Source organism: Rhinopithecus roxellana, chromosome 13, assembly GCF_007565055.1.
Source record: "Rhinopithecus roxellana isolate Shanxi Qingling chromosome 13, ASM756505v1, whole genome shotgun sequence".
Classification (NCBI taxonomy): Eukaryota; Metazoa; Chordata; class Mammalia; order Primates; family Cercopithecidae; genus Rhinopithecus; species Rhinopithecus roxellana.
This window is the reverse complement of record NC_044561.1, coordinates 47,538,477-47,599,424: the sequence shown is the minus strand read 5'-3', so window position 1 is coordinate 47,599,424 and position 60,948 is coordinate 47,538,477. Positions and strand designations below refer to the sequence as shown.

Below are 60,948 nucleotides of genomic sequence, written 5' to 3'. Positions count from 1 at the left end.
CATCTCTCCTAAATCTATGCTGAAGATTCCTCCAGGAAGGAGGGCAATCTGTCTCACACACACTTTGGTATCTCATTTTTACCTCATCTTGGAGTCTTAGTGGAAACCTCAATTGTTATATACATTTTTGGTTGCTAGTAAAAACAAAACAATTGAAACTGGCTTCCACAATAACTGGAACTGGTTGGCTCACACAACTGGAAGGATCTAGAGATTGGGTGCTGTTTCTCTGTGATTCCCTTACTCAGATTGGGAAAAACTGAACTTGACAAGGTCAAGTTTTTATTCTGAGCCAATCCCTATTGCCAGGGGAGCAGCATGGGTAGCCAGGGGTAGGTGCCATCCCCGCCCCAATCACTATGGAAGAGTCATGGTCATCCCTATTGATCGGGTTAAACCTATAGGGACTCATTCCTGGAACTGGTGGTGAGAGTGGTGGAGATGGACTCAACCATATCCAAATCTCCTAGTTATATAACTAGGAGGTGTGGTGAGAATGTAGCTTAGGAAGCAACTACAACCACGAAATATGAGGTCATCTTATTCAAGCATCTCATTTTGTCCGCCCTCCATAAATATGATGATTTTGTGGTTAGCTGAGGTTTTTGTTTTTTTTATTTTTTTGAGACAGGATCTCATTCTGTCACCCAGGCTGGAGTGCAATGGCATGATCACAGCTTACTGCAGCCTCAACCTCCCAAGCCCAACCCATCCTTCTGCCTCAGCCTCACAAGCAGCTGGGACTACAGGGGCACACCACCATGCCTGGCTAATTTTTAAATCTTTGTAGAGACAGGGTCTCTCTGTGTTGCCCAGGTTGGTCTCAAACCCCCAGGGCTCAAGTGACTCTCTCGCCTCAGACTCCCAAAGTGCCGGGGTTACAGGCATGAGCCACCAAGGCTAGTCTTGTTTTTATATTCATAATATTAATACAAACACACTTGTGCCTATAGAGGAATTCCTTTTGCATCAGCCAACTTCTCCATGAGGTGCAGGAGTCATCATGCTTACAAACCATATGTTGAAGGATCATGAAAATGTTTCCATTTTTTTAATCAGGAGAAATAAATGAACTTATAGGTCTAAAAATGTTTTATGATATCATTTTAATATAATCATCTTCATAGCAATGTGACTATATTATAATGAAATTTTTGTTAACTGTTTTATGGAGGGAAAGGCTTACCGAGGCAAAAATAGGGTCCCTGAAAGTCACCATGCAGCTCAGCCTTGTATTCCTTCTTTCCTAGGGCACCCTATCATAGAATTTAAGTATTGACAATAGGAACCCAAAGCCTGAGACAGGATGATCCTTTGAATCCGAAAGTAACTAGCCACTTACTTAAAGAACTCATGTGGATTGTATCAATGTTGCACCAGATACATTATGCTTGAAAACAACAGTCCAGGAAGGTCAGGCTTGGCTCCACAACAGCAGAAGGGGCAAAGTATGGTGACGCATGCCTGTAGTTCCAGCTACTTGGGAGGCTGAGGCAGGAGGATCACTTGAGGCCAAGAGTTCGAGACCAGCCTGGGCAACATACTGAAACATCATCTCTGAAAACACAAAGGAAAAAAAGCAGAAGGAAGGAAGGGAACTCTATGGGTGAAAAAAAAAAAAAAAAGCCTAAATTTTCTAAAGCATTTTCTTCCAGTAAGAAGCTGATTAACATGAGCATGGTGTGCTAGGGTTTACAAAGTATCTTCATGAATATTAGAAAACTTGATCCTTATGAACAACTTGGTGTAGTACTGAAGAAACAGACTCCATTTACTCCATGAAGAATCAGACTCAGGGAAGGCAAACAGCCTTTTCCACAATTCCCTACACTGTTACTACCTTGTGGAGGGAGGGGTAAGGTAACCAGGACCACTGACTCCAAAGCTTTTGCTTTTTGCTAGTGGCTGTAAGTATAAAATTGGAAGTACATTTACGTAAATAGTTTATGCAACCAAGCAAAGTAGGCAGTGACTTGGGGGACACCCAGAGCGTAGTGGGAACAGAGGTAGGTCCTTGCAGGTAGCTTTCTTCCCAGGTATGCCACCAGGCTGTCTCTGGTGCAGCTGGCTGGTTCCCTGTCAGCTTTCCCTCCTGACCTATGGTGTTTTAGGCAGAGGCTGGCTTTCTGGGGCAGCTTAGGAAATCTGTCCTTATCATCAAGAAGGGATGCTCCTTCCTTGCAAGGACGAATTATTCCTTGATTCAAGCAGCAGGGACACTTCCAAGCTTTCCAGGGGCATTGCTGCTTCCTCAACTTTTTCATTGCAGTGACAGCCTGAGTGATCCGGGGCCCTTCCCAGGGTCTCATTCCAGGAATAGCAATGCGCAAAAGGACTCTGTGACGAGGGACTCCCCTATCCCCTTCCTTCTCCACTTCATAGAACGGAGGCCCCCAGGAGCAGACAAAATAGAGCAGTGTTCATCAAAAGTGGAGTTGCTTATATGCAACTATAATTAGTCCATTTACAAAAAAGAAGAAAAAGGGTGGTGGTCTGGCACAGTGGCTCACGCTTGTGATCCTGGCGTTTTGGGAGGTCGAGGCGGGAAGATCGCTTAAGGCTAGGAGTTCGAGACTGGCAACATAGAAAGACTCCTCCCCACCCCCCAAAAAAGGATGGGCTGCCAATACTGACAGCGTGGGCAAGCCTAGGAGCTTGTTAGAAATGCAGATTCTCGGGCTAACCTGCTACCTGCTGAACCAGAGTATGTGACGATGGAGCCTGGCGATCTGTTTAAGAAGCTCGCCAGGTGGTTCTTAGATACTCAGGCTTGCAGCCGTAACTTTCTCAGTGATGCTGCCTCTCCCACGGAAAGGGGTGAATAATCCTTAGGAAGACAAGCAAACTGGTCTGCAGCGTCAATTTCTTCAGGCTGCAAAACCTGACGCAGGCGCAGTGACCAACACGCCAGGACCAGGGCGCACGGCGCGCATGCGCACTAGAGGCCGCCCGCCGTCCGGCCCCTTCAAGCGTTTGCCCCTTCTCGGCCTCCGCCAACGCGCCCCGCCCCGCGCATGTGCAGCGGCGGTTTTTTCCCTTGGCGCTCTGGGGCGCGGGCGATTTGTAGGTAATGGCGGGCGTTAGGGCGCTGAGGTGTAGCGGAGGATGCGCTGGCGGCTGTGAGTGCGGCGACAAGGGCAAATGCAGCGACTCCTCGCTGTTGGGCAAGAGACTCTCCGAAGACTCCAGCCGCCACCAGCTGCTGCAGAAGTGGGCGAGCATGTGGAGCTCCATGAGCGAAGACGCGTCGGTGGCCGACACGGAGAAGGCGCGGCTCGAGGAGGCGGGGGCTGCGGAGGAGAGGCCGCTGGTGTTCCTGTGCTGCGGCTGTCGGCGGCCGCTGGGCGACTCGCTGAGCTGGGTGGCCAGCCAGGAGGACACCAACTGCATCCTGTTGCGCTGTCAGTTGGGTCGAGCCGGGCATGGGGGCGTGGGGTCGCCTTCTTCCAGGTGTGCCGCGCCGGGGCGGCCCCGGAGGAGGCAGGGGCTCCTTGGCGCTGTCCAGGGACTTAAGAGCAAAAAGTCTGAGAGTGTGAGCTGTCGCAGGAAAAGGGGAGGAGGGTCACCCCTCCACTTTGGTTCTCGGGCGACTGGTTCTGTTCTGGGGTCCTCGATCCCAGAAGAGCAGCGGTTGAGTCAGCATCATCCTGAGCATTACTCAGAAACAAGGGGCAACAGAAAATAACACTTTTAAAGACCCTAAAAATAGAGAAACAAATGGTCAACTAGACTGTAAGCTCTTGAGGTGCAGCCAGTACTATTACTCCCCACAGAAATTAGCGGGCTGTATCAGCGGATACTCAACAGTCTCCACTGACAGAGCCGCAGAGCTGACGGAACACAGTGCTGTGGGGAAGAAAGGGAAGGAAATTTGCCGTAAAAGCACCACCAACCTCATCAAAATTGGCGAGGAAGGAGGACCTAGCAAAAGAGTTCAGAAGAAGGCAGGAATTAGTTTCTCATCCTGGTCCTAGCAGTTACCCCGGTTTTCCACTGTTCCCTCATTTTGCTATTTTTACAGTATTTAGGGATAAAGTGGTTCACATATTTTTTCTGAATTGGTGTAAAAATGGCTGTTGTTTTGGATTGTGGTTTTTCAAGATGAGGTTTTTCCTCTCTTTGAATACTGTAAATGTTTCGATGGCAGAAATTCATCACCGGCTTATCGACGTTTCTGGAACGTTTTCCTTGGTGTAATACTGGGAATAAAGGAGCACACCAGTGTCCCCTAGTTAACTGAAAGTTGAGATAAACTCTTTGCACCTCTTAAAGTCAAACTAGGCCAAGCGCGGTGGCTCACACCTGTAATTCCAGCACTTTGGGAGGCTGAAATGGGTGGATCACGAGGTCAGGAGATCGAGACCATCCTGGCCAACATGTGAAACCCCATCTCTACTGAAAATACAACAATTCCAGACCACCCTCGCCAAAGCCAAAAATTAGCCGGGCATGGTGGTGTGCGCTCGTAATCCCAGCTACTGGGGAGGCTGAGGCAGGAGAATCGCTTGAATCGGGGAGGAGGAGGTTGCAGTGGGCCGAGATTGCGCCACTGCACTCCAGCCTGGCAACATAGCTAGACTCCATCTCAAAAAAAAAAAAAACCAGGCAAATTTTTGATCCAGTAGGAAAAGCTCTTTGTTTGAATGAGTTTACCTTGTTTACATCTTTTTAAGAAATAACATGTTTGATGTTACCTCTTTCATTTTATTTGTGCTTTGTTTCGATAGTATCTTTTACCATGTGGGCTCTTTGCTTTGTTTTGCTTTACTTATAGAAAGGCTATTATTTTTGTTAATTTTTATATTAATAGTTTTTAAATTTAAAACAGTTTTAAAATAGTAAACATAGTTTAAAGAACTATACATTTTTTGATTTATCAGATTTAGATAATAGGATTTAACATCTCCCCGCTCCCCCACGCGGTAAAGACAAACATGAATTCGGATTCATTTCCATTCCTTCCTTACCCAATTTGAATTAGTTTAATTATTTTCATTTTGTTAAGGTTTATACATTTACATTCTGTACATTTACATTCTGTTGTAGCCATAACACAGCCTTACTATGAGTTTTTAAAATAGGATTAATTATTTAATAGGTTATTTTTTTAATAGGGTTATAGTGGGTTAACAGCCCTCTGTTGCCCAGGCTAGAGTACAGTGGCACAACCATAGCTCACTGTAACCTTGAACGCATGCTCAAACTATCCTCCCAGCTCAGCTTCCCAAGTAGCTGGGACAACAGACACACGAACACCTGGCTAATTTTTAAATTTTTTGTAGAGACAGAGTCTTGCTGTGTTGCTCAGGCTGATCTCAAACTCCTGGCCCCAAGCAATCCCCTGCTTCGGCCTCTTAAAGTGCTGGGATTACAGATGTTAGTTACAGCACCCGATCCTGTAATGTTTATATAATTTTTTTTCCCAACTCCAGTACTCATTAACATAAGAAAGCTTCTTAATAGCTTTTTCATTCCTAAGTTGTTTGATTAATCTTTAGTGCTCCCCATGTCCACATCTCCAAGAAAATTTCAAGTTTATGTGCTTGAAAATATTTTCCTGTTTTTATACATGAATGCTAGCTTGGCTGCAGGTACAGTTCTTGGTCATGCTCTTTGCTTTTGATAGGTGCTGAGCAGCTGGTGCAAAATCCTTGAGACTAGAGTATGGTCAAAGAGAATAAAGATAAGATTTAGGGAGGAAGGAAGAGACCAGAAACTGCAAGGCGTTGTAGTCTGTTCTAAAGAGTAGTAATCTGTTCTAGTAAGTACATTATTACGCTAGCTTAGGCAGGGGAGTAATATGACCCTGCATTTTCTTTGGAGAAAGCATTGAAGGAGGAGCAAGTATGGAAGTGGGGAGGTCAATGAAGAGCCAGGGCAGTAGTCCAGGCAAGAGGTAGTGCTGGTCGTTTGGGGGCTAGAGTGAGGTTTGTGAGGTAGGATTGATGGATCAGTGGAGTAGATATGGGGGAGCAAGATGAGGAGATGAAGAATCAAGGATGACACCCTAGTTTCTGATTTCAGCAAACAGGTGGATGGAGTTTACAGAGTTAAGGTAGACTGTAGGAGGCCATGAAATCAAGAGTCTGTTTTGGCCATTTTTTTTAGGTCTGATGTTCCCTTCTTCATTTCTCTTCACTCTCTACCCTGTCCTTTAGTGTGTCCTAGACCTGGATTCTTTGGGAATGTTTGCTGCTGCCTCTGGAGTCCAGCAGTGACCTCTGTCCAAGTCATTGTTCAAGTAAAAGATGTGTGGCTGGGATCCTGAGAACCTTCTCAGTTACTTTTTAGAGAAATGGGCCCTGTGTTTGAAATCTGGAGATATATATGTTGGCTGTTTGCATCTTCCTAGTTTTGGAACCCAGTTTCACTAACTGGCAGATAGTTCTTTGCAGTCTGTGAGTTGAGATTCTAATGGTTCCAAGTTTACTGTGGAATGAATTTTTCCCTCTAATTTTAGCCATTCTATTAATGTTAGTGGTTTTCAGGGAAAGGGAGGAAATAACCTTTTAAAATTTTTCTTAAATTTTAAACATTTTTTTGAAGATGGAGTCTCGTTATGTTGTCCAGGCTGACCTCGAACTCCTGGCCCCAAGTGATCCTCTCACCTTGGCCTCCCAAAGTGTTGGGATGACAGGTGTGAGCCACTGCACCTGGTTGGAAATAACTCTTATTCTGCCATCTTTTCCCAGAAGACCCCAGTACATTTCGTTTCGAACCACTGTTGTGTGTGTTTGACTTTGGGCTTATTTTTTGTCCTTCAAGTTCTAAAAAGTTGGACTAGAAATTGTCTGCATATATGTTATTATGAACCACATTAATAAATTATTGTTACTTTCTCTGTTTCTAGGTGTTTCTTGTAATGTTTCTGTGGATAAGGAACAGAAGTTATCCAAACGTGAAAAGGAAAATGGTTGGTGAGTAAAACTGTATATGAATATGTTAGAGAATTTTTTTTAATAAAAATCTTTAAAAGGTCATTACTAGTAGTAAGATTATTTGGGATAAAACTTTCCATGATAGTAAAAAATTAGTCATTTGCATATATCAGTTCTCTTTTTGCTTTTTCTATATCCTGTTTTAGAAAGTATATCAGTTCTTGAGTGGTTGTGGTCACCTTTAAATATTGAAAAGTTGGAGTTTCCAGATTTCTAAAAGCATATTCTGACACTCCCTTTTTGGATCTTTGGGCTTGGTGCTGAAGAAAATAAAAAATAAAAATAGAAAAAGAAGGTTGGGCGCTGTGGCCTGTAATCCCAGCACTTTGGGAGGCCAAGGTGGGCAGATCTCTGGGAGTCAGGAGTTTGAGACCAGCCTGGCCAACATGGCAAAACCCCATCTCTACTAAAAATACAAAAATTAGCTGGGTATGGTGGCACATGCCTGTAATCCCAGCTACTCAGGATGCCGAGACAGGAGAATCACTTGAACCAGGGAGGCAGAGGTTGCAGTGAGCCAAGATCACCACTGCACTCTAGCCTGGGCAACAGATCAAGACTCAGTCTTGAAAAAAAAAAAAGAGAAAACAGCTGTATTATAAAATCTCAATGTTAAAGAGTGCCTTAGGCTAATGCTGCCCACCTTTCTCATGTTATGGCACACATAAAATGCTGCTGTCACATACACAGCCTATTGGGGTAAACAGATAAGGCTGTCTGTGGCAAGAACAAACAACACAGGAGCCCCGGCAATCTGAGGCCCTGTGTGGCCGCTTTAAGGGTTGAGGGGATAAATGTCTTGCCATACCTGCCACCCATGTACCATAGTGACACCTGAGCAAACTGAGTGGGAAGCGCTGTCCTATGTAATTGTTGCTCCAAATGTAAACTGTATTTTATACTTGCATATGAAATAACTTTAGGTGGTACACAGTTAAACAAAAATTAATTATATATATATTTTATGTATATTAAAAATCCTGGCTTTTCATTTTTAGTGATGTTAGAGTATCCTATCAAATAAAGTATATTTCAATTAAAAAAGAAGTTAACTGTGTGCACTTACGACCAAATACCTCCTGATGACCCCACCTCCTAATACCATCACATTAGGAGCTACCATTTCAACTGATACATTTGGTGGGGGACAGAAACATTCAATACTTAGTTGCTCCTAAAACCCTTTTAATTTCTTGAGCGAGGGGGTGATAAGGGTATCTTTTGTTACCATGTTTGGTCTTAGTCACCAGTTCTGACAGAAGAGCTTCTGAGATGCTTGGAATCTCTGGAGTGATGATAATGTCGTTTTGAATCCTAATGAGATTACTGTGGCTGGGGGGCTTCTAGGTAGCTTAAGGATTGGGGGCCAGAAGGACCAAGCATGATTAGAGGGTTGGAAGTTTCAGCCCTTCCCCAACCTCTTCTCCCACCTCTGTGGAGGGGAGAGGGGCTAGAGATTATCAACAATGATTTAATTGATCATGCCTGTGTTACAAGACCTCCAAAAACCCCACAGGTTTTAGAGAACTTCCAGGTTGGTGAATATGAGATGCCGGGTGTACCTAGAAAGGTGTTGGAAGCTCTGTGTCCTCCTTCTGTAACCTTTGCTCTATGTATCTCTTCCATAAAAAGTAAAAAAAAAAAAAAAATTCTCCATTTAAGATAAATTAGTAACAGTACAGATAGTTTGTGAATGTGACAAAAGTTGTGGTGCTGGCATGCAGGCCATAAAAATTTGGAAGACCCAGGCTTAGATCATTTCTCATTTTGTAGTTGAAGAAAGTTAGGCCCAGGGAGGCTAGAACTTTGCTAAGGTCACAGGACGAATTAGCAGTAAGACCTAGGACTATGCTTGTTACCCTTCCTTACTGCCTTCGAAGTGCTTTTTCTTCCCCACTTCCTAGCTCTAGCCATTTTGATGTCACCATCATTTTTGTTCTATTTGTGTACTACCTACCAACTGTGCTATTACATACTAAATTTTTTAAATGAAATCAACTCAAAATTTTTATTTAAATTTATCTTAAAAGGATTCTTTTTACTATCATAAATATATACTTGCCATAACTAGAAAGTAACTCTGGAGATAATTACAGTGAAAACAATTGTTATTAGTTCTAGCTGAGATATTGTTGCTGGCTGGTTCTCTGCCTGAGGTCTGTTCTCTTACTATTAAAAGATTTGCAACTATGAGACAAGTGTCAAAGATAGTCTAGCACCACACAGAGACTTTCTTTCTTTTTCTAATCAGGATTGATAGAGAATTCACACTCTTTGATCCAGAGTTATTAATACTGTTTGTTTGTATCACCTAAACCCATCGATTAGACTGCCTTCAGTTGTCTTGGACTTCACTAGGGTTGTGTGCTCCACACTCCCATATTGCTTTGGGATGCTTGTGAATTTTTTGATAGGCCCATCCTGTGAAATACCTGCCTGAGCCATTCTGCTGATGGTCAGCAAGAGCACTGAGGGCTTTAGAAATACGTTGTGAAGGTAGCAGTGCTGTTTTCTCTCTTAAGTCTGACTTTGTCCTTTGTTGAGGATCTTGCAATCGGATTATTCCTTGTCTAACATTACCTTACGATTGTTGGCACTGCCTTCTCAATGTCAGTGTTCAATGACAAGGGTGAATTCTGGCCAAATTCTTGCCAACTGTGAAAGCAGAAAGATGCTACCTTAATAGTAGCTACCATCTCTTTATTGTTCCATAAGATGATTCTAGAAGTGTGAATGGATTTTTTCCTATTTTTGGTGGTGTTTAGGTTGATTTTGATAACTCGGGATAAAACAGTCTTATTCATGGCTCAGTGTATTTAGGGAATTCAAGCCTCTGGTTTCTCTGAGTGTCCTTTCTTGGCTGATGACATTAGATATTAGCTTGCAATCTTGGTAATGGTGTGAGGCGGTCTCATAATGGTAATGAGGTTTGATATATAGCATGGAGGTTTGCCTGTTCACTGTGAGTAATTTAAGTGGGATTTAGTAACATACTTTTATATTTCTTATATAAAAACTTATACAAGCTGGCTGGGTATGGTGGCTCCTGCCAGTAATCTCAGCACTTTGGGAGGCCAAGGTGGAAGATTGCTTGAGGCTAGGAGTTCAAGACCAGCCTGGGCAACATAGTGAGACTATTTCTACTATAAAACTAAAGTATAGAAACTTATAAAAGCCTGTAGACACTTAATATGTAATCGGTGGCATATTATCCAGCTAATCACATCATCAGTGAGAATTCATGACTTAATCAGGTGGACATCCATTTTGTTCTTTGATTCATATCTTGCTGTAATAATTAACAGTGTCTCAGTATCTGTAAGTAAACAATGATGTAGTCTATAATCTGTGAGTCTTGGGTAGCTCCCTTTTGCTTGATAGCAGGAATGGGTATTTCGTGTTTACAAGTGTTTCATATACTGAGTAGGAGATAATACTTTTGCAATAATAATTGATTGTGGTGTATGTTTTACTACTGTGATCACTACTGGATTGAAATCTCCAGTCATTACTTTGCTGTGTGTTGTTGGAGTGGCAATTTTAGTGTATTTATAGAATGGTAAATTTGGATGGGTCAGTTCAACAAGGCGTTTGGGAGACACTGGATTCTAAGCCAGGTTTTAAGGAAACATGAATAGGCTTTAGGGGAGGGTATATTCAAGTGTGTGGAACCTGAGTTGAGAGGTAACTAGAATGAAGGAACAATTGCATGGGTTGTCATCTAACTTTAGAGAGTCTTTTTTTTTTTTTTTTTTTTTTAATTAAGCCAAACAGTATTACCTTCCCCTAGAGCAGAGTTTGGTAAACTATGGCCCATGGGGCGGGCACTCATTTGTGAATATGAGTTTATTGGAACACAGATTATTCAGTTAGTATTGTCTATAGGTGCTTTGTTTTACGATGACAGAGGTGAGTAGTGACAGACACCATACAGCTGGCAAACCTAAAATATTTATTCTCCACTTTGTTACATTAGTACCAGATTGAGGAATTTATATTCTAGAAAAACACTACCTCAATATCCTCTCTTGACACTTTTTTGTATGTCCCTTGTTATTTGATACTTAAGGCATTGTGACTTGGAGATGACTGTCTTTACATTTTTATTGTAAATATATTACTATCATTTTTTCCTATCCTTTATGTATGACCTAGTGTGGTCAGAATAGCATACTTTAGAAACTGAAGTGTTTATGGATTTTAACAATGAGATTTTTATTATAATGAATTGCTACTTCGTTTCCTAAAGCAAGATGTTTCTTTATTGCAGCATCCTTGAGACTTTGTACTGTGCGGGGTGCTCACTCAATCTTGGCTACGTGTACAGATGCACGCCCAAGAATCTTGATTACAAGAGAGACTTGTTTTGCCTCAGTGTTGAAGCCATTGAAAGGTAAGTTTGATACATAAATGTTTACCTCACAACTGGTGTTTCAGAAGTTAAGTTTGCAGAGAAATTGGCACGGAAGTGTCAGAACTAAATCAATACTGTTTGGTTAAATATATTTTCTTTTTTTTTTTTTTTTTTTATTATACTTTAAGTTCTAGGGTACATGTGCATAACGTGCAGGTTTGTTACATATGTATACTTATGTCATGTTGCTGTGCTGCACCCATCAACTCGTCAGCACCCATCAATTCATCATTTATATCATGTATAACTCCCCAATGCAATCCCTCCCTCCTCCCCCCTCCCCCCTCCCCATGATAGGCCCCAGTGCGTGATGTTCCCCTTCCCGAGTCCAAGTGATCTCATTGTTCAGTTCCCACCTATGAGTGAGAACAGGCGGTGTTTGGTTTTCTGTTCTTGTGATAGTTTGCTAAGAATGATGGTTTCCAGCTGCATCCATGTCCCTACAAAGGACGCAAACTCATCCCAGCCATCCCACTACTGGGTATATACCCAAAGGATTATAAATTATTCTACTACAAAGACACATGCACACGTATGTTTATTGCGGCACTATTCACAATAGCAAAGACTTGGAATCAACCCAAATGTCCATCTGTGACAGACTGGATTAAGAAAATGTGGCACATATACACCATGGAATACTATGCAGCCATAAAAAAAAAAAAGGTTAAATATATTTTCAAGTAATGATTTCTAACAAGCCAGTCATTTTTTTTTTTTTTTTTTTTTTTTTTTTTTTTTGCTTTGACCTGCTTCTTTATTTGGTATTGGAAAAGTCAGACACTCTAAACTGTAGGAGAAAACACTGTGAGAAATTTTTTTTGGAATAAAAGTATATTCAGTTGTTTTTAAAAATTGAATGTAATTTAGTAGGATTTTGCCCCCTGCCCCCAGCTTTTTATTTTTATTTCTTTTAAAACTTATTTTTTTAAGATATGGGGTCTCACTCTGTCACCCAGGCTGGAGTGCAGTGCTGTGGTCATAGCTTTCTGCATCCTTGAACTCCTGGGCTCCAACAATCCTCCTGCCTCAGCCTCCCAGGTAGCTAAGACAGCAGGCATATTGCTCGGGGTCTTGTGTTGCCCAGGCTGGTTTCAAACTCCTAGCCTCAGATGATCCTTCTGTCTCAGCCTCCTGAATAGCTGGGAACAAGTGCATGCCACCACACCATGCTTGTATTTTAACCTTGTACCGTACGTCAGTTATGTTTTAGGGTCCTCTGAAAAGCAAATTGTGTCAGAAGATAAAGAGCTTTTTAATCTTGAAAGCAGAGTTGAAATAGAAAAGTCTCTAACACAGGTAATTTTATTCTGTACATTTTATATTTCTGTATGAACAGTTTGTCAGTGAAGAAGTGCTCCTCCACAAACGATAATTCTCATAACGTCATCTGTCTTGATCGCAGGAAGAGTGTGCCTGTTTCATTTCAGATGTTAGTAAAGTTGATTTTTGGGGAACTCAAATGAAGCTAAAGCTTAATCAACAAAATAATAAGGAAGACATTTCATGACAAAATCAAAACTATATATTCTAATTTTGCTAAGCTAGAAATCTTTGATTCAAATCAGTATTTTGTTTGCTTCAATTCTTGTGGTATAAATAGCCTTGTTGTTGGATGTTAACATTTTGTCATGGCCAGATAGGTGAGATGGTGATGACTGTATAAAAGAGATGTAGATTGTAGGTTGAGAACTACTGTTGATAGAATTATGCTTTATTTAAAACAATTTATGCCTGCAAATAGTTTTGGTAAACACTGAATATCTACCATGTAATGTATGACATATCCAAAATTGCATTAAGTGTATATCTTAATTATTTTTAACCATGTATAATTTTAAATGATATGTGTGTTTAATTTTTTATTTTTTCAATTCAATAGATGGAAGATGTCTTGAAAGCATTACAAATGAAGCTGTGGGAGGCCGAATCAAAATTGTCCTTTGCCACTTGTAAAAGCTGAACTCTAGTCTGTGTCCTCCATTCTGCCCCCGCCCTTCCTCCCCTTATTTGTTAAATGAAGCAACATAGTGAGATGTTGTCTCTACAAAAAAAAAAAAAAAAAAAACTTAGCCAGGCATGCGAAACACTGAGGTGGGAGGATCACTTGAGCTTGGGAGGTCGAGGCTGCAGTGAGCCTTGATCATGCCACTACTGCATTCCAGCCTGGGCGACAGACTGAGACCTTGTCCCTCCACCCAAAAAAGACCCCAAAATTGTAGAATTACTTTTAGAGCTATATTTTATGGTAAAGAAGTGATTGTTTCTCAAAATCCCATTTTAAAGCCATTTTATGGTACTTGTTGGAATTGGGACTTAGGAGTTTTGATTTTGATGAGAAACTGGGATAATTTTCTGAACTTTTTTTCCTCTGTATCACATTTATTTACTATTTTTAAAAACTTTATTTGACTTTTAACACTTGGGACAATATTTACTATAAATGATAAGAAAAATCTTAGAGGTTTTTCTACCCACAGTGTCATGGAATTTTTTCTGAAAACTAATGCATAAAGTTCCCTAGAGAAATTGGTCAGAATGATCTGTCAGAACCATTTGAAAACTTGCTCAAGAGCAGTCACATATACAGTAGGATTTTACATTTTCCTGCTATGTACTACTATATGCTTAAAAAACCTGGAGGAATACTTACCAAAGAGGAGTAGCCATCTCTGAGGGTGGGATACTGGGGGAGTTTTTGGTTTTTCTGTTTTCTATCATGTAAAACTTCTGTAGTATGTATTTTTATAATTGAAGAGAATAAAGATTAAAACAAAGTGCTTTAAGATTGATTTTTACAAACTGAATTATATGTAATTGAGATCAGAAATCCTGTTGGTATGAAAGCCACACATTAGCGTGGCAGTGTGGAAGGCTTTCTCAGGAATATAAAGGTAACCCCACATTTCCCCAGACCCCTTTGTTTCTGGGTGCAGGTGAGGTCACAAAACCGTACCCAGTGGTATGAGTAACTCACTCAGCTTGTGCTCAGAAGTTCCCTGATTATTTGTGAGAATACTAAAGTTCTCAGAGCAAAAGGTCCTAAGTCACACTGACTGGATCCTGCAGGATTCTTGTGTTCTTTTTGAGATTGTTGACAACCTCAGTTAAAGTTGAGTAAGTCCTCTAGGTGTTCTCTCTCGCGGACTCCTCTCCCACTAACAGACTATGGTGCTGTGGAAGCAAATGTCAACACCCGCTGGCAACAGGGCAACGTCCGGCCGCAGTAAGCTTGATGTAGTCCCAGGTGTCTGGCCTCTTAGGTGCTTTGGTGGCATCTTGTGTGAAAATTCATTCCAAACAGATGAGAGAGTATTTTAGCCACAAGACTCAGCTAACTGGTTGTGCAGGTTACAGAGTACTCCAGCAAGCATTTTCAGATTCCATTCCAAAGCCATAGGCAGTTTGGCTCCCCGATTCCTTATACCCTGTTCATACTAGGGAAGGAAGGGGCTATACAATCTGTAGCCAATTCACTCATCTTGAAAGCTCATTTCACCAATGAAAAGTACTTTCTAATGTCCTGGTGCTAATTAAGATTCTGTTACGGATCAGGAGATAAATGTAGCTCATGCCTTAGTGGCTGCCTCTAGAGTGGGCCTTTGATTACCTTTCCATCCCTGCACGTGTATTCCTGTTAGGGTTCTTCACATGAAGTTAACAAAGCTCCCCTGGGCTGCAGATGGAAGCCAGAACACATTTGTATCACATGGCCTCCACTGAAGCATCTAAAAGCTAATCCAGGAAACGCTTTCATAAGACAATCTTCATCTTTGGCCTCAACCTGTGGCATCCCTGAAGGAATGGCCTTGCCATCGCAGTGAGAGAGGGACTTCCAAGGCTGGGGTCCAGGTGGGAGTGCTGCCTCCTGTCTGTGCTACACGGTGACACTTGCAGGAGAGGGGCCTTCCCCTGTTCTGGGCCACCCCCTCCTGGGCCACCTGTTTCTCTGAATCTGGTGGCGTGGCTTTTCTGGCTTTCTGTGAGGCCTCATCAGAACGGGTGTGTGTGTGTATGTGTGTGGTCCCATATATCCACCTGCTAAAACCTACTACTTGAGGCAACAAGTTTTTGTTTCTTACAATTGGAAAACCCAGCATGTGGTCGTTTCTGGTAAATGAGCCCTGGGAAAGCACTGCCTGTGAGCGAGAGTAAGAGTCCAGAAGCAGGAGACCGATGTCCCAGCCCAAACCACACGGGACCCAGTGGAGGCTTCAGACACATCTCCCCAGAAGTTATTCCTTCAGCCATTCCTATAAAGGGCGCTCCCTAGTTCTTGAGGGAGAAGATACGGAAACTGATACCAGAACCTGGTGTGCAGCCTTTAAAGATTGTTATAACTGGGTGTGTGTAGAACATTGTGCATAGTTTTCATCCCAGAGTGTGGGTGCTGTCCTCGGCAAGTTCTCCAGTCATGCTCATACATTTCCAAGCGAAAGAGTCCACTGGAGGCATCGTTCTGTGTAGCATCGATGCCTGAATGGCATGTGTCCTACCCGGATGATTCTAGTCAAGCACAGGACATTTAAAACGCTCAAGACCAGGAGAGTGACCCCTTGCAGAATCAGATCTAGGTTTTTAGTAGGAACTTCTTGAACCAAGGAGCCATGAGCAAAGCTTCCCCCAGCTTGTTTTTGAAGGAGGGTCTTGGGGATAGCAACCAGAAATCCAGGGTCAAAGTCCCAGTTTAACTGCGTTATTAGCCATGTGATCAGGGGCAAATCATGTAATCATCTGTTTTTGCATCTGTATAGTGAAATAACCTGTCTTCCCTGCGTCAAGGATGATCAAATTAGATAATGCATATGACAGTACTTTGAAAGCAGTAAAGCATCATAAAAATAAAGGATAAAGATTTAGCCTTATTTAAATAGAGTCAATCTGATCCAGTCTTCTAGCCAGTCTATTTGTAAGATTCTAATGACATAATCTGAAATGCTATATATTTTTTTGTAAACTATGTAACATTTATTGGCTTTTTTTTTTTTTTCCAGTTGTAAACATTGCACAAAATTTGAAAAATAGAAAAAAGCATGGCCGGGCGTGGTAGCTCACGCCTGTAATCCCAGCACTTTGGGAGGCCGAGGTGGGTGAATCATGAGGTCAGGAGATTGAGACCATCCTGGCTAACACGGTGAAACCCCATCTCTACTAAAAATACAAAAAATTAGCCGAGCGTGGTGGCAGGCGCCTGTAGTCCCAGCTACTTGGGAGGCTGAGAGAGGAGAATGGCATGAACCCAGGAGGTGGAGCTTGCAGTGAGCTGAGATCATGCCACTGCACTCCAGCCTGGGCGACAGAGTGAGACTCCATCTCAAAAAAAAAAAAAAAAAGCACAAAGAAGAAAATAAAGCACATAATCTTAAAATTAATAATCACATTTTGGGGTATATCCTTCTAGTCATTTTTATATGCAAATTTGGGGTCATACTAGTCACACTATTTTCACTTAAAATATTTCCTAAAAATATTTCTATATAATTGAATATTATTTTATAACCTGAGTTTTAATGATCACTTAGGATGAGAACCATATTTAAAATCTTGTTTAAATGTGATTATATGGTATGAAATTCACACTTTTTAGTGGTCTACTTAACAACTGAGTTTACTAACCAAATAAGACAGGGTGTGAAAGAAATCTTAGACCAGTCGCCTCTTTGTCTAGCTCCAGTGGTGTGCAGGGGAGAACCAATTATTAATTTTTCAGGAATTTTTCAGCTGGTCATAAAACTGTTGGTAGCTTGAAATTGGCCATGGTGGGAATATTTACACGTGAGAAATCAGCAAGTGCTAAAAAATGAAGGCTTCCCCCACCCCAGCTGGGTTTCCAGCATATTGCTGTGTATTCCTTCTATACTGTTTGACTTAAAGTTGAAAAGAGAAAATGACTTCTCAACACCCAAAAGAACAAGTTCTAACATCTTTTCATTTAGTATGTCTGAAATGAAACTTATTTTTTTAAAGTTAGCCATGTCTGGAAATATGATTTTATTTATTTTGAGATAAAATCCCACTCCGTTACCTAGGATGGAGTGCAGCGGTGCGATCTCGGCTCACGGCAACCTCCGCCTCCTGGGTTCAAGTGGTTCTTGTGCCTCAGCCTCCCAAGTAGCTGGGACTACGGGCGTGAGCCACCACGCCTGGCTAATTCTTGTATTTTTATAATAGTAGAGACAGGGTTTCACCATGTTGGCCAGGCTGGTCTCAAACTCCTGGCCTCAAGTGATCTTACCTGCCTTGGGATTACAGGCGTGAGCCACTGTGCCCAGTCTCATTCTAAGACTTTAGGGATTACAGCCACATTCTCCACCTCTCCTGGAGAAAGCCCAAAATACGTGAAACAAATGACTTAAAATTTTATATAAGTAGTTGATATTATGTACATCTATTTTGTTCTCCCCAGATAGGATAAATAACTGGGCAGTTGCTTGAGTGAACACGCAGAGACAGTTTGTTGGCAATCACTTTTGAACTGAGGGAGAATAACTTATTTTTTGATCTAATCTGACATATTTTGGGTATTGATCATTAATTTTTTTAGTGAGAGCTGAGTTCTATCTGTGGGCTAATTCATTATTTAGGCAGCTGATCACGAGGGCATGAGTGCAGTCAAGGCCAGTCTATAACTTTCTTGGGGATAGTCACACCTGTTTAAATCCCAGTAATAAGCTCGAAGGTAGAGCACGGTGGGATGAGGAATGGATGTGCTGGGACCCAGAGTTTTATTAGCCTAAATGTGATTTCAAATAGAACTGGCCTCATTTCATTCAAGTTGGCTCTGTCAACCTCTGCTAATTAGCTTAACAAAATTAAATGAACTCTATAACTCTTTTTTTTCCCTGAACAATTACCACCATGGTTTTTAGTTATTCCTTATATAATTTTAAGGCAGAGATGGACAAGGTGACCCTTCAAGGGCTCTTCAGCCTTCTAATTCATGTAACTCTGAAAGGAAATGAGAAAAGTTCAAAGCGGGGAAGTGAGACTCCATGAACCTACTGTGTGGATTTGAGGAAGTGCAATAATTTAGGTTTCTCCAGGATGTCGTCACTTTCACATTTCTCTCCGTTAACCGTTGTCCACCCTTACCAGGAGCTGCGGGGCTTGCAATTTTGGGGGCTTCTTGAGAACAGTAGAGATTTTGAGAAAGTAAAGTGTGTGTTTGATTGCATAACATTTTCCAGACCAAAAAGAAGAGCACGTAGCCATTTTGAGGAGAAATCTTAGGAAGCCTTCCAAGGGTTTTTCCCAAACCGGAACAGCTGCTTTTTGACCGTCACAACTGCTTCCCTTTTTTTTTTTCTAAGATAGTATTTAACGATCATTTAGGAGGTGCCAGGCACTGTGTTTGGGCTCCATGTGTGTTACCACCTCATTCTCACAGAAAGCCCTTCCATAGGAAGCATCATATCCATTTTACACATGCAGAAACTAAGACTCAGAGACTTGACATTGCCTGAAGTCCCACTTGGCTAATAAACAGACCCAGTGCTTCCTTCCGTGCATGGCTGCCTTCTTGCCTCGCTCTGAGCTTGTTTTTTCACAGTAAAACAAATAAAGGGACATTGCGTCAGTTAATATAGTATTAGCAATCTTAGCGTCTAGAAGGGTTTAGAAGTCCTGAGCTTCTCTCTTCTTTTTCTTCTATAAAACACAGTGAACTCAGCGTGAGTTCCCTCCCCTGCCGTTGTCCCTCCCTTGAGATTCTCTGGCTACCAGATCCCCCAGCCCCTCTTCTGCCCAGAGGTCCTGTCTGGCCTCTCTTTCAAGCTCTCACCTCTTCATGTGTCTTCTTGGCTCTGTCGTGTGCCACCTCCTTTGAGTCATTTATTTTACTTTATTGCGGTTATCATTGCTGGGCATTGTATTTTACATTTGTTTGTTAGTTTAATGTCTGTCCCGCCACTGGAGTGTTAGCTCCACGAGGGCAGGGATTTTATCCGTCTCATGGCCTGGGCCAAAAAGAATGCAGCCCGGTAATACGTGCTCATTTCATCTTCAATGGAACGAACGAATGTTGCTGCATCGAGTATCTGTTTACTCACATCTTCATTCTCTGACTACTTTATTGATTCTTTATCTTGACCCGCAAGCATACTTACGTCTCATCTTGGTGACAAAGAGCCCTCTCGCGGCCCAGGCATCTCGCTGAACTGCTCTCTTATTTTTTTTTTTGTTTGAGACAGAGTCTCGCTCTGTCGCCCAGGCTGGAGTGCAGTGGCCGGATCTCAGCTCACTGCAAGCTCCGCCTCCCGGGTTTACGCCATTCTCCTGCCTCAGCCTCCCAAGTAGCTGGGACTACAGGCGCCTGCCTCGTCGCCCGGCTAGTTTTTTGTATTTTTAAGTAGAGACGGGGTTTCACCGTATTAGCCAGGATGGTCTCGATCTCCTGACCTCATGATCCGCCCGTCTCGGCCTCCCAAAGTGCTGGGATTACAGGCTTGAGCCACCGCGCCCGGCCCCTCTCTTTTTTTTTTTTTTTTTTTTTTTTTGAGATGGAGTCTCGCTCTGTCACCCAGGCTGGAGTGCAGTGGCCGGATCTCAGCTCACTGCAAGCTCCGCCTCCCGGGTTTACGCCATTCTCCTGCCTCAGCCTCCCAAGTAGCTGGGACTACAAGCGCCCGCCACCTCGCCCGGCTAGTTTTTTATATTTTTTTTTTTTTTTTTTTTTTTGAGGCGGAGTCTTGCTCTGTCGCCCAGGCTGGAGTGCAGTGGCCGGATCTCAGCTCACTGCAAGCTCCGCCTACCAGGTTTACGCCATTCTCCTGCCTCAGCCTCCCGAGTAGCTGGGACTACAGGCGCCCGCCACCTCGCCCGGCTAGTTTTTGTATTTTTTAGTAGAGACGGGGTTTCACCGTGTTAGCCAGGATGGTCTCGATCTCCTGACCTCGTGATCCGCCCGTCTCGGCCTCCCAAAGTGCTGGGATTACAGGCTTGAGCCACCGCGCCCGGCCGTTTTTTATATTTTTTAGTAGAGACGGGGTTTCACCGTGTTAGCCAGGATGGTCTCGATCTCCTGACGTTGTGATCCGCCCGTCTCGGCCTCCCAAAGTGCTGGGATTACAGGCTTGAGCCACCGCGCCCGGCCCCCTCTCTTATTTTTAACTGCGCTGACTTTGCCCACTAGGGACTTCAACTCTGGGCCTTTGGTCGTCACTCCAGGCATCTTGCTGAAACTACTCTCTTGAAGGCTGCCGGTGAGTTCCTACACAATGTTACTGTCTGTCTGAAATCCCTAAAATTTCCAATAATTTTAAATTGTTCTCTCCTTTAACATTTTCTTCTTGACTGGCCACATTTCTGAGCGAGGCATAATGACGTATGCAGGGGCTGTATGCCATGGGGCCTGGGGTTTGTGGTCAAATGTCGGTAAAGTAACCACACAGCAAAAGGGATAGTATGGCCCTCATCTTAATCTCTGCTGATTATTTATGAATGGGCATGGGTAGGGGTTCATTATATCTGCACTTTTGAGTGCATGTGGTTTATTTTAGATCGTCTCACTCTGTCTCCCAGGCTGGAGTGCAGTGGTGCCATCTTGGCTCACTGCAACCTTTGTCTCTGGGTTCAAGTGATTCTCCTGCCTCAGCCTCCCAAGTAGTTGAGATTACAAGCATGTGCCACCACACCCGGCTAATTTTTGTATTTTTAGTAGGGATGGGGTTTTCCCATGTCAGCCAGGCTGGTCTCGAACTTACGACCTCAGGTGATCCTCCCCACTTGGCCTCCCAAAGTGCTGGCATGAGCCACAGCACCTGGCCTGTGTATTGTTTGAAAATTTTTATGAAACAAAAAACAAGTGTGCTGTCATCCTCGGGCATTGATGGTGTCTGTCTTTCCCAGTGGCCTCCTGCCTCCTTGCTGCTGCTTTGCTGGAGTTCATCTTCCTCCTGCTTCTTCCGGGCTCTGCCTTTGCCCTCATTTCTCTCTCTGCAGTCTCTCTTGGATACTTCTGCCCTGCTAGGATGTCAGTGATTATTCCTTTGTCTCTAATTCCCACAGCCCTCAGTTGTCTCCCCGGGTCCTTGGTCCTGACTTTCTAATGATCTGCAGATATCCCCTGAATATGCCCTGTGTACTCTCTGTGTCTCACACCTGATCCTTTTCTATACATACAGTTCTTATTTGTCCTTCAAGATCTTGCTTGAGTGCCACTTCCTCTAAGAAGCCCTTGCTGATTTCTCAGCCAGATGTCCTTTCTCCCACTTCATTATTCTTAAATGACTTCAGCATGGTCTGACCTTATTAGATTTTGTATTCTAGTTTTGTGGGAACTGTTCCTGGAATACTAGGGTTGTGTTTTCCTGAGATCCAACATGTTGTAGGACTCTGTACACTGGAGGCAATTCATACTTTGTAGACCAGTTATGATGGTAAATGGAAAAAGCTGAAAAAAAAAGCTGACAAAAATGGTTCCACCAAAGTATTCAAAATTGCTTTTCATATTTCGGAATTGACATATAAGAGTAAAAAGAAAGTACGCCAAAATTCAGTGGTGCTGTGGGGCTAGCATAAAATGTTAACCAGGTAAATAGGAACTCAAGGGAAATTAACCAAATTGAGCTCATTTACATGTGTAATTACCCATCTGTGATCATTCTACTGTTGTATTTATTCTGTCTTTCTCCTCCCACACCAGGTTAAAAATACTTTGTATTAAAGATTTTCTTCCTAACCAAATACAATGAATTCTTGGGACTGGGAGTGGGGTGGGGTGTGAATGCCACTGGAAACAAGATGCCGGAGTGGGCCTCAGTGCACGCTGTCTGGGTGCGAGGGAGAAGCCCGGCAGACACACATTAACGCCACCTTCAGACATGCACATCCCAAGAGGAGACGTGGAGGCAATGGTTTTCAATGCCACTGCTGCTTTCAGTGCTCAAGAAAGAAACCTGTGGCTTTCATGAATGCAGAATCCATAAGACACAGTCAGATGCCAGCCTGGAATGGTTGCTTCCTGCAGTAGGAAGGTCCAGAGCAGGCTAGGAAGGTGTCAGGGAGTGGGCTGTCTCCTCACAGGACACTCTTTCTTACGGGGAAATGATGACCTCGAGCTGAGGTAAGGAGACCCTGGAGCTGGAAGATGCAAAAGAAAAGTGGCTCCCCAGGCTTCTCAGTGCTTGGGTGTAGGAAAGAACTGTAACCCCTGGGAGGCCAAAGCAAGGCAGAGAATGCCCTCCAGAGGCCTGTGGTCCTGGAGTGAGGAGGCCCTGGTAGAGGAGACCTGGCCAACCCTTCTCTTAAGCCACTGGCCACTCTCAGGGTGGGCATTGCTGAGGCTTATCAGAAATGCAGACCCTGGCTGGGCACAGTGGCTCCCACCTGAAATCCTGGCACTTTGGGAGGCCGAGGCAGGAGGATCACTTGAGTCTAGGAGTTTGAGACTGGCCTGGGCGACATAGCAAGACCCTGTCTCTATGGAAAAATAAAAGATTAGCAGGTATGGTAGCGTGCACTTGCAGTCCCAGCTACCCTGGAGGCTGAAGTGAGAGGACTGCTTGAGCCTGGGAGGTCAAGGCTGCAGTGAGCCGTCATCTCGCCACTGCACTCCGTCCTGGGCAACAGACCTATCTCAAAGTAAGTAAGAAAGTAAATAAATAAAATACAGACCCTCACGCCTCGTCCAGGCCTGCTGAACCAAACCTGTGCTGCTGCAACAACATGCCAGGTGGTCCCCAGGCACGTTCAAATGTGACACGAGTTGGCTTAGGGGACAGTTCTTCCAGGCTTTCTTGAATAAAATGGTTCTTTTATATGTTGCTGCGTTTTGGTGTGATTACTAACTTTGCTGAGTACCGTAGTCATGTTTTCGGTGTCACTGTTTGACACGCTGTAAAGTAGGTTAGTACTACTCTGAGGCTGTGAGTCGGACTTTTTTGTTATGTTTTCCAAACCAGGCCACAAGGGGCCGCATTTCACCACGTAAACATTCATCGTGTCCAGCCTGTGCACAAACACAATGGGAAACTCAGTAACTGCAGGAGGCCCTGTCCAACAGGAAGGTTGCCTCATTGCAGCCTGACTTTATCCCTTCACTCTTGTAACCAAGATTCTTAATTAAAATGAAATAATAGTCAAGGCCACCCCCCGTCCCCAGTGTAGCCCCCATCAGACTGCTAACAGCTTTTTCAGTATTGTCCCTAAGGCACTAGCATTCTACACTGGAAGTTAATTATGTTTTCTCTTTCCGTCGTTTCCTGTTTTCATGACTCAGATTTATTACTAAATCCCCTCCCCCAATGCTTTCTGAGTCCTTAATGCTGTGTTTGCCAGCTCACTTTGGAGTTGCCAGCTGAGAGATGGCAGTCTTCCAGAATAAGTACATTTCTGATCACCTTGCTAATGTGTCTGACTCACACGAGACTTTGCAGGAATGCTCTATCTGTGTTAATGCTATAGATTCCTTTGGAAAGATTAGGGAACAGTGCTATCTTGTTATGGGTCAAGATCTCCAAAGCACATTATTCAGATGACAACATTGTCCAAATAAAGCTGCTTTAAAGTGAATTCAGGCAACTACATTTTATGCCAGACTTCCATTTGCTGAAACAGATAAAAAAAAAATACTTCATGCGTTAAGTGATTATACTCCACAGAATGTAGCAGAGGCAAAGTGGTAGTTCTGTGAGGTTGCAGCACACTGGGAGTCCTAGAGCCTTGGAGTCTGTCCTACTGAGCCTCTAACAACTGGAGCAATTCACATCCCTGGCGTCCATCTCCCAAGCTAGGTTTCCTCATCTGAAGAAAGAGGGGGTTGCGTTAGGATGCTCTGTAGGTTTCCTTTTAAAAGTAATCTAAAAAAGCAATCAGAAATGTGTTATTTTTAATTACGTATTGATTTGAAATGGAAACCTCGATTGATAGCTGATAGAGACTCATCTAAAGCATCTGTAATCTGATGGATATTGACATTATTCTGCCCATTAGAGAACCAAGACCACAAAAGCAGCTTAGAATAGAAGAACCGCCCACATTTGCTGCTGCTGTGTAATGAACAGTTGTAGGTGGCACCAGGTGCATGTCTTGAAGATATTCTTGAATCAGCTCATGGAATTCTGAACTGGATTAAAACACGGGCATCTCTGGCTGCCAACATTTCATCAAGACTCTTAATTATTAAAGTGCACTGGTTATTTCTTTTGCCATCATTTGAGTTACTCTGTGAAAAAGACAGATGTCTTGCTATAGTCATTTCACTTGCTCAAGTTCCCCTGTCCTCTCTCCTCAATCGCTATGTCCCTCTTAGCGAAGCCATAACCAATCAAAACTTAAGTGAGTCAGCTTTGGATGTCAGCCACAGAGCAGGCGAGCCAAGTCCCGTGATGCCAGCCCCTGGACAGAGTTTCCAAGGCAACGACTGCTGTGTTTCTCTCCACTCTGAAGGAAAACCTGGGAGAATCCAGTCCTGATGTGGCTCTTAAGAGAGCCAGGGTGGGGGAAAGCAATCTGTGAATGAGCAGACTTTGGTTCCAGCCTGTTTTTTTTTTTTTTTTTTTTCTCTGCAAGAATGAGTCTTACTCACATGCATTTTTGTGTAGCTCTGAAATGAGGATTTGAATTGAACTGTTTGAGACGGGTGGTTAAAAGAAAACACACACAGATCATCAGTCTGAGAAGCACTAGATGACCATCCAGATTAAGAAGTAATAACGTCAGAATTCTCACAGGAACAAGAGATCATTTTTGTCACTGAGTACAAGAAAGATTAGCATGAGCCAAGACACAGAGGCCGACAAAGGGGCAAGGGACCGTCCCCACTGAGAACAGCTTCCATCTTCAGTGTTTTTCTTATCATTAGTAGGACTATAAAAATTATTGTCCAAATCGGCACATTCGCGAGTGGAAGAGGGAACGTCTAATAATTAAGTCAGGATGACAGATGTCAACTGTCCCGGGAAAACCAGCACACATGTCACCTTACTTTGTGTGCCTCCTGGTAGAGAGCCATTTGAACAAAGGCGGCCTCAGCTACCAGAGTGTGAAAGCCACGAGGCTCAAGTGAGAGAGAAAGATGCCAAGTCCTCCGATGAAACAGAGTCGGGTGGGAATGGAGTAGAGCAATGAAAGAAATGTGGACACGTTTAAACAGCAACTCAGGGAAATCTGATGATAGATCAAACAGAAATAGATAAAAAAGACCTCGAGGCAATGGTCATCTCTGAGGGAACACAATTTGGGGTGGGCCAGTCAGTGGTTTTGTGATTTTGTCCAGTAAAGAGTACAGTAATTCTCTTTAGGTTTGAGCAGCAATACACAGTTTCTGGGGAGAACAATCCCAACATAACAGACATGAAAAAAATGTTTAGTAATGAATCTTCTGTTTCCTAAATAAATTCACTAAAAGTAGACATCAATAAGCTTGTGAAACATGTTTATGGTTATCCTCAAAGAAGTCACCTGAGTTTACCATCCATAGCCAGTTAGGGATGAGATAAAATAGATGGAAGTGACTGAACTTTTACACTATTAAATGTGCTTACCCCAGGCATAAACACATGTTTTTGTTTGTTTGTTTATTTATTTTTTTTGAGACGAAGTCTCGCTTTGTTGCCCAGGCTGGAGTGCAGTGGCGCGATCTTGGCTCACTGCAAGCTCTACCTCCTGGGTTCACGCCATTCTCCTGCCTTAGCCTCCCGAGTAGCTGGGATTACAGGTGCACACCACCATGTCCAGCTAATTTTTTTTTTGTATTTTTAGTAGAGACGGGGTTTCACCGTGTTAGCCAGGATGGTCTCGATCTCCTGACCTCGTGATCCGCCCTCCTCAGCCTCCCAAAGTGCTGGGATTACAGGTGTGAGCCGCTGTGCCTGGCCAAACACACATTTGTTCTTTAACCAGATGGGTCTTCCTGCTGAAATAACCTTGAAACTTTAAAAAGTACCCAAGAATGCCGGTCATGGTGGCTCATGCCTGTAATCCTAGCACTTTGGGAGGCCAAGGTAGGCAAATCACTTGAGGTCAGGAGTTCGTGACCAGCCTGGCCAACATGGTGATAACCCTGTCTCTACTAAAAAAATACAAAAATTAGCCAGGCATTGTGGCATGCACTTGTAATCCCTGCTACTCAGGAGGCTAAGGCAGGAGAATTGCTTAAACCCAAGAGGCGGAGGTTGCAGTGAGCCAAGATTGCACCACTGCACTCCAGTCTGAGTGACAGAGCAAGACTCCATCTCAAAAAAAAACAAACAAAAAAAGTACCCAAGAAATGTACTTTTACTGTAGAAAAATTAGAAGATTCTACAGAAAACTGAATTGAAGACAGTAAAATCACCTATAATCCAAGTATCCATAAACAACCGCTATTAATATCTTAGGGTATATCCTTTCACATGATTTCCTATGCATTTTATTTATACATATAGTTATACAAAGGACAGCTTGCTGTGCATATTCTACATTATTATATTATGAATAGTTTGCTATATCGCCAAATATACTTTTGCAACTTTGTTTTGATGACTGTGTAATATTTCACAATATTGAATAGTTCACTTACCCAAACTCTCAGCATTATGTACGAAGCTATTTCTAGACTTTTTGTACTGCAATGTAGTTCTGAACATCTAGTGAAATCTTTGTGCCATATAATGAATGAATCTAGATTGTGTGAATTCGGTGGGAGAACTGAGGCTGTTAAATCTGGGCCCGGATTAAGATGTGATTGTGGAATGAACACGCGATAAGAATAAAAGAGGAGATGGGTTCTAGGTCCGGCCCAGCATAGAACCCTGAGCATGTTACTTAACCTCCCTCTGGTTAGTTTTCTTTTAGTTTTTTTTTTTTTTTTTTTGAGACGGAGTCTTGCTCTGCCACCCAGGCTGGAGTGCAGTGTGGCCGGATCTCAGCTCACTGCAAGCTCCACCTCCCGGGTTTACGCCATTCTCCTGCCTCAGCCTCCCGAGTAGCTGGGACTACAGGCGCCCGCCTCGTCGCCCGGCTAGTTTTTTGTATTTTTAAGTAGAGACAGGGTTTCACCGTATTAGCCAGGATGGTCTCGATCTCCTGACCTCGTGATCCGCCCATCTCGGCCTCCCAAAGTGCTGGGATTACAGGCTTGAGCCACCGCGCCCGGCCTAGTTTTCTTATTTATAATAACATGACAAAAATTAGACATAATTAATGAAACCTTGAACTGGTTTACTGAAAGGATTAGACATGGTAAAGGTGTGAAAACTTATTTAAAGTTATAAAGCAGTTTACTTTTTCTTCCTTTTTTTTTTCTGAGATGGAGTTTTGCTCTTGTTGTCCAGGCTGCAGTGCAATGACACGATCTCGGCTCACTGCAACCTCCACCTCCCGGGTTCAAGTGATTCTCCTGCCTCAGCCTCCTAAGTAGCTGGGATTACAGGCACCTGCCACCACACCTGGCTAATTTCTTTTTGTATTTTTAGAGACAGGGTTGGCCAGGCTAGTCTCGAACTCCTGACCTCAGGTGATCCACCTGCCTCTACCTCCCAAAGTGCTGGGATTACAGGCGTGAGTCACTGCCTGGCCAGCAGTTTACTTCTATAGGGATTTATGATTTTTTTTTTTCAAAATGTGGTTTAAAAAAATTCTATTATATCAACTAAAACTATTTTCAATTTTTTGACTTTCTCCAGGAATATGAATTTTTATGAACTAATTGAATGTTGAGTAATTTGGAAGCTGTAGTGCCTGAATGGGTGCTTCTTGGGAGAAGCTTCCAGGAGCATTTTGGGCTAATCAGACAGCAGCCTGCCTTCTGAATTAGGACAACCGAAAGGCAGAGGGAGCAAATGCTTTGCAAAGGGTCCCACTTGGTGGAGGGGAAAGTAACCCTTGCCGTGTGATTGCAGTGGGGGCAGGTCGCTCACTCCCCCGCTCCCCTCCCTGGGGCTCCCATCAGCCAGGAGTCTGCTAAAGCCTGCTCTGAAAATGGAGTGATCTGGGCATGATGCTGTCCAGCCCCAGAGACAGAGGCCAGCTTGCGGTCAGAGATAAAAATGGCTGTTGGAAGTGGAGTCAGAAGAAAAATATGTTAATAAAGAATTCTGGGAATTTCAGCCTCCCTTGGGAGCAGGCCTAATAGGGGGTGGGGGGGAGGGCAAGTAGGTAACATGAATGGAAACCTTGCAGCCCAAATTAGCTCCAAAGTGACAATCCTCAGCTGGAAACTGCACATGCCTGCTGTGTACCTGTCACTCACCAACACGATGCAGAAGCATTGGGAGAAATGCCTCTGACCACACGCAAAGCGGCATAGAGCCTTCCTTTCTCCCACGCTCATCCGCAGGCCATCAGTGCACAACTCTGATGCTGGAGGTCATGGTGGGGGCACCATCTGCACGGTGTTCTATGGAGTGACCCCTCCTAAAGCACATCCCACCCTTCCGTCCTCGTCCAGCAGGAGAGGTCCTGAGGACAGCTCCCCTAAAGCACATCCCATCCCTCCATCCTTTCCTAGCTGGAGAGGTCCCGACGACAGCTCCCCTTCCTTAGTTCTCTAAGCCTAGGAGGCATCTGGGCATAGAGTAGATGCTCATTGTGCGCTCACGAAATGGACAAGTGAGTAGCACCAGACCCAGAGGTGGGAGATTTCTGCACCACTTGTCTGCCAACCGGGCAGGAATTTCACAGTCATTCTTTGGGATCCCTAAGCAAAATAATTTGTATTCTCACCCATGAAGGAAGACATCTTGGGTTAGAAAAAAAGAGATACATCTAAATTTATAAAGACAACACTTGAGTTTTCCGAAAGGCACATTGTAAGCTGACATATTTTTCTTTCCTGGTTAGGCCCCCAAACTTGAACTCAGTGAGGTAGGAGGTCAACTTAGTTAAGGGAGGGAGAAACGAGGGGGTACTCCTGACAGCGGGTATGCTGGACTCTAGGGGATGAGACTACACTCATTCTTCAGGAGCAGAGATGAATAAATGCTACATTAAAAACATATATTTTTTGCTTTGCTGTAGATAGCTCCCTTGCAGTTATCCAATGCTGACCAAGTAAATATACTAATACATTCTTTTCTTCTTGTTTTTCCTCCTTCTCCTCTTCCTCCTCCTCCTCCTTCTTCTTTTTTCTTCTGCTTTCCTTCTCCTTATTCTGTCTTCCTCTTTCCCTCCCTCCCTTCCTTCCTTCTTCTTCCTTTTTCCTCCTCCTCTTCATTCTCCCTTCTTTCTTCCTCTTCCTCCGCTTCTCCTTCTCCTCCTCCTCCTCCTCCTCCTCCTCCTCCTCCTCCTCCTTCTCCTTCTCCTTCTTCTTTTGAGACAGGATCTCACTTTGTTGCCCAGGCTGGAGTGCAGTCATGTAATCTTAGTTCACTGCAGTGTCAAACTCCTGGGGTCAAGTGATCCTTTTGCTTCACGCTTCTGAGTAGCTGGGACTACAGGCACATGCCACTATGCCCAGCTAATTTTTAATTTTCTTTTGGTAGAGACAGGGTCTTGCTATGTTGCCTAGGCTGGTAATTTTCTAAAACTATACTGACAAAAATCTGGAAGAAGAGGAGTGCTTCTTGTAAGATGGACTTTTAGTTGCTGTTAAAGTCCAAAGAAAGGACTGTAGCATCTGATAAATATGAGAGACAGGAGTATATTATGGACCATAAACACAGACACATAAATGTTTCTGAGAGACATTACCCTGTGCCCATAGACAGTCTCCCACCTGTCTCCCACCTTCGGTAATTAAATGAATTCTCTCTCCATGATACTGAGTTTTTGGCTCTATTAGTTCACGGAAGAGCTGGTTGTTTAAAAGAGTTGCCTCTCCCCCTTCCTCCCCTTTCCCCATGTGTGGAAGCTTCCTGAGGTTCTGACCGGAAGCAGATGCTGGTGCCATGTCTCTTTTCTTTGTGTATTACTCAGCCTCGAGTAGTCCTTTATAGCAACACAAAATGGACTAACACAGCCCCATAAAAATTACTTTGTAAATTGCCATGTAAACGTCAGCGGCTCTAATTCTGGAATATAATTTTGGTGTGTTTTTTCCCCTGCTGAGGCTGGACTATCCATGGCTCCTCCCAGATGTCTTCATGATTAATTACGGCTACATATAATAGAAACACAAACAGTGTGGATGAGTGCCTGCGCGGCATGCCGGCTGCACCTGTGCTGTCTTTCCCCACCCGGCCATCCTGTGTTAGAGGGTGGAAGACGAGGAAGCACAGGCTGCATCTCTCTACTGAGGGCTCTGCATGGAGGGATTCATGGTGGGGAGAGGCACCCCCACACTCACTCCTCTAGTCTGTAAAATGTCAGAGAATAACGCGTTGCTCTCTCATTGCTCTGGGATGTTGCGCTAAGAGGTCAGGGCCCCCTCCCAAGCTTGAAGCATCCACGTTGAAATACAAGATGGCAGGGCCAGATCAACCATCTTTCTCTGCCAGGGAGCCTCAGAGTCTCGATCAGCCTGGGAAGTTTAATGACAGCTATGCAAGTGCTCTTAGGTTTATTTTGGGGCCTTTCCAAAGCAACAGGGGAAAAGTAATTTTATTTTTATAAAGAAGAGAAAAATACCCTGAAAGCCCTCACCAGTGGAGCCTTTTCTTCATTTTTCTCCCCAGCTACTTACTGCCTACAAAGCTCTAAACCTTGAAAAAAGGCACATTTACTGTTCCTAACAAAGGGTGGTTTATATCCTTTTGCTACAAGACAAATGGGGGAGGGGAGGAAGTTCAGATCTTTCTTTCTGGAGACTATGAAGTTCCGCTGGGGAAGTAGCTGCCCTGGTCTGCAGGTTAAATAAACATGGAACAGATGGGAAGAGTTAGAGGGAATTTGTGAATTCAGTGAGACCAGACTATCTTGGTGTTACTGAGTGAAGCAAAGGGTTCCACGGAAAGCCTGGGTTAAGCTCTCTGGCCTCATTAGGTCTGAATAGAGAAGGGTAACGAGATGAATGAATTCCTAACACCGGTTTTATTTACCTGTGGCTCCAACTGTGTGAACAGGCAGCATATTTATCTATGCTTTAGTCTAAAGATGGAACATATGCCTGTGAGCTCCATTCCATTTAACAAGCTTTTATTGAGCACCTACCATATGCCTGACTCCTAGCTGAGTGCTGCAGGGGGACAAGGAAGAAGTGTAGCATCCAGGACAGCATGGAGAGAGGAAGAAGCTTGAGTGCAGATCCCTATAGTTCCACCATTTCGTGACTTGGACCGGCTGCTTAATATCCTTGAATCTCAGTTCATTGGTCTGTAAGATGGGGCAGTAATACCTCAGAGAGAAATTACACTGCGTGAGGTGCCATATGTCAATGTCATGGCTAAAGTCCCTTCGGTTGCAACTAACAAAGCCCACTTCAAACATAACCAAGAAAGGGAATTTCTTGGAAGGGTGTTGGGTTCTCTCCTGGATTTTACCAGGAAGACTAACCTGGGAGCCACAGGGAGGACAGAGAAGACCAGAGCTGTTCTGGGGCTCTCAGCAACTAGGAGGGGGTATCTTTACCCTGAAGTCTCCACTAACAAGGCTCTTCCCTGCAGCGATCTCTATGCCACTCTCAGTTCCAGCTCTTCACACAGAGTCTGTTTGGTTCAGTTGACTCTGGCCTGAGGGGTAGGCTCCCAGCCTGGAAGCCTGAGTAGGATGGGGACTGGGTGCCTACATGAGTCTCTGGGCTGCCCCGACAAGATCCCACAGACTGAGGGGCTGAAACAACTGGGCTTTGTTTAGACACAGTTGTGTAGCTTGGAAGTCCAAGATCGAGGTGTGGGCAGGGTTGGTTTCTTCTGAGGCCTCTCTCCTCAGCTTGCGGATGGCCACCTTCTCCCTGTGTCTTCACACATTTTTCCTCCACGTATGGGTCTGTGTCCTAATCTCCTCTTTTTATAAGGACTGCAGTCAGATTAGGGCCTACCCTCACGGCCTCATTTTAACTTAATTACCTCTTTCAAAACCCTACATCCAAATATGGTTACCTTAGGAGATCCAGGGGTTAGGACTTTAACATATGAACTTTTTGTGGCCCACAATTCAGCCCAAAACAATGTCCTCCAACAGAGAGGCTTGTTAGGAAGACATTCCCAAAGGTGTCCACTCTAGCTGTGTCCCTAGCCCAGCAACAGGAACATAGCAGGCTCTCTTCACATTTTGGTACTCTTTCCTTCTCTCTGCAAAGCACTAGTTCTCTGCCATCAAGGAACTCTTTTCCCCAAGGGAGATGATGCCTGAAGCTGTGAAACAAATTCCGAGCCACAGGATGAGTGTAGACTTGAGACTGCAGAGTCTGGGATCCTGGTCCGGATCATGCCACTGCTTACCAAGTGGGTAAGAGATGTCATCTTGCCGGGCGCGGTGGCTCAAGCCTGTAATCCCAGCACTTTGGGAGGCCGAGATGGGCGGATCACGAGGTCAGGAGATCGAGACCATCCTGGCTAACACGGTGAAACCCCGTCTCTACTAAAAAATACAAAAAACTAGCCGGGCGAGGTGGCGGGCACCTGTAGTCCCAGCTACTCGGGAGGCTGAGGCAGGAGAATGGCGTAAACCCGGGAGGCAGAGCTTGCAGTGAGCTGAGATCCGGCCACTGCACTCCTAGCCCGGGCGACAGAGCGAGACTCCGTCTCAAAAAAAAAAAAAAAAAAAAAGATGTCATCTTTTGGGTCAGTTTCTCATGGATGAAATGGGGTGGATAGGTAGAGGCAAGTGGGCCCAGTGATCCCATGATTCAGTGATTCTAAGCCTCGCCTTGGTTAAGGGCAGAGCGCCAAAGTGAAGGGTAAATAATTGGTGTTGATGAGAGTTGCTGGGAAAGTCTTTGTGCTTGCTCAAAATGGAGTGTTTCCCATAATCTGTGTTTGGGTTGGAGCCAGTCACCATCTATGACTGACTGCATTTTTTTGGTCAGAAGCAACTTGTCTCTTTTTCTTCTGACAATAAAATAAAATAAAGTTCTGCCCTTCAGAGCCAAAGCAGCACATATTTTGAAGGGAAGTCTCAGAGAAAAGCACTTTCTGCTCATTTCCCTCCATCATCAGCCTGTCTGCCCCAGCTCCCGCTCTGGCAGACACTGCTGGGGGCTTGGCAGAACTAGGATTGCTGCTCTTGAGATTCTGAAGGCCAGTGACTGAAAGAGAAGGCGCTGGAAAGGGTCTGTCAGGACTCTGGTGACAAATGAAGGATTTAGGACAAGAGTCAGATAAGACAAAGAGAAGGAAGATGCCCTCAACTCTGAGTTCTGGAATGAAAGTTTCTCAAGGAGTTCCCACAAGGACACTGTCCTCGGTTTCCTGTGTGCTTGGATGAATCTTGGGGCTTTTCCTTTACACATGGAACCTCTTCTTGAGATTTGAGGGGCTCCATAAATCATACCCTCTCTCCCCTGCCAGACTCCTAAGCCAAGACAAAAGGAAAGGAGAATGTGCCTCGGGGGCACAGTAGTGGGTTTCCTAACAGAAACCAGAGACTCAGAGGCCAGCAGAACTGATGGGAAGGAGGGATGCGCTGAATGGCATGCGCAGTCCCAGGTCTACACCTGACTGATTCTGAAAGACAAGCAGGAGCTGCAGCTGAGCTCTGCTGGCCCAGCTTCTCTTTCCAGCAAATGAGGGGTGGTCATAGAGTCTGTATACATGTCTCCACCCAAATCTCTGGTTGAAATGTAATCCCCAGTGTTGCAGGTAGAGCCTGGTGGGAGGCGACTGGATGATGGGGGCGGATTTCTCATGAATAGTTTAGCACCATCCCCTTGATACTGTCCTCACCATAGTGAGTCAGTTTGTGAGATCTGATTGTTTAAAAGGGTGTAGCACCTCCCCCTCCATCTCTTGCTCCTGCTCTGGCCCTGTGCCTGCTTCCCCTTTACCTTCTACCATGATTATAAGCTTCCTGAGGACACTCCAGAAGCCAAGCAGATGCCAGCATCATGTTTCCTGTAAAGCCTGCAGAACCATGAGCCAATTAAACCTCTTTTCTTTACAAATTACTCAGTCTCAGGTATTTCTTTTTAGCAATGCAGGAATGGCCTAATACAGGTAGCCACGGGCAGAGAGAGGCTGGGTGTAAGGTGAATAGATGTCATGACTCATAGAAGGAAAGATCAGGAATAGGAAGAAAAGCTTCCCCACAACACTGCCACTTACCCCAGAACAACTCACCCAGCATAGTCAGGTGTGAGGTCTTTACTGAAGGTTTGGAAGGACAGAGGGCAGGCCCACACTGCTTGACACTGATGGCTTAACCTTGAGTATTAGCCGTTGGCCTCCTTGTCTCAGAAGTCCTTTGGCCCTGCCACCAAGAACTGTTCCCTGGCCACCTGCTTCCCAGCTGCAGCTTCCTCTGGTATTGCCAGAGCCTTCCCTCCTGGAAGGTGCTTCTCCTGAATTCCTCTTATGATGCAGAGGGAATTTTGACTCTTCGTCCCTCTGTTGGACATCTAAGGAACACTAAAGGGCTCAGCTTCACACACGATCATCTGTCTACTTCGGCATCTTGGAAGAGTTAGCAGGGATGTTGACATTTCAGGGTTTCCATCCTCTCTCCTTTATCTGTGTAGGTGGAAGGGAGCACTTCAGATCCCTATCTTCCCAGTGCAATGAATGATGCCCACTAGAAGGCAGAAGTGAAACCATCAGTTTGGGTGTTTGGGAGCATTCTTTTCATTTATTGTAGGGACCTGCCTACCATAATGCAGGAAGTGGTCTTCCAGACATTAAATAGGATCATGAAATCAATGGCATGAGTCTTCACAAGTAGGTCAGTTATCAATTAATCAATTAAGATTTTACTGTTGAGAACGATGTGCACTATGGAACAATTCTTTTTCCAAATGAAATCCAGATTTCAATTCTATTTATTGAATTATGAACAGTCTATTTTTTCCTGCAAATTTAAATTGCGGACTAAACTATTTACTGAATATGCACATTGCTCTGTTTTTGGACTTTATTTTACATCAACAGATCCATTTGTCTATTGCTGTACCAGTAGCATACTTTTAAAATTATGGTCACTTTATAGTTACCATATTTTGATATCTTCTATATAAAATCCTTCCATCATTGTGCCTTTTCCAAAAATCTCTTGGCTTCATGTGTGGATTTTTACTTCCTATTGATTGGTTGGTTGGTTGGTTGGTTGGTTTCTGAGACAGGGTCTCTGTTGCCCAGACTGGAGTGCAGTGGTTCAATCATAGCTCATTGCAGCCTCAACCTCCCAGGCTCAAGCAGTCCTCCCACCTCAGCCTCCCAAGTAGCTGGGATTACAGGCAAGCACCACCACACCTGGCTACTTTTTTGATTTTTTGTAAAGATGAGGTTTCACTATGATGCACAGGCTGATCTCAAATTCCTGGACTCAAGCGATCCTCCCACCTCGGCCTCCCAAAATGTTGTGATTATAAGCATGAGCCACCATGCCTGGCTCCCACTGATTTTGTAAAAGTCAGCTTTTTGTGGCATATTTTACATAGGATCAAATTAGTGAAAAATGAAATGTACAATTTGATGAGTTTGACACATATATACCCTCACATAACCACCTCACAATTACAATGTAGCATATTTATATCACCTTAAAAAAAATTCCCTCATGCCCTTTTAGAGTCAATTTCCTCCCCAGCCCTGGCCCCGTGCAACCCACTGTGCTTTCTTCTGTCGCTATGCGTTTTCCTTTTCTAGGATATTATATGAAGGAAATCATACTGTATGTAGTCTTTTGTGTCTGACTTTCCTTCACTTAGCAGAATGCTTTTGAGATCATCCATGTTATTGCAGGAATCACTAGGTTGTACCTTTTTATTGCTGCTGGTGATCCATTGTATGGATATACTACAATTTGTTAACCCACTGATGATGGACATCTGGGTGGTTTCTAGTTTTATACTGTTATGACTTCTTTTTTATTTTTATTTTTTTGAGTCAGGGTCTGGCTGTGTCGCCCAGGCTAGAGTGCAGTGGCACGATCTTGGCTCACTGCGGCTCATTGCGGCTCACTGGCTAATTTTTGTATTTTTAGTAGAGATGGGGTTTCACCATGTTAACCAGGCTACTCTTGAACTTCTGACCTCAGGTGATCTGGGAAGCCTGCCTTCGCCTCCCAAAGTGCTGGGATTACAGGTGTGAGCCACTGCACCTGGCCTTGTCACGAATAAAACTTCTAATGAATATCTGCATACAAATTTTTGAGTGGACACAGGCTCACATTTCTCTTGGGTAAACACCTATGAGTCGAATTGCTGGGTCATATGGTAAGTCTATGTTTAACTTTATAAGAAATGTTTACATGTTCCAGTTTCTCTGCATCCTCACCAGCACTTGTTACTGTCAGATTTTAAAATTTATTCTAATAGGTGTGCAGTGGTGCCTCATGATTATTTTCATTTGCATCTGCCTAATAACTATGATAAATATCTTTTTCGTATGCTTGTCACATATATATACCATTTGGTAACACACCTATTCAAGTGTTTTGACCATTTTTTAAAAACTGGGTTGTCAGTTTTCTTACTGCTGCACTCTGGTGGTTCTTTTTATATTCTAGATCTTTTGTTAGGTATTTAAAAAATATTTTCTCCCAGTCTGTAGCTTGACTTTTTACTCTCTTAACTTTTCACCGAGCAAAAGTTTTTGATTTTGAAGAAGTTCAATTTAGCAACTTTATCTTTTTTGGTGTCATATCTATGAACTCTTTGCCTAACCCCAGATTACAAAGATTTTCTCCTATGTTTGCTTCTAAAAAGTTTAACGTTTTCATTTATGTTTGTGATCTATTTTGAATTTTTTTAATAAGGTGTGAGGTTTATGCTGAAGTTTATTTATTTTGCCTCTGGATGTCCAATAGGTCCACACCGTTTGTTGGAAAGCTATCCTTCTTCTAGTGAATTACTTTTCACCTTTGTCCAGAATCAATTGGCTCTATCTGTGTGGGTCTGTTTCCAGGCGCTCTCTTTTGTTCTGCCAATACCACACTGTCTTGGGGAGGTAGATAAATAGTTCACTCATTTGTTAGGACTCTGGCTACACTTTTACTGAAAGAAGTGTTTTAAAACATTGCCAGTTCGATCTGGCCCCACCATGTCTGGGTCTTCGCTACCCCTGTCCATCCATCAGAGTCCCACAGCACTAGGAGCTTCTGGAGGGCAGGGATAGTGACATTCTTTTTGATAAGCCCAGCACAGGACCTGCGACACAGCAGGTGCCCAATCATATTTGTGGGAAAAATGACTAATGGTTCACTGGCTAAACACTGTCTACATTCAAGAATACAGACAAGAAGTCACATTTAGAAGGAGGCTTTTAATCACAGAGTGATCATTTTACAAACAGGGAGCAGAGACATTTTTGCTGTGCTGCAGCACTCAGAAACTTTTTTTTTTTTTCTTTAAGTATAGTCTAATTCAGATGAAGAAAATATACTTATGGGCTTTTTCCCCAATCAAAATGAAATAATTATATTAAATGCCATGGAAAAAAATGACAGATATTTATACCTAAGATTATCTATTTTACTCAATAAAAGAATATGATGAGGAAACAGGCACTGCCTTTTACCTTCCAAGATGGCCATATCCAGGCATCTTTGGAAAGTGAAAGCCATGGAGCCTTATCATCCTTCATCCTGAAGTGGATTCAGGTTTGTATTGGAAAATTCAGTCGCTCTCAGGCTGCTTCTTGCTGCTGTAAAAATCCTTTCTGGTATGAAATTGTCGAGAGAGCAACACAGAATAATTTCTTTGAGTCTTCTGTGGGACAAGAAAATAGCTCGATAAGGCAGTTTTCCATAATGGTGTTCTTTATAGTGCAATGTTACCTGCTTTGCCTCTGAGCTGTTAAGGGTTGACATGTGTGTCTTTTATTACACCTGTCAGGGGAGGAAAGAATGTCAGAAACCCAGTCTGAGAAGCCCTACTTCCTTTTCTGATGTTTAATTTCTCACATCTCCGCTAGAGACAGTCTGGTCTAGCAGACAGGCAACAAGGCCGAGGAAGCTGGCTCCAGGTCTTCCTAAATTCTCAGGAACTCCGTGTTCCTTCCTTCTAAGGAAAGGGAAATAGGATGTGGCCCATCACCCTGCCACACTATCTTCACTGAGACAGAATCGTAAGAATGATGATGCTTAAGTTGCCATTTGGTGTCACATCCTTGACAGTTGGCTGTCTTGCTTTCTTGAAAATTTTTTTTTTTTTTCTTGTCAGCTAGACATTTTTCTTCTTCAAATAAAGCAGTACTCCACTGGAATGTTGCTTCGATTTTAATTGTGTTTTCTTTGGATGGAGAAGAATTTGAAGTTCTACTTTTATAATAACCACACCAAATGACTTACTTAAATTGAAAGCAAACAGTCAGTTACATGTTTGGTGTTCAGTCATGATGTTGTATATGAAAGTTATGCAAAGGTAAGTGCCATCTATGTTGACTTTGAAAAAATATACATATAAAAATCACCACGGCCTTTCTAGAAACACCGAAAGCCAAATACAGTCTTAACATTGAAACGTGAGTTTGAGGAATAGGGCCACGTTTTAACAGCTTGACAGGCCTCGGTTTCAGCTGCTTTCTTTAAAGAGAAATTTCTAAATATTTAAGCAGCATCTGTCAAGTCTCCCAGACGTGAACCATGAATGAGACTTCCTGTATTATGGGGATTGTAGTGACTGCTAGAAAAATAAACTGCAAATAAATGAATCCAAGGGAAAGGGATACAAATATGCTCTGCAGTACGAGTTCACTGAGAAGGGATTGCTGGACGAATTTCCTTGAGTAGGTACTTTAAAAACAGAACCAAAACCACATCTTTTGGGCATCAGTGTTTGTGGCAGTTTATTGCAGACACAGATGTTTGTGTACAAAGATGAGGGCATTCATGTATAGATCCGAGTAAGTGTAGCAACATATATTGTATATCCAAGTCTTATTTAATCCCGACAACATTGTTGTGGGCTATTATTATCACCATCCTATAGATGGAGAAGAAACCAAGTCTGGCTGTATCCCTTGATTTTGCCCAGGGTCACTGTCTTAGTTTGTTTTGGCTGCTATAAGAAAATACCACCAACTGTGTGGCTTATAAACTATAACTGTGAGAAATTTAGTTCTCACAGTTCTGGAGGCTGGGAAGTCCAAGAACAAGGCCCCATAGATTTGGTGTCTGGTGGCAGCTGCTCTTGGTTGCTAGATGACATCTTCTTGCTGGGTACTCATGAGGCAGAAGGGACAACTCTCCTCTCTTTAGCTCCTTATAAGGACACTAGTCCTATTCATGAGGGCTTCACCTTCATGACCTAATCACCTGTCCAAAGACATCCCAGTGCCACCATGTTGGGGATTAGGTTTTAATGTATGAATTTAAGGGGCACAAAGGTTCAGTCCATACAGTCACATAATTGGTTGATGTTGGTTCTGCTTTCTCCAGAACCAACATCACAGCAATGCGATGCAAGATTCGCAGCACCGTGACCTTGACATCACCGTGTCCCCCACAGACCTGGGCTGCGTATTTGTACATAATTCCCAACAACTCAAATGCAATTCTGCTTTAAGTATGCTTACTTATTTAGGTATAACTTTTTTTGTTTCAGTAGTACCCAAAAGAAACAGATGTCTGTGGTTCAGGAAAGGTGATCAGGAATAACCCAGCAGCTCCTTTCAGTCAACAGGAGTGTATTTTTCTTTGAAACCACCAAAGATTTTCTCCTTAGGAAAATGCCCTTGGCATGTAATTAATGTGCCAATCCTGGAGCACTTTTCCTCCTCAGAGGGCTAAATAGAGTTTGAGCTTGCTTTGTTTAAAAGCAGCAACAGAAAATACCAAACCTAAGGGTGGAACTCAAGCTGAGCCCTTTTCCCGTTCTGCTTTCTTTCTCGTGGCTCTTCTGTGGCCAGAATATTATAAAAGCCTCCTGTGGCTCACAGTCAGTCAAAGAATCCGTTTTTCTTCCGAGGCAGCTTGCACATACCTGGTTGCGATGGCCCCTTCATAGGGAATCTTTCATGGTGAGAATCTTATAAATAACAAAGAGCAGCACAAGAAAGCTTTTGGTGATAGAAATTCTTTTCCCACTTCAGTTTTCTGCTCAACATTTCTGGGTGAAAATGATTGGGATTATATTTTCTGTCAAACCTTATCAGTATCAGCTCCGAAGAATGTTTAGTTCAGTTGGAAGATAGTTCCTGGGAATGAAAAATTGCATAAATGCTTTCCACTTTAAGTTCAAGTAAAACATCTTTCCCCTTGTCCCTGGCTCCTGCCTCCCCACCAGAAAACTAACCTCTAATAATAATAATACTTGGTATTTGTGCTGGGAATTAACTTCTCAAGGTCAGACGGAAAGCAAGTGTAGAGAAGTGATACTTTGGGGTTGAAAAAGCTTGACTTCTTTAAAATACTTCTTCCCTCACTCCATTATTGAAGGATTACATTTGTATGTTAAGAAGAAAATAAGTTACTCATAATCCCATTGCACAGGTATAAATGCTGTTAATATTTTGCTAAGATGTTTTCCCAGTGCACATATATAATTTTTTTCTTACACAATTAAAATTATAAAGACAATGTTACGTTAGTTGGAATCCGTATCTCTTATGTAAAACTAAAATAGGTATTTTCTTTCCCCCAAGAAACAAATCCTCACACTGTGAGGTTGGGATGATTATTTAGACACTTTGACAAACATCGAATTGTACATCGGAACAGGAATTTCTGATGTCCTTTTTCCTCTATTCATGGTTCCCAAAAATCACCCCTCCCTCTTCTTGACAGCAGCAACAGGCAGAGGAAAGAATGCTTTTGACTTACAGAAGTCACTAGAGTGGTACAGTCACAAAGATGCAAGAAGGACTTGGGACCCACGGAGCTCTGAGGAAGGGAGGAGTGACGTGGACCACACAAACTAGGGCATAGAGGTGATAGTATTGGAGGTTGATTGAGGAAGGGGCCAAGGGGTAACAGAGAGGGAATGGTGATAATGGGGAAAAGCCAACATGGCAGAGACAGAATTTCATCTGTCCCTGTGCATTGTCTAGCACTTACAGCAGGCTGGGGTCATGGAGCAAGTTGTGATTAAAGTGGGTAGAAGAAACATTAATTATTTCCAGACTGAAGTAAAGAAAAGCTTGTGTATGACCCTCTGGCACTCTCATCCCCTGCTGTAGGAAACAGGGAGGCCTCACATTAAAAATGGTATATCCTGGATCCCAGAGAGACTTCGTGGACTTGTAGTATGAATGTGTGGAACAAACCTAAGTTGTATAAAGCCATTGAGATTTGGGAGATTGTAGTCACTGCAGCACAACCTATCCTATCCTAACTAATTTAGCCATGTGGATTCTTACAAGTACAAGAAATTTGCCTTCTTTGTCTTGCTTGTGGCTAGGCATGGACAAAGAGTTCATGTGACATAGGGGTTGGGTGAAATCTATTATGGGGCTTTAGAAAATGGCTTTTCTGCCTTAGAAGAAGAGATGAGTATGGAGACACTGCCATTCTCCCCTCTCCTTTTGCCAAATGGTGTCATATTATATAGATATGGTACTTGGGACTATGGCAGCCTCCTCCTTGTGACCATAAGGGGAGGCATTACTGACATAAGGATTACAGGGCAGAAAGATGGAGAGCATCTGGGTCCTTAATGACACCATAGAACCACTGAACCAAGCTTGGAGCTTCCCTGCCTCTGTACTTCTGACTGGGTCTGTTAAGACCATCCTTAGCCTTTTAGCTGGTTCTGGTTGGTTCTTCCCCTACTCACAGTCAGAGTATCCTAGCTGTCCATCTAATAGTATGTTAATGATAAAATAATTAAAATGATCATTTTTCCTAATTATCAGGAATATAATTTTACAGTTTTGCAATTTGTAAAATGTTAAACTCATAAAGTATATTTAGGGGCAGGGCTTCTTCCCCAAAGACTCTTATTTTATAAAAGGACTCATTAGAGTTGTTTCAAATACGAGTTACCCATGTGCATTTCAGTGATCAATTATGAAATGAAAGCATTAGGAACTATCTGTAATTTGATTATCAACTCCAAGTGAAGCTTAAATGGTTTCTTTAATGTTACTTAAATTATTAAGGCTTAGTCCATTGTAAGTGTTCAGTGAAAGGCAGCCATTAGTACTATTGAGCTACGGCAATTGGTTGTACTTTTTGGACGTTGACTCCACTCTGGATACACTGGCAGGCAGACGTGACACTGTATCTGTCAGGCCAGGCTGAGTTATGCTGTGCTAACACATCAGCAACCTGGCAACCTCAGGGGCTTGCAGCAGCATCAAAGTTTGTTTCTCTTTCATGCTGCATGACCCTCTCAGGTCGGCTTGGTTCTGCCCACATCATCTGCAGTTCCAAGGCTGATGGAACAGCCTGTCTGGAACATTGCTGGTTTTGTGGCAAAGAGAAGAAAGAGACCATGAATCATGGGCTGGCCTTTATAGCTTTCTCCTGAAAGCAACACATGCCACTTCTGCCCACATCTCATTGGCTGAAGCAAGTTGATTTTTGCAGGGGGTGGGTGAAGGTGTTGCATCATGAGAGGAAAGTAGAATTTGGGGGAACAGTAATACCATCCACCAGAGGCAATGACTTGGGGCGTCTGAGACCCTCAAGTCAGCCCAGTTTCCCTAAGAAGGTATCATTGCTCTCAAACCTTTGCTTGCATTCCTGATATCTCATTGCCCTGCCAACTGCACCCCCATATCCATTCTCTTTTCGCTCATAGCAATGGAACAGTCAGTTTGTAGCTGGACTCATGGCTCCCAAGTTAAACCCTCCATCCACCAGCCTCCCTTGCAGGTAGGTGTGGCTGTGTATTTAACTTTTTGGTGAATTAAAATATAGCCTTAAGATGATGTGTGATGCCCTTAAAAGGAAGGGGCATATCCACCCCTTTACCTGTTCCCACTTGCTGCTGGCAGAAGTCCAGATGCAATGAGGAACCATGCTGGACTCACCAGACAAGAGTGATGCTCTGGAGATGGCAAAGCAACATGGGGAGGAATCTGTGCCCTCTCAAGAGCTGGGCCATTGAGCTGCCATACTAGCCTGGACTTCTACATAAGACAGAAATAGATAAATAGATTTTGATTTTTTTTTTTTTTGACCAATGTTATTTTGGGTTTCTGTTTCATCAGTCTTACATACACATTTCCTGCCCAAGTACACTCTTTTTTTATTTTAAATAAAACACAGCTGGCATTAAACAATAGCAGGGGAAAAAAAAGACCAGGTTATATTTAGTAATAAAAATGCCCAAATGCATGAGAGTTCCCTGATGCCACTTGCAGGGGGGCTCTTGAGACAGTGCGCCTGCTTCTTCACCAGGACACTCTTCAAAGGGAATGAGAAATGCTTTCTGCGATCAGACAGGACAGCTCCTGGAAGTAACAGCTGTCCCTCTTTACCTTCCCCTTTTCCCGTTTTATCCTGCAGATGTCCTTCCCATAGAAAATCTTGTTCTCCATGGTGGACTGAGGACAGGCAGTCCAGTGATGGATGATGGTGGGCAGGTCTCAAACCATGCCTGAACGCGGTGTCTCCACAGAGAATGTGCAGGCTGTACACTCTCCTTGGCCTTTGCAGGGGCCAGTGGTTAAATAGGCTTCTAGCTTCTTTGTTGATGTTTCCTTTTTTGTTGGCACAGTTTCTCCCATTTGTTCATATTTTTCCTAGTAGAAATGTCAAATAGGTTTCACCTCATGTGTCAACACTTATGTATTGGTAGTGGCTGCGTGAGTCACTGTGTTGGGTTCTCTGAAGCAGAACCTCAGGCAAGGATTCAGATGCACTGGGTTTATTGAAAGGGGCTCTTTGGAGAAGGGAGTGAGGGAAGCCAGATAGGGCAGGGGAGGGAGCTACATAGGGATGTGGTCTCAGCTGTAGCCCAATTTCAGTTTAATCCCATGCAGGCCTCTAGAGCATAAATCACACCTCAGAGTTGTATGCACTTCGAGGCAAGAGGGCTGGACTTTATCAGTCAGTTATTGGTTGCTGGCTGCCTCAGGTGAAGATCCTCCAATTCTGCTGAAGACAATTCTCTGGAGGTGGGGGCAGCTGTGACTATCCAGTATTGGCATTCATAGCAGCCAGGAAATGGGTGCCCTTGCTGATAAAAGGAACCTGGGAGCAATACCAACAGCATCTACTTCTCTGCATTCATGCTCAGGGAGTAAGTGTTGTGATCAATTAGCTATGTCTGCCATGGTCATGGACACTATCTCTGTGGAGACCCATGCTGGGAGGAGAGGAGAGGAAAGAATGAAATAGGTGCTCCTCTGTCTCAATAGCTCTGGTAAAATGTTCACTGAGGTAAAGTATGAAAATTATAGAATAAGATTTGCATTACAGCTTACTGTTAGTCTATTCTTGTGTTGCTATAAAGGAATACCCAAGGCTGGGTAATTTATAAAGAAAAGAGGTTTTACCTTGGCTCAGGGTTCTGTAGGCTGTACAGGAAGTGTGGTGCCAGCATCTGCTGGGCTTCTGGTGAGGCCTCAGGGAGCTTCCAATCATGGTGGAGCCTGCATGTCATATGATGAGAGAGGGAGCCAGAGAGCCAAGGGGGAGGTCTCAGACTCCTTTAAACAAGCAGCTCTCACATGAACTGGGTGAGAACACACTCATCACCAAGGATGCCGCTAAGCCAGTCGTGAGGGGACCCACCTCCAACATTGGGGATTACATTTCAACAGGAGATTTGGAGGGGACAAACATCCACACAATATCATGGCCCAACCATTGCCTTATAAATTGAGAGCTGGCACTACCTTTTTCCTAAGGACTCAGAAGCAGAGCTTCTGGTAAGAACCTTTGGTTGCAAGCAACAGATTTCGTCCTGGGTAACTTCAGCATGTTCGGCATTAGGACTATGGGAAGCACATTGAGGGAGCTCATGGGATCAAAGAAAGTCCATAAGGCTGAGCAGGAATTGGGGCCACTCCAGCATCCTCAGCATCAGGACTGCTTTCTAGGGTGGGGCAAGAACCCTCCACTCCAACCACCTCTGGTCTCTAAATTCCTTCTTTTTGATCAACTTATAATTTTAGAATAGTTTCAGTTTACTGAAAAGTGGCAAGAATATGAGAAAGAGTCCCTGTACTATTTCCCCAGTTGTTAACACTGCTATGGTACATTTGTCACAAATAATGAATGGATGTTGACACATTGTTATTATCTCAATTCCACAGTTTACTCAGATTTCCTTAGTTTTTATTTAATATCATTTATCTGCCTCAGGAGCCCATCCAGGGCACAGCATTACATTTAGTAGTCGTATCTCCTGAGGCTTCTCTAGACAGAATTTCTCAGACTTTCCTTGTTTTTGATGACTGGACGGTTTTGAGGAGTATTGGTGAGGTGTTTGTAGAATATCTTTTACTTTGTGTTCCCCTTTAATTTTGGCTCAGTTTGAGTCTACCATCTTCCTCCTTGGATCAATTTGCCATGGCCAGGGGCAGAGTGGGAGCAGAGCAAGTCCATGGTTGGGATAGGGGTCATTGTGAACCCTATCCATCCTGTTTTGTGCCTACAATCCTGGTAATGAAATCAGGGTCCCCTGTCTGCATGATAAGATGGCACGAGTTAGCTCCCAGGAGGATGATTCCTGCCCACCATGGTAGCTTAAGAAGTGGCACAAAATTTGGTGGCCAAGGTTAAGCAATTGTAGAGAAGAAACCTGAGTCATTCTGACCAGAATCAAAGCCGTGGCTGCTACATACTTTATTCTCTCTGCTTCAGCTTAAAACAGGACAGTATGCCTGAAATTCCTTTTCCATTGCTTGTCATTTTGATTACGGTATCACTGCACATAGCAATTTTTTTTTCTTTCAACAAAATGGCAAACTCTCAAACTGTGGTTTCTTACGATTACAGGATACAATTAATTTGCTATTTCTTTTGTTTCTCTCCCCATCCCAACCCTGAAGATTACAGAACAATTGATGTGCAAGGCCCTTGGTTAAAAACAACTGCTGCTGAGAAAAATTCAGAAATGCAATTCATTTCTAAATAGGTCATTTACATAGCAAAGAGCTGTGGTGCTCACTGAACTGAGCTGAACTCATTGAACTCATTGACTCATGCCTTTATTCAGAAAACAAATAATTCATCCAGGAAAGCAATTAAACACTGGCCTATTTAAAGAAACCTGTTGTTGTTTTGTAAATTGTACAATTATTTGTTTGCCTAGTATATAAAGGTTAAGTGAATTTAGACTACTGCCTTTCCTGTTTTCAAACAGAAACAATTTCACTGTGTATGTCAAAGCTGAACCAGATAAAATGATCATTTTCAGGTTCCCAGTGATGCTCCATCTCTGCTCACTCTAATACCCTGTAGAGAGCACCTAAAATCTACTCTCTTACCAAGCTTCCAGTATACCACATAATATTATAACTATAGTCCCCATGTTGTACGTTAGGTGTCTAGATTTTATTCATCCTGCCTATCTGCAACTTTGTCTCCTTTGACCTGTATCTCTTCATTTCTTCCCTCTCCATCCACCCCAGTAACCACAGTTTTAATTCTTTGTTTCTATGCACTTGACTCTTTAAAAGTTTCCTCACATAAGTGAGATCATGCAGGATTTTTCTTTCTGTGCCTGGTTAATTTCATGTAGCATGATGTCCTTCAAGTTCATGTATGTTGTCACAATGATGAATAATATTCATCTTTTTTAAAGGCTGAATAATATTCCATTTTGTATATATATATATACACACAATGGATACTATTCTATATACAATGGATGTTATTCAGTATACAATGATATTATTCAGCCTTAAAAATGACGGATACTATAAAGATATATATATTACATATATAACGATATTATATATAATATATAAAGATATATGTATATCTATATATCTATAGATATATACGTATATGTCTTTATATATTACATATATATCTTTTTATATAATATATCTTATATATGTAGTATAAAAATATATATCTTTACATATGTAATATAAAGATATAAAGATTTATATATATAATATAAGGATATATAATATGTATCTATGCATACCACATAGATATATATATTGTGGTATGCACATATATTTATATAGCTCTATCTATGGATGTATCTTTATATCTATGAATGGGTAAAGAAATTGTGTGCACATGTATCTGTATATCTAGATATATCTACAGATCTATATATCTGGATATGTAGATCTTCGTGGTATATTTGTTCAGATCCTAGATATATCTAGATATATAGCTATAGTTATAGATATATAGAGATAGAGATAGAGATCTACATACATGTGCATACCGCAGTTTTTTTATCCATTCTTCTGTTGACAGATGCTTAGTATCTTGGTTATTGTGAATAATGCAGCAGTGAACATGGGAGTGCAGATATAGCTACAATGTGCTGATTTCATTTCCTTTGGGAATATACCCAGCAGAAAGATTGCTGGGTCGTATGAACTTTTTAAATTTTTTTATTTTTTGGTTTCCAGACAGGGTCTGGCTCTGTCGCCAGGCTGAGTGCAGTAGCGTGATCTCGGCTCACTGCAAGCTCCTCCTACCGGGTTCACACCATTCTCCTGCCTCAGCTTCCCGAATAGCTGGGACTACAGGTGCCTGCCACCACGCCCGGCTAATTTTTTGTATTTTTAGTAGAGACGGGGTTTCACCGTGTTAGTCAGGATGGTCTCGATCTCCTGACCTCATGATCTGCCCGCCTCGGCCTCCCAAAGTGCTGGGAGTAACTCTCATGTTTAACACTTTGAGGCTTTGCTAGACTGTTTTTCAAGGTAGCTGTACGAGTTTACATTCCCACCAGCAGCATATGAGCGTTCAAATTTCTCTACATCCTTGTCAACGCTTATTATCTGTCTTTTAGAGTCTAGCCATCATAGTGGGTGTGACGTGATATTGCACTGCGGTTTTGACTGGCATTTCCCTGATGGCTAGTAATGTGGGGTATCTTTTCATGTGTTTATTGACCATTTGCATTATCTTCATGGTATATTTGTTCAGATCCTTTGCCCAGTTTGTAAGAGATTATTTGTCTCTTTATTATTGAGTTTGAAGAATTCTTTATATCCTAGGTACAAGTCTTTATCAGATATGTGATTTGCAAATAACTTTCCCCATTTTGTGGGTTGTCTTTTTTTTTTTTTTTTCTTTTTTTGAGACAGGGTCTCGCTGTGTTGCCTAGGCTGGAGTGCAGTGGCGCGATCTCAGCTCACTGCAACCTCTGCTGCCCAGGTTCAAGTGATTCTCTGCCTCAGCCTCCCAAGTAGCTGGGACTACAGGTGTGCACCACCATGCCTGGCTAATTTTTGTATTTTTTGTTAGAGACAGGGTTTCACGGTGTTGGCCAGGCTGGTCTCGAACTCCTGACCTCAAGTGATCTGCCCACCTTGGCTTCCCAAAGTGCTAGGATTACAGGCATGAACCACTGTGCCCAGCCTGTGTGGATTGTCTTTTCACTCTCTTGATGAAGTCCTTTAAAGCACAAAATATTTTAATTTTGATGCAGTCATATACGTGTATTTTTGCTTTTGTTATTTGTGCTTTTGAGGTAATATCTAAGAAACCATTGCTAATTCAGACTCACAAAGACGTATCCTTGTGTTTTCTTGTAAGAGTTTTGGTTCTTCCATGTAGGTCTTTGATCCATTTTGAGTTCATTTTTGTATATGGTGTGAAATAGGAGTCCAACTTCATTCTTTTGCATGATGATACCCCGTTGTTCCAGCATAATTTGTTGGAAAGAATATTCTTTCTCCATTGAATTAATTTGGCTCCCTTGTTGAAAATCAGTTGAGGGTAAATGTGAGGGCTGGTATGAACACAACTGACCATTCAGTCAGATGACTCCCTTCCATTCAGTTACTACCCTTTATTTAGTCTACGTGTTGGCAGTGATACCAACACTGTTTACAGAGACAGTCCCTCATTTGGGCTTTGAGTCCCTTATTTGTCCTGGGAGCCAGGCTCTGTGTAAAATACATTATTCAGGTTATTGCACAATTTCCAAAAATGCTCTATTGTTAATCCGTTTTACAGATGAGGATACTAAGACCCAGAGATATTAAGTGACTTGCCTGAATTAGGTGGTGAAGGAATGGCAGATTCTCCTGATATGAGTCAGGAGTATAGTATATTTTGATATACTTGAAAGTATGAAAATGTAGGGAGAAACCACTTACACTGTAATATACAGAATAATTAGCCATCCAAAGAAGAAAATTCAGTTCTTTAAAAGAGAGAAAGGAAGAATCTGAGTCCTCTACCCTTTGGCAGACCTACCTGGAACTTTGGAAGTACTCGATAGCATCCATCAGGAAATGGTCAGACGACTTGAGTTTTGTATGCATTTGTTGATGAGGTCAGATAGACGGGAGGGTCAATGGGAAATTTCAGAGCATTCTTTTGTTTTGCATTATTGGCTAGTTGTAAGCTCTGCACTTGGTTGAAAGACGCAATAGAACCAAGTGATGAACAAGAAGGGATAACTTAATAAAGGAATGAAAGCAGACCTTTAAGAAACTGCTGATGTTTAGGAAATGAAAAGGGGATGATAATAGCAATGAATGATTGTGAAATCTGGGCCTCTTACTGTGAGTGTTAAAATCAGTTCTTTTTTTTTTTTTTTTTTGAGACGGAGTCTCGCTCTGCCGCCCAGGCTGGAGTGCAGTGGCTGGATCTCAGCTCACTGCAAGCTCCACCTCCTGGGTTTACTCCATTCTCCTGCCTCAGCCTCCCGAGTAGCTGGGACTACAGGCGCCCGCCACGTCGCCCGGCTAGTTTTTTTGTATTTTTTAGTAGAGACGGGGTTTCACCGTGTTAGCCAGGATGGTCTCGATCTCCTGACCTCGTGATCCGCCCATCTCGGCCTCCCAAAGTGCTGGGATTACAGGCTTGAGCCACCGCGCCCGGCCTTAAAATCAGTTCTAAAACAGAAGAGTAAGTACATATTGATCTGCTGTTGGGCAAAGGTAAAGTTCAAAAGCAAATAATTGACCAGTATGTATTATGTAAATTAAGCTCTTTTCTGTGATGTGAATAAACACAAGCTGATAACTAGTGTCAGTGAGATGCTGAATTGATTCTGTATTTGCCAAAGATGCAGGACCATGTCTGTCTGCGGTCACCTTCAGAAAGGCTGTCTTGCTGCCAAGAGATGCCATGAAACACTTAAAGTTCTTGCTGCAACTGGTCCTCTTACTTTACTAATGCAGCTGGTGTAATTGCAACAGGCTTTGAAGTGCAAAGCCTTCTTTCGGTTATGCACTTATTAAAAACCACCATGTTCTTGCAAAAATCCAAGTACCCTGATGGGAAGGATTTTACACTAAGACAGCCGCAAAACCCCAGATTGCCCTAGATCCTTGCCCGCTTGCTTGTTTGCCTGGCACCTGCCGCAGATGCAGACCATCTAATTGAACTTTAGACATAGCACTTGGTTAAAGTGACTATGTCCTTGAAGAACTTTCCCACTGACTTACCCTTAGGTGAATATTTCCATTCTCTTATTTATCTCATTTGTTTTTTTGACATATGGCTGGTTAACACAGGTTTTGTAAGAATCCCAAGGGACTAAAACATCGTAATTAAGAAATGCTTTGGGAATTTAGAGGGCAGTATTTCAAATCAGTAAGGAAAAGACACATTTAATGCATAACATTAGAATTAGTGGCAGCCATTTGGAAAAAAACTAGATTGCTTGTGCTGAAATAAAATAAAATAAAAGAATTAAATACTTAAAAATGAAAACTAGAAACATACCCAGGTGATTTGTTTTTCATAATATTGGCATAGAGGAGTATTGCCAGCTTAACATTGTTAAGTCTTCCAATCTATGAACACGTTGTCTCTTTTCATCTATTTAGCCTTCCTTAATTTCTCTCAACAGTATTTTATAATTTTCACTGTACAAGTCTTGCACTTTTTTTGTTAAAATTACTGCTAAGCATTTTATTCTTTTTGATTATAAATGGAATTGCTTTTTAATTTCATTCTCAGATAATTCATTGTAGTGTATAAAAGTATAATTGAGTTTTGTTTATTAATCTTGTATCCTGCAAACTTGCTGAACTCGTTTATTAGCTCTAATAGGTTGGAGTGTGTATGTGCATGTGTGTATTCCTTAGGATTTTCTATATACAAAATCGTGCCATCTGTCAATAGAGGCAGTTTTACTTCTTCCTTTTCAATCTGCATGTCTTTTGTTTCTCTTTCTTGCCTGTTGCCCTGGCTAGAATCTCCCACTAAATGTTGAATAGAAGTACAGAGAGTGGACATCCTTTCCTTATTCCTGATCATAGGGAGAAAGCACTGCCTTTCACCATTAAAGACGATATTAAAGGCTGGGCGCAGTGGCTCACGCCTGTAATCCCAGCACTTTGGGAGGCCGAGGTGGGCAGATCACTAGGTCAAGAGTTTGAGACCAGCCCGACCAACATGGTGAAACGCTGTCTCAACTAAAAATACAAAAATTAGCCAGGTGTGGTGGCACGTGCCTGTAATCCCAGCTACTCAGGAGGCAGAGCCAGGAGAATCGCTTGAACCTGCAAGGCCACAGTTGCAGTGAGCTGAGATCACACCACTGCACTCCAGCCTGGGTGACAGAGAGAGACTCCATCTCAAAAACAAACAAACAAACAAACAAAAAAAGACTATGTTAATTTTTTTTGTAGATACCCTTTATGAGGTTGAGGAAATTCCCTTCTATTACTAGTTTATTGAGTGTTTTTATCAGGAAAGGATATTGATTTTATCAAATACTTTCTGTGTCTACTGAGATGACCATGTGGTTTTGTCCTTTATTAATATGACATATTGCATTGCTTGATTTTTGCATGTTGAATCCACATTGCATTTGTGGGATAAATCTCATTTGGTCACAGTGTACACATCTTTTCATACGTTGTTGGATTTGGTTTACTAATAGTATGTTGAGAAGTTTGCATATATTCACAAGAAGTATTAGTATGTAATTTTCTTCTCTTGTGATGTCTTTGATTTGGGTATGAGAGTAATACTGGCTTCATAGAATGAGTCGCGAAACGTTCTCCCTCTTCTATTTTTTGGAAGAGTTTGTGAAGGATTGATGTCAAGTATTCTTTAAACTTTTGGTAGAATTCACCAGTGAAGCTATCTGGGCCTGACCTTTTCTTTGCTATGTTTTTGTCGACTAATTCAATCTCTGTATTTTTTATAATTCCATTCGGACTTCTGCTTCTTTTTGAGTCAGTTTGGGTTGTTTTATCTTTCTAAGAATATGTCTGTTTCATCTAGGTTATCTAATTTTTTGGTATACAATTGGCCACTGTTTTTTGTTATAATCCTATTTTTTTTTTTCTGTAAGGTCAGTAGTAATGTTCCCAATATCATTTCCAATTTTAGTTATTTGAATCCTTTCTTTATTTCTTGTTCAGTTTTGGACAACATTTGTCAATTTTGTTGATCATATCAAATTCTACTTTTTGGTTTTATTAATTTATTTTTATTATTTTCTATTCTCTATTTCATTTATTTTGTCTCTAATATTTATTGTTTCATTCCTTTTTCTGCTTTGGGTTTAGTTCTTTCTCTAGTTTCTTAAGGTAGCCAGTGGTTGTTGGTTTGAGATCATTCTACTTTGTAAATATAGACATTTACACTATAAATTTCCCTATGAGCACTGCTTTATTTGCATCCCATAGATATGTTGTGTTTTGTTTTCATTCTGTTCAATTTCCAATTTCTCTTGTGATTTTATTTTTGAGCCATTGATTTTTTTAGAATTGCGTTGTTTTCCTGTTTGTGAATTTTCTAAATTTTCTTCTGTGATTGATTTCTAATTTCATTTCATTGTGGTTGGAGAACATATTTTGTGTATTTTTAATCAATTTAAACTTATTGAAACTTGTCTTATGGCAATATAGTTTATCCTAGAAAATATTCCATATGTGCTTGAGAAAAATATGTATTCTGAAGTGTTCTTTAGCTGTCTATTAGGTCTAGTTGGTTCATAGTACTGTTCAAGTGTTCTACTTTCTTGTTGATCTTCTGTCTAGTTTTTCTCTATATTATTGAAAGTGTGGTTGAAAGACTCCAACTGTTATTGCTGACTTGTCTATTTATTCTTTCATATCTGCTCATTTTGTCAGTTTTTGCTTTATGTATTTTGGAGCCCTGTTTTTAGGTCATTCCATGTTTATAATTGTTGTTTCTTTTTGATAGATTGACACTTTTATCATTACAAAATGTCCTTCTTTGTCTCTAGTTACGATTTTTGTATAAAGTCCATTTTGTCTGATATTGGTATAGCCACTCTGGCTCTCTTTTGTTTGAATGGTATAGGCTTTCCCATCCTTTTATTTTCAGCCTATTTATGTCATTAAGTTTAAAATGCGTCTTTTGTGGACAGCATATAGTTGAATAATGCATTTTTTAATGAAAAACTTTTTTATTGTACTTTAAGTTCTGGGATACATGTGCAGAATGTGCAGGTTTGTTACATAGGTATACATGTGCCATGGTGGTTTGCTGCACCCATCAACCCATCATCTACATTAGGTATTTCTCAAGATGCTATCCCTCCCCTTACCCCCCACCCTGCAACAGGCCCTGGTGTGTGATGTTCCTCTCCCTGTGCCCATATGTTCTCATTGTTCAACTCCCACTTATGAGTGAGAACATACAGTGTTTGGTTTTCTGTTCCTGTGTTAGTTTGCTAAGAATGATGGTTTCCAGCTTCATCCATGTCCCTGCAAAGGACATGAACTCATTCTTTTTAATGGCTGCATAGTATTCCATGGTGTATATGTGCCACATTTTCTTTATCCAGTCTATCATTGATGGGCATTTGAGTTGATTCCAAGTATTTGCTATTGTGAATAGTGCTGTAATAAACATACATGTGCATGTGTCTTGCTAGTAGAATGACTTATATTCCTTTGGGTATATACCCAGTAATGGGATAGCTGGGTCAAATGATATTTCTAGTTCTAGATCCTTGAGGATTTGCCACACTGTCTTCCACAATGGTTGAACTAATTTATACTCCCACCAACAGTGTAAAAGCGTTCCTATTTCTCCACATCCTCTCCAGCATCTGTTGTTTCCTGACTTTTTAATGATTGCCATTCTAACTGACGTGAGATAGTATCTCATTGTGGTTTTGATTTGCATTTCTCTGATGACCAGTGAGGATGAGCTTTTCTTCATATGTTTGCCACATAAATGTCTTCTTTTGAGAAGTGTCTGTTCACATCCTTTGCCCACTTTTTGATGGGGTTGTCTGTTTTTTTTCTTGTAAATTTGTTTAAGTTCCTTGTAGTTTCTGGATATTAGCCCTTTGTCAGATGGAGAGATTGCAAAATTTTTCTCCCATTCTGTAGGTTGCCTATTAACTCTAATGATATTTATTTTCCTGTGCAGAAGCTTTTTAGTTTAATTAGATCCCATTTGTCAATTTTGGCTTTTATTGCAAGTGCTTTTGGTGTTTTAGTTATGAAGTCTTTGCCCATGCCTATGTCCTGAATGGTATTGCCTAGGTTTTCTTTTAGGTTTTAGGTCTTATGTTCAAGTCTTTAATCCATCTTGAGCTAATTTTTGTATAAGGTGTAAGGAAAGGGTTCAGTTTCAGTTTGTTGCATATGGCTAGCCAGTTTTCCCAACACCATTTATTAAATAGGGAATCCTTTCTCCATTGCTTGTTTTTGTCAGGTTTCTCATAGATCAGATGGTTGTGGATGTCTGGTGTTATTTCTGAGGCCTCTGTTCTGTTCCATTGATCTATATATCTGTTTTAGTGCCAGTACCATGCTGTTTTGGTTACTGTAGCCTTGTAGTATAGTTTGAAGTCAGGTAGCAGGATGCCTCCAGCTTTAGTTCTTTTTGCTTAAGATTGTCTTGGCTATACAGGCTCTTTTTTGGTTCCATATGAAATTTAAAGTGGCTTTTTCTAATTCTGTGAAGAAAGCCAATGGCAGCTTGATGGGAATAGCATTCAATCTATAAATTACTTTGGGCAGTATGGCCATTTTCATGATATTGATTCTTCCTATCCATGAGCATGGAATGTTTTTGCTCTCTTATTTTCTTATATCCTCTCTGTTTGTGTCCTCTCTTATTTCCGTGAGCAGTGGTTTGTAGTTCTCTTTGAAGAGGTCCTTCATGTCCCTTATAAGTTGTATTTCTAAGTATTTTATTCTCTTTGTAGCAATTGTGAAAGGGAATTCACTCATGATTTGGCTCTCTATTTATCTATTATTGGTGTATAGGAATACTTGTGATTTTTGCACATTGATTTTGTGTCCTGAGACTTTGCTGAAGTTACTTATCAGCTTAAGGAGTTTTTGGGCTGAGATGATGGGGTTTTCTAAATATACAATTATGTCATCTGAAAACAGAGACAGTTACTTCCTCTCTTCCTATTTGAATACGTTTACTTCTTTCTCTTGCCTGATTGCCCTGGCCAGAACTTACAATACTATGTTGAATAGGAGTGGAGAGAGAGGGCATCCTTGTCTTGTGATGGTTTTCCAAGGGAATGCTTCCAGCTTTTGCCCATTCAGTATGATATTGGCTTTGGATTGTCATAAATAGCTCTTATTATTTTTAGATATGTTCCATCAATACCTAGTTTATTGAGTGTTTTTAGCATGAAGGGTGTTGAATTTTATCGAAGGGCTTTTCTGCATCTATTGAGATAATCATCTGGTTTTTGTCATTAGTTCTGTTTATGTCATGGATTATGTTTATTGATTTGTGTATGTTGAACCAGCCTTGCATCCGAGGGATGAAGCCAACTTGATTGTGGTGGATGAGCTTTTTAATATACTACTGGATTCGGTTTGCCAGCATTTTATTGAGGATTTTTGCATTGATGTTCATCAGGGATATTGGCCTGAAATTTTCTTTTTTTGTTGTGTCTCTGCCAGGTTTTGGTAGCAGGATGATGCTGTCCTCATAAAATGAGTCAGGGAGGAGTTCCTCTTTTTCTATTGTTTGAATAGTTTCAGAAGGAATGGTACCAGCTCCTCTTTTACCTCTGGTAGAATTGGGCTGTGAATCCGTCTGGTCCTGGGCTTTTTTTGGTTGGTAGGCTATTAATTACTGCCTCAATTTCAGAGCCTGCTATTGGTCTATTCAGGGATTCAACTTCTTCCTTGTTTAGTCTTGGGAGGGTGTATGTGTCCAGGAATTTATCCATTTCTTATAAATTTTCTAGTTTATTTACGTAGATTTGTTTATAGTATACTCTGATGGTAGTTTGTATTTCTGTGGGATTGGTGGTGATGTCCTCTTAATCATTTTTTATTGTGTCTAATTGATTCTTCTCTGTTTTCTTCTTTATTATTTGGGCTGGCGGTCCATCTATTTTGTTAATCTTTTCAAAAAAACAACTCCTGGGTTCTCTGATATTTTTAAAGGGTTTTTCATGTCTCTATCTCCTTCAGTTCTGCTCTGATCTTAGTTATTGCTTGTCTTCTGCTAGCTTTTGAATCTGTTTGCTCTTACTTCTCTAGTTCTTTTAATCATGATGTTAGGGTGTCAATTCTGGATCTTTCCCACGTTCTCATGTGGGCATTTAGTGCTATAAATTTTTCTCTAAACACTGCTTTAACTGTGTCCTAGAGATTCTGGTATGTTGTGTCTTTGTTCTCATTGATTTCAAAGAACTTCTTTATATCTGCATTAATTTTGTTATTTACCCAGGAGTCATTCAGGAGCAGGTTGCTCAGTTCCCATGTAGTTGTGAGGTTTTAAGTGAGTTTCTTTTTCCTTCCTTCCTTCCTTCCTTCCTTTTCTTTTCTTTCTTTCTTTCTTTTTTTTTTCTTTTTCTTTTTTGGGACGGAGTCTTGTTCTGTCACCCAGGCTGGAGTGCAGTGGCGCAATCTGGGCTTACTGCGAGCTCTGCCTCCTGGGTTCACACCATTCTCCTGCCTCAGCCTCCCAAGTAGATGGGACTACAGGTGCCCACCACCATACCTGGCAATTTTTTTTTGTATTATTAGTAGAGACGGGGTTTCACCGTGTTAGCCAGGATGATCTCAATCTCCTGACTGTGATCTGCCCGCCTCAGCCTCCCAAAGTGCTGGGATTACAGGCGTGAGCCACCAGGCCTGGCTGGTTTTGAGTGAGTTTCTTTTTTTTTTTTTTTTGAGTGCAGTGGCCGGATCTCAGCTCACTGCAAGCTCCGCCTCCCGGGTTCATGCCATTCTCCTGCCTCAGCCTCCGGAGTAGCTGGGACTACAGGTGCCTGCCACCTCACCCAGCTAGTTTTTTTTTGTATTTTGTAGTAGAGACGGGGTTTCACCATGTTAGCCAGGATGGTCTCGATCTCCTGACCTCATGATCCACCCATCTTGGCCTTCCAAAGTGCTGGACTTGAGCCACTGCGCCCGGCGCCTTGAGTGAGTTTCTTAATCCTGATTTCTAATTTGATTGCACTGTGGTCTGAGAGACTGTTATGATTCCTGTTCTTTTGCATTTGCTGAGGAGTGTTTTACTTCCAATTATGTGGTTAATTTTAGAGTAAGTGCTAAGTGGTGCTGAGATCAATGTATATTCTGTTGATTTGGGGTGGAGAGTTCTGTAGATTTCTATTAGGTCCTTTTGGTCCAGAGCTGAATTCAAGTCCTGAATATCCTTGTTAATTTTCTGTCTCATTGATCTGTCTAATATCGTTAGTGGAGTGTTAAAGTCTCCCACTATTATTGTTTAGGAGTCTAAGTCTCTTTGTAGGTCTCTAAAAGCTTGCTTTATGAATCTGGGTGCTCCTGTATTGGGTGCATATATATTTAGATCATTAGCTTTTCTTGTTGCATTGATCCCTTTACCATTATGTAATGCCCATCTTTGTCTTTTTTGATCTTTGTTAGTTTAAAGTCTGTTTTATCAGAGACTAGGATTGCAACCCCTCCTTTTTTTTTTCTTTCCATTTGCTTGGTAAATATTCCTCCATCTCTTTATTTTGAGCCTATGTGTGTTTTGTCTTTGCATGTGAGATGTGTCTCCTGAATACAGCACACCAGTAGGTCTTGACTCTATCCAATTTGCCAGTCTGTGTCTTTTAATTGGGACATTTAGCCCATTTACATTTAAGGTTAATATTGTTATGTGTGAATTTGATTCCGTCATTATGATGCTAGCTTTTTTTTTTTCTTTTTCGGAGTCTTGCTCTGTTGTCCAGGCTGGAGTGCAGAGGCATGATCTTGGCTCACTGTAACCTCCACCTCCTCGGTTCAAGCAGTTCTTTGCCTCAGCCTCCTGAGTAGCTGGGATTACAGGCACCCTCCACCACACCTGGCTAATTTTTTTTTTTTTTTTGTATTATTTGTAGAGATGGGGTTTTGCCATCTTGGCCAGGTTGGTCTTGAACTCCTGACCTTGTGATCCACCTGCCTCAACCTTCAAAAGTGCTAGGATTACAGGTGTCAGCCACCACACCTGGACAACTAGCTGGTTATTTTGCCCATTAGTTGATGGAGTTTCTTCATAGTGTTGATGGTCTTTACATTTTGGTATGTTTTTGCAGTGACTGGTACCGGTTTTTCCTTTCGATATTTAGTGCTTCCTTCAGGAGATCTTGTAAGGCAGGCCTGGTGGTGACAAAATCCCTCAGCATTTGCTTGTCTGTAAAGGATTTTATTTCTCCTTTACTTATGAAGCTTAGTTTGGCTGGATACGAAATTCTGGTTTGAAAATTCTTTTCTTTAAGAATGTTGCATATTGGCCCCCACTCTCTTCTGGCTTGTAGGGTTTCTGCAGAGAGATTTCCTGTTGGTCTGACAGGCTTCCCTTTGCGGGTAACTCGACCTTTCTTTCTGGCTGCCCTTAACATTTTTCCCTTCATTTCAACCTTGGTGAATCTGATGATTATGTGTCTTCAGGTTGCTCTTCACGAGGAGTATCTTTCTGGTTTTCTCTGTATTTCCTGAATTTGAATATTGGCCTATCTTGCTAGGTTGGAGAAGTTCTCCTGGATAATTTCCTGAAGTATGTTTTCCAACTTTGTTCCATTCTCTCCATCATTTTCAGGTACACAAATCAAATGTAGGTTTGGTCTTTTCACATAGTCCCATATTTCTTGGAGGCTTTGTTTGTTCCTTTTCATTGTTTTTTCTCTAATCTTGTCTTCACACTTTATTTCATTAAATTGATCTTCAATCTCTGATATACTTTCTTCTGCTTGATCGATTCAGCTATTGATACTTGTGTATGCTTCACAAAGTTCTTGTGCTGTGTTTTTCAGCTTTATCAGGTCATTTATGTTCTTCTCTAGACTGGTTATTCTAGTTAGCAGGTCCTGTAACCTTTTATCAAGGTACTTAGCTTCCTTGGATTGGGTTAGAACATGCTCTTTTACCTCAGAGGAGTTTGTTATCACCCACTTTCTGAAGCCTACTTCTGTCAATTTGTCAAACTCATTCTCCATCTAGTTTTGTTTGCTTGCTGGTGAGTTGTGATCTTTTGGAGAAGAGGTATTCTGGTTTTTGGAATTTTCAGCCTTTTGCATTGCATTGGTTTTTCCTCATCTTCGTGGATTTATCTACCTTTGGTCTTTGATGTTGGTGACCTTTGGATGGGGTTTTTGTGTGGGCATCCTTTTTGTTGATGTTGATGCTATTGCTTTCTGTTTGTTAGTTTTCCTTCTAACAGTCAGGACCCTCTTCTGCAGGTCTGCTGAAGTTTGCAGGAGGTCCACTCCAGATCTTGTTTGCCTGGGTATCACCAGTGGAGGCTGCAGAACAGCTGCCTGCTCCTTCTCTGGAAGCTTCGTCCCAGAGGGGAGCCCGCCAGATGCCAGCTGGAGCTCTCCTGTATGAGTTGTCTGTTGAACCCTGCTGGGAGGTGTCTCACACTCAGGAGGCAGAGGAGTCAGGGACCCACTTGAGGAGGCAGCCTGTCCCTTAGCAGAGCTCAAGTGCTGTGTTGGGAGATCCGCTGCTCTCTTCAGAGTCAGCAGGCAGGAATGTTTATGTCTGCTGACGCTGCACCCACAGCTGCCCCTTCCCCCAGGTGCTCTGTCCCAGGGAGATGAGAGTTTCATCTGTAAGCACATGACTGGGGCTGCTGCCTTTCTTTCAGAGATGCCCTGCCCAGAGAGGAAGAATCTAGAGAAGCAGTCTGGCTATAGTGGCTTTGCTGTGCTGTGGTGGGCTCTGCCCAGTTCGAACTTCCCTGCAGCTTTGTTTACACTGTGAGGGGAAAACGACCTACTCAAGCCTCAGAAATGGTAGATGCCACTCCCCTCACCAAAATCAAGCATCCCAAGTTGACTTCAGACTGCTGTGCTGGCAGAGAGAATTTCACACCAGTGGATCTTAGCTTGTTGGGCTCTGTGGGGGTGGGATCCTCTGAGAAAGACCGCTTAGCTCCCTGGCTTCAGCCCCCTTTCCAGGGAGTGAACCGTTCTGTCTTGCTGGTATTCCAGGTGCCACTGGGGTATGAAAAAAGACTCCTGCAGCTAGCTCGGTGTCTGCCCAAATGACTGCCCAGTTTTGTTCTTGAAACCCAGGGCCCTGGTGGTGTAGGCACCCAAGGGAATCTTCTGGTCTGCAGGTTGCGAAGACCATGGGAAAAGCGTAGTATCTGGGTGGGATGGCACCATCTCTCACAGCACAGTCCTTCATGGCTTCTCTTGGCAAGGGGAGGGAGTTCCTCAATCCCTTGCACTTCCCGGGTGAGGCGACGCCCCACCCTGCTTTTGCTCACCCTCTGTGGGCT

General features: G+C 42.4%; 1 protein-coding gene across 1 annotated transcript; it reads left to right on the top strand.

Moving 5' to 3' along the window:
* Positions 1 to 2,931: 2,931 nt before the first annotated feature.
* On the top strand, positions 2,932 to 14,138 carry MIS18A (MIS18 kinetochore protein A). The gene is made up of 5 exons (XM_010358807.2): positions 2,932 to 3,401; positions 6,851 to 6,917; positions 11,209 to 11,331; positions 12,555 to 12,651; positions 13,235 to 14,138. The coding sequence occupies exons 1-5, from the start codon at positions 3,071 to 3,073 to the stop codon at positions 13,313 to 13,315; spliced, it is 699 nt and encodes a 232-aa protein (XP_010357109.1). The 5' UTR covers positions 2,932 to 3,070; the 3' UTR covers positions 13,316 to 14,138.
* Positions 14,139 to 60,948: the final 46,810 nt, after the last annotated feature.

Bases quoted from the DNA above. Each gene is read 5' to 3' on its own strand.
- MIS18A (XM_010358807.2), top strand. From the start codon at position 3,071: ATGGCGGGCGTTAGGGCGCTGAGGTGTAGCGGAGGATGCGCTGGCGGC. The intron at 3,402-6,850 runs GTCAGTTGGGTC...CTCTGTTTCTAG, and splicing joins CAACTGCATCCTGTTGCGCT to GTGTTTCTTGTAATGTTTCT. The intron at 6,918-11,208 runs GTGAGTAAAACT...TCTTTATTGCAG, and splicing joins CGTGAAAAGGAAAATGGTTG to CATCCTTGAGACTTTGTACT.